This window comes from Meriones unguiculatus, chromosome 19 (assembly GCF_030254825.1).
Source record: "Meriones unguiculatus strain TT.TT164.6M chromosome 19, Bangor_MerUng_6.1, whole genome shotgun sequence".
Taxonomy (NCBI): Eukaryota; Metazoa; Chordata; class Mammalia; order Rodentia; family Muridae; genus Meriones; species Meriones unguiculatus.
Window position 1 is genome coordinate 44,007,399 of NC_083366.1, and position 72,089 is coordinate 44,079,487.

A 72,089-nucleotide genomic window follows, 5' to 3' on the forward strand; every position below is an offset into this window, starting at 1 on the left:
AGGCTTAATCTCAGAGGGAACAATTGTAACAGAGGGTTCAATGTCTGACTTCCAGAAGAGAAAACTGATCTCAATAAGACCACAAGGCTTTGACACCCTACATGAGAAGACAAGGATAAAAGTGAAACCCAAACACAATAAGGCCAGAGAGGCTATTCAACTTGTCTGGCACACAAACCTGGTAATTACTGTCACATAGCCAATCCCTCTTTCAAAACATGAATAAAAAGATATTAAGTGCACATATACTACAAACTGTCACAATGAGCACAAAGTGAATCAAGATCAAGACCTAATGAGGATCTTACAACTGTCCAAATCCTGAAATTCATCAAAGTATTCTTTTTGATAAAGAACACCAGCAGTTTAAAGGGGTGCCTCTGTTGGTGAAGTGTTCCCTTTGCCATCATGAAGGTTGGAGTTTGATCTACGGAACAGGAGTATGGATGCTTAGTAAGACAGCATGCTCTCGAACCCAAGCCCTTAGGAAACAGACACAGAAAGATCCTGGGTCACTTTCCAGCCAGTTTCACCTTATTCATAAGATTCAGGTCAGAGAGACAGCGTACTTAAATGAGGTCAACATCTTTCCTGAAAATGACTATCAGGTTGTATCTGGCCTCTGTATATACAAATACATACATATGAAAAGAGGTTAGAAATCAGAGACTATATCAAAATCAAAGGAGGTTCATGCGTCTTTTAACTTCATCCAGTCTCAGCCTTACACCACAGCACCAGGAGATGCCTAAAGAAAACTGAAACTTCCTGTATTCCAACTACAGTAGCCAATTGGCGATGAGGGATCCTTATGGCTGCCGGTGGTGATTTGAATGATGATGTAGGCTCATGTATCTGAATACTTGTTCCAAGCTACTGAAACTGCTTTAAAAGAGAATATGAGGTGAGGTTTTCTTCGCTGAAGAAGGTATGACACTGGGGTGAGCTTTGAAACTTTAAAAGATCCCCACCAGCTGGAGATTTTGTCTGAAGATGTGCTCTCCCAGCTACCGTTCCTGTTGCATGAGTGCCACCCTTCTGCCATGCCTCCCACCATGATGGTTATAGAGTTTAACTCCATTTAACTGTAAGTCCCAAATAAAATTTTCTTTAATTTCTCTTGGTAATATTGTTTTGTTACACCAATAGGAAAGCATATTAAGTTACTGGCTTAGAACTAAAGTGTCCATGCTCAGGCAAGTTGATCTATAAAACGATATGAGTTTCAATGTCTTGCACGTAAATGCAGAAAAAAATTATTGATAAGAGAAAATGGTCTTAATTTTTTTCTTTGCCTAATGACTTAACTGATAGAGAGAAATGTATAATATTATACTTTCACCCTTGCCTGCAGATATCCTACAGTTGATAAAATATATAGTATACATTATAGATCATATCAAAATGGAGCCATGAAGGAGATTAGCTGGCATTTTCTGGGGGCAGGGGTGTGAGATTAAGGTTGTTTCTATTTTCTACTGTAGACTAATTCTTGTGGGATATATAAAAAAAACATTGATCCATCCTGAAGTTGCACAGCTCCTTCCTTAATAGGAAAATAATAGAAGTTTCTTATCTCTTTTTAGATATCAGCTATACAGCTTAACCGTTACATAGCTGATAGAAACATTAAAATTTGTCAGTGAAAACCTGAAAGTCACACAAATGGTGAAGCGTACTATCTGTGCTCAGAATACTTTTGCCCATACTAGAACTCAATCACAGGATAATGGACACAGTATCAGAAATTTTTGGCTTTTTGAGTATAAAAGCAAAGAAGATGGGTAGGAAAAAAGAAAAAAAATTCATGAAGGAAGTCATTGGAAGGCAAAAAAAATGTTTTGAGATTATGCAGCATATAAAGATTGAAAGTTACCTCTGAACCAGTGTGTCCCTTTTCTCATCTAGGTAAGTACACGGAAGGTGAATGAGATAGCAGATATATGGTTCAAGTAATATATTGATAGATTTGCTTAAGGGTGAACTGTAAGAGGGAATTGTATTCATTTGAAGTTGCTGATGCATCCTTGGGCCCTTTGAGCTGAAATTTTGGATAACAAATATCCTGTTATTACAAAACCATCTAGTACCTCTCAGAATCCATAAGGTAGCTAGCAAAGCAATGAGTACAGAATAGAACTGGGAAATAGTAAGAGCTGGAGAGGACAGGGTCTCCACAAGGAGAGCAACAGAACAAGAAAATTTGAACATAGGGAACTTCCCAGAGACTCATACTCCAACCAAGGACTATTCATGGAGATAACCTAGAACCCCTGCACAGATGTAGCCCAGGGCAGTTCAGAGTCCAATTGGGTTACATAGTAATGTGAAGAGGGACTGCCTCTGACATAATCTGATTGGCCTGCTCTTTGATCACCTCCCTCTGGGGGGGGGGAGCAGCCTTACCAGGCCACAGTAGAGGACAATACAGCCACTTTTGATGTGAACTGACAGACTAAGATCAGAAAGGAGAGGAGAACCTCCCCTATTAGTGGACTTGGGGAGTGGCATGCAAGCAGAGGGAGGAGGGAGGGTGGGATTGGGATGGGAGGAGGGAGGGGCTTATGGGGGGATGCAGAATGAATAAAGTGTAATTGATGAAAAATTTAAGAAAAAAGGGAAAAAATAATTTAAGAACCTTAAATGACTTTCAAAATTGGAGGAAAACATGGAGTTAGTCAATTGGCATGGAGCACATCTCGCCCCTGGGGGCAATGGTCTCCTGAACCTACTCAGACCTCAGACACCACCACTGCTAGTTCTAGAACTGACGCAGGATGTTCCAACGAGGGGTTAAGGCTTCTCATAATATTTCCTATAAGCCCACACCTGTTTGTCTATATCCCCCATTTTTATTCATTATTAGCCAGATAGAGCCAAGTAATTGTGGTAATCATACTTGCTTTTTTGCCCAATGCTGGAATGCTAGTAAAGTTAGGTATGCCCTGGTTACTCGCATGCCTCACTGGGTGCCTATGCCCATTGATGCCCCTCACGCTATGACTCTCTTCAGACAGAAAAGGGATCTTGGAATTACAGCCACCATTGTTACTACCATCTCATTGACGGCTGTTGGAGCTACCACCAGGGCATTAGCCATGAGTCATACTGGACAGACTGCTCAGACCCTGAATAATCATTTAGCCAATGTAGCTCATGCCTTAGTTGTACATGAAGGAATTAATGCTCAACTAAAAGGAAGCTTGATGGTGTTCAATCAGAGGATTGACCTCGTGCAGGAGCAAATTGATACCCTATGGCAAATCGCTCAACCTGGCTGTCAATGAAAGTATGCTGGACTTTGTGTCACTAGCATACAACATGAGAATTTTTCCTGCGCTGCAAATCTGTCTAAACAATTGTCGAGCTATATTTTAGGTAATTGGACTGGAGAATTCGATACTACGATGGAGCAGCTGAGAGTGGCCATTGTCACAGTAAATTCTACCGGAGTGGACGCAGGACTAGCCACAGGATTATCAACATGGATTGCTGCAGCCATGAATCATCGGAAGGAATGGGCGGGCATGGGAGTGTTAGCAGGCCTTCTGGTGTTGGTCTCCTTGGTTTGCCTGTGGTATATATGCAAGATTAGAGTCTCACAACAGTGTGATGCAGCCATGATCATTCAGGCCTTTACAGCCATTGAAGCAGGACATTCTCCCCAAGCATGGTGGGATACCATAAAAAGCTAAAATGATACGCTCAGGATGCGAGGCTAAGCACTGCACTCAGGGTCAGCCGCTTTGGACCCAGAGAAGAGCATGTCTGATTGCATGCGGGTTGATGCCCCAGGTCCCGCCTCTGAGAAAAAGGTATCAGACGGGTCTGATGCTCTTTGGGTGGATGACACCTAAATGAACATCTGTACAAAGTCCCAATTTATTTCTAATATCAGAGATCAGACCGCTACTCTTGCCTGATGCGTCTAAAACAAAAAGGGGGAACTGTAGAGAGCTGCGGAATGCTATGCCTTAAAGATGGAGCTGGTTTCCGCCTTCCACCTTCCCGATGGTGAGTGCTCTCTGTCACGAACAACTCCACATTTGGCTAAGGCCGAGGATCTGGCTTGCTTCCATGTATGTGGACCTATCTGCATTGCCCCCGTGGCACGCCTGGGTTGGCTACCCAGAGGCTATTTAAGCTGTGGGCTGGCTTTCCCCGGGGTCCGAGGATTGTTCAATGTTCCTGAATAAACTGCATTGAAAAAAAAAAAAAAGAAAAGAAAAGATATGTGCATAATTTTATTTGCTATTTTAATAATCTATGTGTGACATGTCAACTGATTCTATTTAGTCAGCACCATGGCAGTTGCCAGCGTAAGTTAAGCCTCAGGCAGAATGAGTACGCAGTATAAACAACTAAGTAGAGGACTCTCTTACCCAGGCTAAGAGAGTCAGCTGTATCTCTCATTCCTTGTTAAGGCCTGAGGCCTCCTTTTCCTCTACTACACCTTCATACAAAGTTTCTTAGCACTAATAGTTTCTCAACCTCCAGTGGCATTATCTACATTCTTGAAGCTGACCACTCTATGCAAACTTGTCACAATATAATCCCATCTTCTTCAGAGCTCATTATCTGCAAAACAATGAGGGAAAGGATGCAAAATAAAAATTAAAGTATGAGTAGCACTTACCTATTATGTTTATTTCTTGTTTAATTAAATTTTAATTTTTATATTAGTTACAGTTTATTTACTTTGTATCCCAGCTGTAGCCCACTCCCCCATTCCTTCCCAATCCTACCCTCCCTCCCTCATCTCCTCCCTGGCCCTTTCTAACTGCACTGATAAGGGAGGTCCTCTCCCCTTCCATCTGATCCTAGCTTATCAGGTCTCTTCAGGACTGGCTGCAATGTCTTCCTCTGTGGCCTAGCAAGGCTGCTCCTTCCTCAGGGGTGGGGGTCAAAGACCCAGCCATTTAATGCATGTCAGAGACAGTCCTTGTTTCCCTTACTAGGGTACCCACTTGGATACTGAGCTGCCATGGGTTATGTCTGAGCAGTGGTTCTAGGTTATATGCATGCATGATCCTTGGTTGGAGAAACAGTCTCATAAAAGACCCATGTGTCCAGATATATTTGGTCCTTGTGGAGCTCCTGTCCTATCCAGTCATACTAACTCCCCCTTCTTTCACATGATTTCCTGCACTCTGCCCAAGTTTTGGTTATAAGTCTCAGCATCTGCTTTGATACACTGCTAGGTAGATCTTTGGGGGGCCTTCTGTGGTAGAAAAGAGCCATGTCAGATACTTTTATGTTAACTGAATTATTACCTGTGCCTTTTCATGCATTTCTCTTTCTTCCTATAGGTAAGCAGTTACCAGACAAATATCTACTTTGTGAAAAAGAAAGTTTTTTGAGGACAGCTATTCTAGGCTCCCATCATGGGGTCTGGGTTCCCTCACTAAGGGTACTGTTCTCTAGTTACATTCATTTCCCTGCAAGTTCATGTTTTTCATGGTTTTAAGTTTGTTTGTTTGTTTATTGCTGAGTGGTATTCCATTGTGCAAATGCACCACAATTTCTTTACCCATTCTTCAGATGAGGAAAAACTAGGTAGTTTCCAGTTTCTGGCTTTTACAAATAAAGCTGCTATGAACATAGTTGAACAAATGTGCATGTATGGTGGAGCATCTTTTGGGTATTGAGGTACTAGGTCTTGAGGTAAAGCTATTCCCAATTTTCTGAGAAAGCACCAGATTGATTCCCAAAATAGTTGTTTAGGTTTGTACTACCAGCAGTGGAGGAGTGTTCCCCTTTCTCCACATCCTCACCAACATGGGCCATCACTCGAGTTTTTAACTTAGCCATGCTGATGGAAGTAAGATAGAATATCAGAGTTGTTTTGATTTGCATTTCCCTAACAACTAATAATGTTGAACAATTCTGCCATCTGAGAGGCTCCACACAGCAGAGGATTGAAACAGCTTTTTTTTTTTTTTTTTCAGTTTGTGGGATATATCAAGAAATTCACGTTTTGCTAAAATAATGAGAATCACTGACTGTTGCTATGATATAACAGCCCAAAACTCAAAAGAGAACTGATGGATGGCCTTTGTCATCACCTGAAGCACTAATGGAACCTTATATATGACAATACAGAAAGGATTTAGAACTATGATCTAGAGAGAAGTTTCAAGGAAATATCTTTTCCTACTTGATCTGGATTTCAGTCACCATGGCACTGAGATGAACTTTATGATTTCCAAGGTAGTTTGAACTCTGGAACTTGTTTGAAAATGCAAAATGATTCATGAGAAGAAAGGACTGTGGCAAGAGTAAGGAGTATATCAGTGCTACTTGAGTGGATGGAATAGTGGAATTTTTGCCTGGACAGAAGACCTTACTTCCTTCTGCTCCTAGATGTACATGGCCCTGGGTAGATCCTGTTAGTATGTCTAGGAGGTGATACATTGCAAGAAGACAGCACTCAGGTGCAGTATCTTTCTTGTATTGTATTCCACACTGCAATAGATTTTCTCAGAGACGCAGCTATCTGACTCAACTGCCCTTCACCCATGCACTTCTACCCAAGATTTATTAGTGTATTATTTCATAAAAGTGGGTTTGTTGTTTTAATGTTGAGGAACATTTTATGATTCATCTGTAGTCAAGTTAAAAGGGAGGTGAGAAATACATTTGTGAATGTAGTTGCTGAATAAGTGAGAATCAGTGGTTTTCTAGAGGGCTTTTTCTTCTCTAAAGACACATGCAAGTGCAATGTTCACAGATAATTTACATTACTTTAATTTAGTTTACTTTTTAAATAAGGTTAATAGGGACAGAGTTATAAGTTTCTATCATTAGAAACCTGCACCTGCTCCTAATCATCTTCCATTGCTTAGGACATTTTCCAAAACAAACAAACAAAAATCCAACAAAAATGTCCAAATAGATGAAATCAAAAGTTGAATGTTTTTTGTGATCATAGGATTCAAAAGTATAATTGAGTCAGTCATAGAAGGAGGAAGTAAATTGTGAGTTGCCCAGGTTTGAATATATCTCTGGTCACTTAAATAGATTCACATGTGGGATAGCTAGGTTCGGGAAACTTATTTAGACAAAGATGGCAGGTTTGTAACTTTACCATTTTTTTTTAACCTGAAAATAAATGGTGATTAGAAGAGCTTGCTTGTTTTAAAAATTCACCTTAATTTACGAGTGGTATTTGCCTAAAATGAATCAATAAACTATTTAAAATTCTTTAGTAAGATAGAAAATGAACATAAATTTCCAAACCTTAAAACTATTAAAAAAAAATGCTTAGACTCTGGCTCAAGACTAATTTTATCTCAAGATGTTTGCAAATTTTAGAAAATCTACAGGGCAATCCAAAGCCGAGGTAATTTTCCTATCACACAAGCTATGCATGGGGGAACCATAGCTATTTGTCTGTTTTCATATTGAACACTGTATTCCAGATTCCATGTACACAGACCCAAATAATGTAGCTCAAGGACCCAAGAACTGACAGTATGTCCTATACAGTGTCGCTAATATATCCTCATTTTTGCATGAGTCATCTCAGCGTCATTTCTCTTTATAGCTGGGACAATCGTTTTGTTGGCAGTATCAAACATGTTCCTTTGACAGCCGGTTACCACTCACCAAATGTTTGGGTGTCCACTGGAAGCCTATACCAATCTGTGGTTAAACCGTCGCACTTCACCCATGAATTTGCCTTGAACGTCTTCTCTGAGTTGCTAAGAACCACACTTCCTTCTGGTTTCTTCTCTGAAGAGACAACCAAAAAGCTCACCTCATGAAACATCAAACCATTATGAGTCAAATTTCAAATACAAGAATTTTAAAGGTGAAATACAGACTCTGAAACATGGGCCAGGGAGAATGGGAGGCTTCATGAATACATATATTTGTAAAGTATTTAGTAATTGCACAATTTTAATAATGGGTTCTAAGCACCTATGGAGTCCCAAATACATGGATTTTTTACTTTTGTGAAGATGTCCTATGTATATTGGCATTTTCACTTATCACGCTATAGATATCTGGTGTAAGAAAACTGCTTTGTATTGAATTGTGTGAGTAGATTAAAACTAAATATCAGAAAACCATGGTAAGCAGAAATATATATATATATATATATACTCAGAAACCTCCAAGGGCTTAGAATTGTTATTTTCAAATTTCCAAATATGAATACCTTATGGCAAAATGCAGGCTAGTTTTAAAAGAAAATGTCTCCTTGAATTCAAAATGGATCAAATAGATTTGGTTAGGACCAGTCAGTGAGGAGAAAAGAAAGAAGTATTTAGTGCAACATTAAATTATGGAGCAAATATTTTCAGAGTTGTGATGAATATAACTTTCCCTTTCCATTATCATTCACTACTGTTTTTCATTCCAAAATCTATATCCAGAGCTGTTCAACACAATATTTCCAGAAATCCAATATATTTCTATAAACTTACTGATTGCCAGTAATTAAAATATACACTTTATATAATAAACTCTTCAAGTTAATAGAATCTTCAATTGACTAATGTATAAAGATTGTATATTAATTTTTAAATTCTTCATTCACTCATAGGTGAATATTTCCTTAGAATATAACTAGATTTTTGCGATTGATTTTAATAACATCAAGAGAATTGCATCCTACCTTATCATGTAACTGTATATGGAAAAGAAATGTTTATTTTACAATGCCTACCTAAAGGAAATAGAGTACTGAGTGTCAATGGAACCATAATATACACATTCTATTATATGGAACTCACCTCCATAAATAGAAACAGCAATGCTTAAACCCTCAGGGTTTTTATGGTTGTTTTACCTAGTGCTTTCTTTATAAAAACACCAACCAGGGACAACGAAGTATTGGAAGGTAGAAACTTAGCTTATCCAATGGGAAGAAAGTATAGTTAGTCTTTGTGTCATTCCTTTATTTTAATTTTTATATATTCATCATTTCCTAAAAACCTACTTTTATAGAACGTGTTACTGATGTGATTATAAATGTATTTATTCAACATTTAACACTAAGAAATAAGACCTTATATTTCCTCCAGAATATGAAGTTTGGTAGGACTAATTGGAAATGGAAGCTGGAATGTTTAGCACTTACCACACTGCCTCTATCCCTACTCCAGAAAACAGTGAATGAAACAATGAAAGTAGGTTTCTTCTGCTGATAGATCTTTTTGTTATTTTTTTCTTTTCCTTTTTTTCTTTGTTTTCAGAGCCCTGAGTGGGGAGCAGCCTTGCCAGGCCACAAAGGAGGACAATGCAGCCAGTCCGGATGAGACCTGATAAGCTAGGTTTATATGGAGGGGAGGACGACCTCCCTTATCAGTGGACTTGGAGAGGGGCATGGGAAGAGATAAGGGAGGGAAGGTGCGATTGGGAGGAAATGAGGGAGGGGGCTACAATTCAGATACAAAAATGAATGAACTGTAATTAATATAAAAAATAAAATTTTAATTAAAAAAAGAAAAACTAATTGAAGTAAACAAAACAAAAACAAACAAACAAACAAACAAAAACAGACTAGTGCTGCTGTGCACAGTTCCTGCAGCCATAGCAGGTATGGCCTAAGAGAATGGGAAAGAAGTGACAGACAATCACATCATACAGTTGATAATTTCACTCTAAGATAGAGCTTGTTCACGTGATAGCAGGCCAATGAGTTGACCATTCAGAGATCCCTGTTTTAACAGCATATTTTTTTGTTATTCTTACAATTACCAGAAAACTTTAACATATGTTGGACTTCTAAGTTGGCTCTCTATCTATATATATGTACATATATATGTATAAATATAGTGCAACATTAAATTATAGAGCATATATTGTCAGACTTGTGGTGAATATAACTTCCCTTGCCATTATATATACAAACATATATACATACATACATACATACATATATACATACATACATACATACACACATATATATGTGGAAGAGTTACAGACACAATAGTGCTTATGGTATAATATCAAACTCTTCTCAGGAGACATGTTATTAAATGATCAATAATTTAATTCTTTTGGTTTAATTTCATTTGTCTTGATTTATGAAGAAGACCTCCTCAACAACTGCTCATCCTGCATTTGTATTTTAAATAAAAAATGGGTGAAAAGTAGATGCCTCTGTATACTGTATCTTATTTCTGAAGATAAGTTTTGCTATGAAGTGCACAGCATATGTCACCACCTATGTTGTATAAATGTTAGAAAATCTCTCTCAGACCTTGTCATAAACAACTGAATAGGATTAACACAAAGATTCTTATTTGCTCACATCTCACACATGTAATCTAGTTCACCTTCTTGTTCATTACTAATAGCAGAGACCTGCACTCAAAATCATCTCATGAATAAAGCATAAGTATATTAATGGTAATTGAGGTGTAGGAAGAGATGAGCATTTGGTCAGATATCCTTATCTAGAATTCTCCAAAGGCATCAACTCATTCAATTCTCAGAAAAGTTCTCTAATACATAGTATTAATAGGACCATAAAGTACTGATGGTTACCTGGATTACAAATGATAGAATGTACAGTGAAAACAAAACATGAGCAGTTTGGCATTACCTAGATAATTGTTAACGAAATTAATACTATTTGAGAAAAATATTGTAATTTTGTGACAGAATATTATCATTTCTATGTTGTGCAACATGAGATAAAATGTCTTCTACGTTTTTATTCATAACGTATCAATACTGTAGCTCACAATCTTCATTCAGCCACCATATGTACCAACACTGCTTTATTTTATTTATATTAATGAGATGTTATTCATGATTGTTTAGTCAGAAGACTTTCTGAAGGTGACGTCAGTGTTTAACAAGCCTGAGAAGAGCCTCTGAAGCACATGGCAGCTGTAGTTGCTGCTCTTCCAGATGCCCCTGATGTTATACTGTCAAGAACAAAAGAGTTGGAGAAAAGAATTCTAAAGCCTCTGGAAGGACTAAGACCATATTGAGCATAGTAAGCCTATCTTCTGCACAAAAGAGTGCATTTGTTTAATGACAAGTGAATTTTTCAATAGTTTATTTTTGAGATTGAAATATATACATAGTTACATGTCCAATTCAGTCACAGCCTTGCCAGTGAGGAGCTCCTGATTTTACATCTTACCTTCTTCAGGTTCTTTACTGAAAACCACACACACACACACACACACACACACACACATACACACACAGAGAGACAGACAGACACACACACACACACACACACACACACACACACACACCAGTACTTTCAAGAAAAAGTAGGTACTCCTCATAAGAACTCAGAAAGTAAATTCCATAAGTGGGATGATCTAATGAAGCTTTTCAGTTTCAGGAACTTCTGAAGCTATTTTGAGAAGTTTGCCTCCTGTCCTAAGAGAAGTTTCTGGCATCATGTAGTGTTTCATCTCTCAAGAGAACATCCTGTTCTTTAATCTCTTTTTTATGTATTCTATTGTTTCACTTAGCTTTACATTTCATTTCTTATGACGTTTTTCCCCAAGATGAAAGTTTTAACAAATTCAATAATTACACATACTTTCGCACACAAGTACATGCAATCAAATATCTAAGATTAAAAACCATTCGTATCTCCAGGACTTAAAATGTAAACGAATGTTGGATTTTATCAAATGCTTTTTTTTTCAGCATCTAAGGAGATTATCATGTGGTTTTTATCTTTCAGTGTGTTTATATGGTAGATTACATAGATGGATTTCCATATATTGAATCACCTCTGCATACCTGGATTGAAGCCTACTTGGTCATAGCAGATGATATCTTTGATGTGTTCATGGATTCTGTTTGCAGGTATTTTGTTGAGTATTTTTGCATCAACGTTCATAGGAGATTGGCTTGAAATTCTATTTCTTTGTTAGGTCTTTGTGAGGTTTAGGTATCAAGGTAACTGTGGCTTCATAGAATGAGTTTGATAATGTTCATTCTGTTTCTATTTTGTGGAATAGTTTGAAGGGTATTGGTGTTAGCTCTTCTTTGAAGGTCTGTAGAATTCTGCGCTGAAACCATCTGGCTCTGTGCTTTTTTTTGGATGGGAGACTTTTGATGACTGTTTCTATTTCCTTAAGCTTTATAGAATTTTTTAAATATATTTACCTGGTCTTGACTCAGCTTCAGTAACTGGAATTAATCAAGAAAATTGTCTATTTCATTTAGATTTTCAATTTTGTGGCATATAGGCTTTTGAAATAAGTCCTAATGATTTTTTGGATTTCCTCAGTGTCTGTCGTTATGTCCCCCTTTTCATTTCTGGTTTTGTTGATTTGGATAGTGTCTCTCTGCCTTTTAGTTAGTTTGGCTAAGGGTTTGTCGATCTTGTTGATTTTCTCAAAGAACCAGCTCTTAGTTCCATTGACTCTTTGAATTGTTTTATTTGTTTCTAATTTATTTATTTCAGCCTTGAGTTTGATTATTTCCAGCTGAGTAACTCTTTGATATGTTTGCTTCTTTTTTTTTCCCTCTAGGGCTTTCAGGTGGGCCTTTAAGTTGTTTGAATAAGATTTTTCGAATTTCTTCTTGAAGGTACTCAGTGCTATAAACTATCTTCTTAGCACTGCTTTCATTGTGTCCATTAGTTTGAGTATGTTGTGCATTTATTTTCATTAAAGTCTAGGAAGACTTGAATTTCTTTCTTTATTTCTACCCTGACCCAGCTTTTATTGAATAGTGTGTTGTTCAGTTTCGGTGTGTGTGTAGTCTTTTTGCTATTTCTGTTGTTGTTGAGGTCCAGCTTCTGTCCATGGTGGCAGATAGGATACAAGGGATTATTTTAGAAGCACAACTACACATATGGTTTATACTCACTTATAATTGGACATTAGACCTATAATATGTATAATCATACTAAAATCTGTACACCTAAAGAAGCTAAGCAAGAAGGAGTACTCTGGGTAAGATGATCAATCCTCATTCAGAAAGGTAAATGGGATGGACATCAGCAGAGGGAGAAAAACATGGAACTGGACAGGAGTGTATTACAGAGGGCCTCTGAAAGACTCTATCCTGCAGGATATCAAAACAGAGGCTAAGACTCATAGCCAAACTTTGGGCAGAGTGCAGGGAATCTTAGGAAAGAAGGGGGAGATAGAAAGACCTGGAGGGGACAGGAGCTCCACAAGGAGAGAAAAAATAATTCTGGGCACAGGGATCTTTTCTGAGACTGATACTCCAACCAAGGAACATAGATGGAGATACCCTAGAACCCCTGCACAGATGTAGCCTGTGGCAGCTTATGCTCCAAATAAGTTCCTAGTAAGGGGAACAGGGACTGTCTCTGAAATGAACTCACAGGCTGGCTCTTTGATCACCTCCCCGTGAGGTGAAGGTTGTGCAGCCTTACCAGGGCACAGAGGAAGACAATGCAGCCAGTCCTAATGAGACCTGATAGTCTCGGGTCAGATTGAAAAGGAGGAGGACCTCCCCTATCAGTGGACAGGAGGAGGGGCATGTGAGGAGAAGAGGGAGAGAGGGTGGGGTTGGGAGGGGTTGAGATACAAAATAAATAAGGCATAATTAATTAAAATTAATTAATTAAAATTAATTAATAATAGATTTTATACCCCTCAAGAAACCAAAACCATTCATATCACTTAACTGCACTCCAAAACTGTATCCAATTACAGACATGAAAAGAAAATTAGATATTCTATTTTTTAAATGTCCATTCCAGTTAGTATAGTGGTTGTATAATATTAATTTAAAGTTATAAATTTGCCTATATGGAGACGAAAAATTTAGGTATTTCTTAACGTTCCTTTTGCTAATAGAGGATGACACATTTTTTCCTAGGTCTTGTCAAGTCCAGGTGCTCTGACTCTCAGTCACATTCACTGAAGCAGTTTTATAATTTCATAGCGAACTTGAAACAATAGGCAAAGCTTCCATAATTTTCACTGTTGGAAAATTTCAGGTGTAATTTTAATGTTTTAATCAAAGCTGCCCTAAGTCATCTCCTCCAATGGCTTTTCTATCCCACCTACGTCTTTACTCCCATATGTATGTGTCATGTCAGTAGTCGCAAGTGTTCAGTGAAGGCTATTGGTATGTGGATCTTCTACTGAAGCACTGAAAGCATCTCAGGGGCTGCACCATTGAGGAAAATTCAAAATAATCAATTTCCAATGATGCCTTAATTAGGTTTAATTTCCATGGCTCCGACTTTATCCATCTTAGATTTTAAATGACTTTATATTGTCTAGGAATTATATATGTAGGCAAAACTACTGTGAATTCATATGTGTAAAGACTCCATGAAGTCCAGAAAACACTGAGTCTCTGGAGTTGTCCATTGCTTCTGTCAATTATTCAAGGTCTTGTTATCTGATCATTATGGAGCCTTGTGTATGTGTGATACAAGTGACCCATTTAAATCTGAATAATCCTCAGTCACTTATATTCTGTACATTTATTTGATCACACACACACACACACACACACACACACACATATATATATATATATATATATATATACATATATTTCTATGAACACATATAAATATATATTCTAGAAATAGAAGTTCTCATATGAGGGTTGAGATATGATCTAATTTCTTACAATAACTGTAAAAGCATAGTTGACACTGCCTTAGCAGGGTAAGTGTAGCATATTGGGATCTACAGCATTGACAGTCATAGGTTTTTCATGTAGCTAATGGAACCAGGGATGATTTTTTTTTTGCATATTCAAAATGTCTCAAAGATGGCTACCTAACCAATAGCCCACTATAGGCATGGAGAACAGCTCCTGAAGTCTGGAAACCTGGAGTACACTTACAAAACTTGACAGAGCTCAAGTAGCTGCAATCTTAATTGGTCTAAGATTATTCTGGACAGCTTAATTGTCCTTCTCTGCCTGTTTTTCTTTTTGTTAGCAGATAAGCTCATGTCTGCTTATTCCAGTTATCAGATGGCCTCTGCTTCTTCCAGGCAACACGGTACGTCAGAGTGTGTGTACGTGTCTCTCAGCATCTAGCATCTTCATAGGTTAGGCGTGTGTTGGGTTAAAAAGACCTTATGAATCTTATAGAAGAAGAAGGAGATGGAAAGACCTGGAGGGGACAGGAGCTCCACAAGGAGACCAACAGAGCCAATTATCTGGGCTCAGGGGGCCTGCAGAGACGGATGAATCAAGCAAGGAGCATTCATGGAGAGGACCTTGATGCCCTGCTCAGATGTAGCCCATGGGTAGTTCTGTTTCCAGACGGTATCCTAGTAAGAGGAGCAGGGTCTGTCTTTGACATGGACTCTGTAGCCTTTTCTTTGATCACCTCCCCCTGTGAGGTGGCGTAACTAGCCCACAGAGAAAGATGATCCAGACAGTCCTGATGAGACCTGATAGGTTAAGGTCAGATAGAAGGCGAGGAGGACCTCCCCTATCAGTGGACTGGAGGTGGGACCTGGGAGAAGGGAGTGGGTGGGACCAAGAAAAGAAAAGGGAGGGGGCTACAGACAAGATACAAAGTGAATAAACTGTAATAAAAAATAAAACATTAATTTGTACTTTAGAAAATAATAAAAATATTTTTTAAAAAGACCTGATTAATTTAGTCTTTATGAATATAATCAGGATGTTTTTTGTTTTGTTTTGCATAATGAGCTTTCCAACATGCTGGAATGTTTCCCTCCTTGTAGAACTCCTGTTTTTCACCTTTTAATACCTCCTATCCTTTTATACCTGCCATCCATAAAAGCTTCATTCCAAGACAGACAGTTTAACCTCAGAGGAAACTGTTGCAACAAAGGGCTCATCTCAGATGTGTCTATAAGATTATAACACTGCAAATGAGACGACAAGGATGAAATCAAACCCAACCACAGGAAGGCCAGAAATGATATTAAGAATCAGAGGAGCCAGTGCCCTGCCCCATCATAGAAAATTGAGCTTTTCTGTCTCATGGCTAATCTCTCCTTCAGCAAATGGTTCAATAGATTATCGAATGTACATATTCTACAAATTGTCACAAAGAAAACAAAATAAATCAGGAAAATACCTAAACCATTTTCACAACTCTCCTAATCATGAAATTCACCAACCAGAGTGTTTGTTTGTTTGTTTGTTTTGTTTTGTTTTGGTGATTGTTTGTTTGTTTTTATATTGAAAACCAGCAGGCCATGGTGTAGGTCTTTTGACAAACTGCTTCTCTATGATCACGTGGATATGAATTTGATTTCTAAATCCGAAATATAGACAGGTGTCCTGCATGTTGACACTTACCTGAAGCCTAGCCCTGATGTGACAGCTGTAGGTAGTTCCGGGAGCCACACAATGGCCACTTTAATTTACGATATTCAGGCCTTTATAACAACTTTCAAAATCAAAGTTAAAAAATCTTTAAAATTATAATAAGTTTGAACTCTTGACCCTATGCATTCACACTAGTTTTAAAAATATTAAGAAAAGGACCTTGAAAAACTGAGATAAGATCAAAATCAAAGGATCCAAATTCTTTTCATTTGTCCATCCAATATGTTTTCATGTAACTGAGAGAGCCTCAGACTCAAATCACAGCACTAGAGAAAAATCCAATAGCTGGAATTTCCTGTATTTCAACCACAGGGACCAGTTTGCTCTGAGATTTTTTTAATGGATGCTTTTGAATAAAGTGACTCATGAGCAAGCAAGTGTATCCATAAGCCCACAAAATGTGTATTTATCGTTTCCATAAAAACATAGAAATATTTATAAGTAGAAGAAAATGAATTTCATTGTTTCTTTACCTAATAATTTAAACAGAGGAGAGAGAAGTGAAATTTATTCTACACTATCCTGAAGGCATTCTGTAGTTTATGAACTGAACAAGATTGATCATATCCAGGCAGAACTATGAATTGGCCCATCTTTTCTTTTCATATAGATTAAGAGATGTGGGTGGGACCCAGGTTGGCCTTGTTTGCTACTGTAGACATATGTTTTTGGTTGTAGGAAATACACATTCCTGTATTTGCACACTTCTTTCCTTATTTAAGGAAGTGAATGGAAATTTCTTGGTTCATGGTGTAAGTCAGCTATGGACAGCAAATGCTACATAGCAGAGAAAAATGTTAATTTTTTTTTCTAATGAAATGGTAATAATCTAGATGAGGGACGGTGGGATTGGGAGGAAATGAGGTAGCAGGATACAGCTGTGATACAGAGTTAACAAAATGTAACTAATAATAATAAAAAAAAGAAATGGTAATAATCTGTTGGGCAAAGAGTGGTAAGTACTGTGTTTAGAATGTATTTCCCCCTTACAGAGCTAAGTCACAAAGCAATGTTTAAAGGAAAGCGTTTTAGCCTTTCTGAATATGAATACAGTCAAGATGGTCAGAAAAAAAAAGGAAAAGGTTGATCAAGGGAGTCACTGTATGCAAATGGTAAAATATTTCTGTTGGAATTCAGCAGGCCATAAAGAGTCAAAATTATCTCTGCATCACAGTGCATTCTGCACTTTTCCCCCTTGAAATAAGTACACTGAAGGTGAATGAGATATGTGTCCCTGTGATTTGCGTCATATCTAGGGTTATTTGCTTGAAGGTGAACAGTAAGTAGGGCTTGTATTACTATGAGAAACAGAACTATGTCAGAGTTAAAAGTGCTGTGTCTTCTTTAGGCCTATTGAGCTAAACATTTAGACAATTAAAAACCATATTAACAAACCATGCAGTGCCCTACAGAACCCTTAAGATAGCTAGAAAGGCAATGAGAGTAGCTAAAAACAATGGGCTATTGTTTTACTTACTATCTTTTATTCATTTGTGCAGCACAACTGAATCCATCCAGTGAACATCATGGCAGATGTCAGCATAAAGAAAGAGTCTCAGACAGAATGAGTTAGTCTATAGATATCTAATTAAACAGAATCATGTCTCTCACACATGCTGATCTATTCTACTTGAACACTTAATCCTAGTTACGTCTTGAGACTTCTTTTTATCCTATTAAAACCTCTACTCTTGCCTGATGCATCTAAAACAAAAAGGGGGAACTGTAGAGAGCTGCGGAATGCTGTGCCTTAAAGATGGAGCTGGTTTCCGCCTTCCACCTTCCCGATGGTGAGTGCTTTCCCCAGGGTCAGATGATTGTTCAATAAACTGCATTGAAAAAAAAAAAAAAACTTCCTACAGTTTTTCTTGTTTCTTCTATAGATTATCAAGCTCAGTGACTTTGAAACTGTCTAGCCTGAAAATTTTCTATCCAGATAATGCTTCTTCTACATGACTTATTTAGTTGAAAACCTTCAGGAAAAAGAAATAGAAATTAATGGATTAGAAGAAGGTACCCTCCATACGTGAAAATCACAATTTCTGGCTATTCAAAATTAATGGAATAGTATTTCAGTGTAGGAGTTAAACTTCATTCTTATGAGTATTTGAAAACTTTCACATGGAAAGATCAAACTCTGGACAAACTTTTGTTTGCGTACTAGATTTAAATGGATAGATCTTTTTGTTTATGAGACTGCACTTCTTGGCTTAACAATCAAAATTTCACCTTTCTAAATAGTTCAAATGGCCATAGCAAGGAATGGTTTACTTGGTGTCAATAAGTACTGTGCAGCCTATAGAGGACTGTTATCAATGGATGTTATTACTCAGCTACCTGGTAAACTGATCAACCAGATGGAAATGTGTGTATACTTTTGGGGTTTGTTTGTTTGTTTGTTGTTGTTTTTCAGTTGTGATTCTTTCTTTTTTAATTAAATTATTATTTTTTAATATTAGTTACAGTTTATTAACTTTGTATTCCAGCTTTATCCTGCTCCCTCATTCCCTCCCAATCCTACCCTCCCTCCCTCATCTTCTCCCTACCCCTTTCCAAGTCCACTGATGGGGAAGGTCTTCCTCCCTTTTCATCTGACCCTAGCTTATCAGGTATCTTCAGGACTGGCTGCAAAGTCCTCCTCTGTGGCCTAGCAGAGCTGCTCCTCCTTCAGGTGGGGGAGGAGGTCAAAGAGACAGGCATTGAGTTCATATTAGAAATAGTTCCTTCTCCCTTTACTAGGGAGCCCACTTGGATACTGAGCTAGCATGAGCTACATCTGAGCAGGGATTCTAGGTTATATCCATACATGGTCCTTGGTTGTAGATACAGGCTCACAAAAGACCCCTGTGCCCAGATTTATTTGGTCCTTGTGGTCCAGGTCATTCTAACTCCAAGTAGATCAAAGATCTCAACATAAAACTAGATACACTAAATCAGTTAGAAGAAAAAGTAGGGAAGAGCCTAGAACTCTTTGGCACAGGAGACAACTTCCTGAACAGAACACCAACAGCACAGGCTCTAAGAGCAACAATCAATAAATGGGACCTCATGAAACTGAAAAGCTTCTTTAAAGCAAAAGACACTGTTGTCAAAACAAAATGACAGCCTACAAACTGGGAAAGGATCTTCACCAACCCTACATCTGACAGAGGGCTGATATCCAGAATATACAACAAACTAGAGAAGTTAAAAAGCAATAAATCAAGCAATCCAATTAAAAAATGGGGTACGGAGCTAAACAAAGAATTTTCTGTAGAGGAATATAGAATGACAGAGAAACACTCTGTCAAAACAACCCTGAGATTCCACCTTACACCCATCAGAATAGCTAATATCAAAAACTCAAGTGACAACACATGCTGGAGAGGTTGTGGAGAAAGGGGAACCCTCCTCAATGGCTGGTGGGAATGTGAACTTGTACAACCACTCTGGAAAGCAATCTGGCGCTTTCTCAGACAATTAGAAATAGTGCTTCTTCAAGATCCAGCTATACCACTCCTAGGCACATATATATCCAAAAGATGCTCAAGTACACAACAAGGACATTTGCTAAACCATGTTTGTAGCAGCTTTATTCGTAATACCCAGAACCTGGAAACAACCCAGATGCTCATCAATGGAGTAATGGATACTTTTATTAATGTTGCAATGAACTATGGTTACAAGAAATAATTTTCTGAAATGATGTAAAGCTAACCATCCTGGAGGCAATCTACAAGGTACCTTGTAAAATGTCGCAAAAACATGTTTCATGCTCACCATCTCTGCTTGTACCATCAGCTTTTGTAAAGTATGTATCATATGGCTATCAAAGTGCTTTTTAAACATCTGTTCTTCTGCCTGCTTAATGCTGACACAGTATCTACTTTGTGAAAAGAAACTTTTAGTAAAGTTTGCTAGTTACAGTCAGAAATCTCCATTTTGATTAAACACTGAGAATAATGGGCTGTTGCAGTAACATGCCAGCCCAAAGCTAAAAAAGAACAACAGAGGTCTTTTGTTACCACCTGAGACACCTAGGGGAGTTAACAGTTGACAGGAACAGGACAGAAAGGATATAGAACTCTGATCTAGAGAAAAGGGATAAGGAAATGTATTTTCTTCCTTGACATGTTACTGAGTCACTATGGAACTGAGATGGCCTTTGTGATTTTCAAAATAATTTGAACCCTGAACACTCCTGTAAAATGCAGAACAGATATGTCAGACGTAATTGTGGCAAGAGTAAGGCATATTTTTATACTTACTGAGTGGATGGAATCATGAAACCTTTACCATGACAAAAAGCATTACTTCCTTCTGCCTGATGACCTGCATGACCTTGGGAAGAATCTGTTAGTATATATGGGAGGCAGTAAGTAGCAGGAAGATAACACTCAGGTGTAGCAGCCTTCTGGTGTTGTAGTCCACACTTCAGAAGGACTTCTCCAAGATGCAGCTCTCCTTGACTCTACCATGCTTCAGTAAGTAACATTTTATCCATACTGCGTTTTAATAATATGTTATTTCACGGTGATAGTTTGGATGGAAAAGATTCTTTGTTCTTATTGATCGGCACTGTAGTATTTGGAAAACTATTGCTTTCTGTGACTCACCAAGATACAGGACAACATTGAGCTGAGAATTAATACTTTGTCAGGAGTTGCTGAATCAATCTTAATGCCAATGGTTTCCTAAGGGAATTCCCCTGAAAAAGTTGACATAGGAGAAATAATGGAACATTGTTACAGGTTTCTAATGCATGCATACTTATAACCATCTTTCAGGCACAGGACATCATGCAGGACAAAAATCAAGACAATAAAAAAATGACCTTGTTAATGGAACTGAGAAGTTGAACTTTATTGAGAACATAGGATTCAATAGTTTATTTATGTCAGTCACAGAAACCACAAGTGATATTATGGGGCATAAGGACTTGAATAATTCTTTGCTCACATGAATGCACATGAGGAAGACCTAGGTTCTGGAACCTTAGGTAGACACTGACAGTAGAATTGTGACTTTACCAATTTGGTGTAGGGAATAAATAACAAAAAGAAAAGAAGGCCTATTTTAACAAGTCAGCTTAAGTTTCAACTGACATTTGCAAGAAATATTAATTAACGAACTAATTAACATTTACTTAATGTAGTAAAAATAAACGTAATTCCCAATTCTATAAAATACACAAAGTGGCTTGAGGACTGTCTCAGGATTAATCTCAGCTAAAAATGTTTACAAATTTAGATGTTTTGCTAAGGCAAAGCCAAGCTGAAGAAATCCTCCTACTTCTCACTCTGTGGAAGGGAGTGATATCACTAGTCACCTATGTTCTCTCACTGGACAAAATGATTAAAATGCTGTATCTACAGAACAGCTATTGTAGCACAGGAAACTCAGGACAGTGTGTTCTACACAGTATCACTAATGAAACTTCATTTGAATTAGGTCATTTCAGTGTCATTTCTCTTTATAGCTGGGACATTCCTTCTGCTGGCAGTGTCAAACGTGCTCCTTTGGGAGCCTGTGACTTCCTCACCACAATACGGGGTATCCACTGGAAGCCTATACGAGCGTGTGGTTAGATGGTCACACATCACCCATGACCTTGCTTCGAAAGTATTCATTGAGTTTGTGAGTACCTATATCCCAACACTGTTTCTCCTGCCCTTACCTCCTGCCTCCTCCAGCTGCTCCCTATCCAGTCCTCTTCCACTTTCCTTCAGAAAAGACCAGGGATAGCAAACAACACAGCATATCAAGTTGCAATATTGTTAAGGCTGGACAGGGCGGCTCAGTAGGAGGACAAGTCCCAAAAGCAATCAAAAGCAGCATAAATAGACCTTATACCTTCTGTTAGGAATCCCACAACACCAAGCTACACAACTATGACATATATACAGAGGCCCTGCAGGCTCCCTGATTGTCCATCTGTATTACTGAGTTCCTGTGAGTCCAGGTTTGTTGATTCTTCAGAGTTTCTTGTGGTGTCCTAGAAATGGTTTCCATTCTGAAAGAGCAATCATCAAACCCTACTCAAAAGCAGAACCTATCATGAAACAAATTTCAAATGCAATGATTTCATCAGTGAAAAGTAGACACTGTAAGATATAGCAAGGACACTGGCAAGTCTCATGAAAAAATAGATATGTAAAGAAAGAAGTAGATGCTCAATTTTTATTAATGAACTTTTCAAAGCAGCATTTTTTCATTTGAAGTCCAAAAGGTATTGATTGGGTGCACTGTGAAATCCTGTCTTTTGTAACAGGGTTCTGTCTAGATGGCCAATTTGACTTACCACTATGGAGACTTTGCACCCATTTTAGAGGAATTACCTTGCAATTAATTGCGTGAATAGAGTAAAACTAAACGATGGAAAACAATGTTAAGAGAAAAGCTGCTCAGAAATACACAAATGATGAGGACTGAATTGTTTTTAATATCTCAGGAAGGAGGAGTTTCTTTTTATTTCTGTATTCTTCTAGGTATACTTGATTGGGTTAGGACCAATCAATAAGGGAAAAAAAATCTTCAGTGTGAAATTGAAAATACGGAGCATAAATCTTTAGACTTACAATGAATAAATATTTCCCTTGCCATTCTTACCCACCAGTGTTTCTTTTGTTACATATTCTACATTGAAAAATCTTTTCTCTGTACATTATTTCTAGAAATCCACTAAACTTCTACAAATTTACTGCTTGCTAGCATTAAAAATATGCATTTTAAATAACACATTTCTTCAGTAAATACAACCTTCTATTGACTAATGTTTAACTACTAAATAATTATTTTAAACCCTTCAAGAAGAGGGATGGAGGAAGGGCGGGATTGGGAGGGGGCTACAGTTTGGATACAAACTGAATACACTGTAATAAATTTAAAAATTAAATTTAAATAAAATAACATAAAACCTTCCTTCATTCATTGGTAAATATTTCTTTAGAATACACCTAGATTTTTAATGATTTCTTTTGATACCATCAATAGGGCTGTGTACTTAAGAGTAATTATTTAATTTTACAGTGCCTATTTAAAGGAAATAGATAACTGTGTGCCAAGGGGACGAGATATTTTTTAACTATGAGGGAGAAAATGGGCATTATATCATAGCATTAACCTTAAACTTAAAAGCAGCTGTACTTAAACCCTCAATTTAAAAATATATATTTATTTTAGTGCTTCACTTCTAAACATTTAGAAAGGAGAAAGCAAGAGTATAGGGAAGGAAGGAAGAGCATTGCAAGGTAGAAATTTTTATTGTTTTTACAATGGGCAGAAAACGTAAGTAGACAGTCTTTGCTTCATTCCTTGTTTAAATTGCTATATATTTATCATTTGCTGAAAGAATTTACATTCACAAATTTCATTACTGATATGGTCATAACTATATTTATTCAATAGTTATCCCCGGTAAATGATAAGTTTCCGTTTTTTTTTTCCAGGATATGAAGTATGGTAGAACTTGGAACCAGTACCCGATGTTTAGCCCTTGCCACACTGCCTCAATCCCTACTCCAGAAAACAGTGAGCAAGTCCACCAGACAAAAGTAAGTTTCCCTCACGGCTTTCACAAAAACCACTGAAGTAACACCGAGCATACCTGTTCTGTGTTAGCTCTCTGCCGCCACAGCAGGTGTGGTGATCTCAGATACAAGAAAAGGGAAGAAGAAGAAACAGGCGATCATGTTTTCTGGGTTGATAATTTCACACTAAGACAAATGATTGCTTCATATTACAGTAGACTACTAAATTGACCATTCAGAGCTCCAGGTTTTAGCAGTCAATTTTCTGGGAGATCATCATTAATATATTCTGGGATGCTTTAATGTGACTTGGATATTCCTGGTTAAATATACATTTATGTGAGGAAGAGTTGCAGATACAGTAGTGTTTATGGGAGAATACTAAACTCCCTTCTGGAAGCAGACCACTAAATAATTAACGATTCTTTTTTTTTTTTTTACATGAAAGACAGGGACATACATTTGTTTCTTCATTATTTATGAGAACCTCCATAGCTACTTAGCTTTCTCTTGTATCTCAAGTGAAAATAAACTGAAAAAGAGTTTCTTCAACATAAAATACATTACTCTTGATGATAACTCTTGTGATATGAATAGGCTTGCGTATCATGGCACTTATAGTATATAACTGTTGTAACATCTTCTTTCTCAGTCTCTGATATAAACAACTGAGTATGATTAACCCTAAAGGTCTTATGTGTGCAAATCTCACACATATGATATATTTCCCCTTCATGTTCATTCCTAATACCAGAAACCTACACACAAACTCTTCTCATGAATAAATCATGAGTATAATAATGAAAAAGATGTGTAGGAAGAGGTGAGCATTTGCTCAGATCTACTTATCTAGACCCTCAAGAAGCAGTCCATTGACATTGATTCATTTAATCCTGAAAACAGTTCTCTTAAACATGTCATTGATAAGACCACAAAGAACTGAGGCTTCAAAAGCTTTTATAGACATTAAATTACATGATTACTAAGTAGAATAAGAAACTGAAATTCATTCAACTTAATACTTCAATCCTAATCCCTAAGTTGCAAAGTTTCAGGCAACGGATTTTGATATTACCATTTGGCCAGCATTTTTTATTCACATGATTTACATGTATCCTGTAAAATTTCCATCAGATTCCCTTAGTACTTCATTTTTATTTTATTACCAGGACAGTAGTTAACAGACATGGAAGCAAAAGTTTTCAATCAGATGTGGTAATCATATATTTTCTGGTAATGGGCACACACTTATATGGTCAAAATCGCATGTTGAATTTAAAAAGGCAATACTGGTTTATTTTTCTTCAGAACCTGACCAAAAAGTGGACTTCTATGCTAGAGTCAAGGGGAAGAAGTCCATCATGATTCTAAATGTCTTCTTTTTTCATTGTACTTCTATTTTAATATTATATAATAATACAGAGAGTGGAACAGTATATGTGAATGAGCAATAGGACCATTAGTGTGAAAATAATTTAGGCCTCTAATCTCTGACAGTATTGACATCTATTTTACCTCATTAAAATCTCATAGGTACATATAGTGCTCAATCAAAACTTGGTTACTCATAGACAAGAAACCATTCAAGTGTGACAATCACACGGACTAAAGACAGTAACAATGTACAGTGAAAACAAAATATGATCACTTTGATATTCTAAAAAAATACATTGTTAAGCATAACTACTTTTACTTGAGCAAATTGTAATTCTGTGACAGAATATTATTTCTGTGTTGGTGTTGTGTACTACAAGTGTTTTTTATATTCCTATTCATAACAAATCAATACTGTACCTCACAAACCCTCATTCGGCCACCACATATATCAACTTAGCTGTACTTCACTTATATTGGTGTTTAGTTAATATAAGATGTTCTTCGTGATTGTTTAGTCACAAGACCTTCTGAAAGCCGCTATCAGTGTCCTACTAGCCTGGGAAGAGCCTCTGAAGCTCATGGTGCCTGCAGTGGCTGCTCTTCCAGGTGTGTCTGATACTCTGCTGTCAAGGACAAAAGAGTTGGAAGAAAGAATTCTAGGACTGCAGGAGGGACTGTCCACCATACTCAGCAGGGTAAGCCCAGTCAGTCTTCACATTCCTTTCCCCATCTCCTGCATGAATGAGGCAATTTGTTTAATGAGAAGTGAATTTTTCAATACTTCATTTCTGAGGTTGAAACATATATGTTTCAACATATATATGAATACATATATATGTATATATATATATGTATATATATATGTATGTATGTATGTATGTATGTATTCACATATCTGATTTATTCATAGCCTTGCCAGCAAGGAGCTTCTGTTTGTAAATTTTACCTTCTTCACATTCTTTACTGAAAATCCCACACCAATACTTTCAATAGAAAGTAGATGTTTCTCATAGTGACTCAAAAAGCAGCTTTCACAGGTGTGATGGATCTTCCTGATTAACTCAGAAGATCTGGTATCATTCTTGGAATTCCTAAACCTTAACACACTTAGGAAATGGCTAATATACCCAAAGGTTTGGAAGAACAAGTTATATGGAGAACTGATTGAGTTTAAGTATAGAAGAATAAAAGAACATTCTCCCTAAAACTTTTAAGTATGAATGATGCCTCAGGAATGTGCTGAGAAAATACTAGAACTATTTATTGTCCTTTGATCAAATACACAAATACTGTTAAACATTTTCCAGGTTCTCAATCACTCAGGCTACTCCAGGATGAAATTTCCTCTTTCCAGCAAAAAGACTCATCGGAAAATATGGATTCTTATATCATGTTTACTTTTAGAGGCCTAATGCCTTTGAAATACCTTGGTCCATATGCATGGCAAACCATCTGTATACTAATAATTTTTCTGTCTACTACAATCCAAACTTTACCAGTTTTAGAGAATGAAGCAAATGAAATGGCTTAGCCTACAAATGCCTTCCTTTACATCAAGGAATTTGATCTCAGAATTCACATTAAAAATAAAGCGCTATAGTGCATATTCCTTTCTATCCAAGCATTATCTGCAAATAGTGATACTTTGACTTCTTACTTTCCAATTTGTATCCAGCATTAGGAAGACAGAGATCATTGCAGAGTCTGTGGTAAATAAAAGAATCTGTTTCAAGCAAATAAATATAGAGAAAGATAAAAGCCAGCAGTGGCAGTTTAAACAATGTTGACCTCTGATCTCCTAATGCATATGCATGCATTTGTTCGCATGTGCTCTCCACACATACATACTTACACACTCATATGGAAGAACCTAATATGACCAAGTAATATTAATAAGGAAAATTATCCCTTTATTTTCCATGTTTAGGTTCAGCCTGGAGATGTTGAAAGGGACTACACTTTCTGGTCAGGATGGTCAGATTTGCAGTCATCTGATGAAGCCAATCGCTTTTCTGCTCTTCGTACCCTGTACCGCTGCGTGCGCAGGGATACACATAAGGTTGACAATTTTATCAAGGTCTTGAAGTGCAGAGATGTTCATAACAACAACTGCTGAGCGAACATCCATGTCCTCTGTCACTGAGACGGTCCTTTATGATCCGGTCCTTCAAGGCTCCACTGAATCCCTACCTCTTTGGTGCAATTCTGGGTTCAGTGGTTATCTTATTAAAAAAATAAAATGATCCTTTGGAAATGTTAAATTCAAAATGAACACTTGTCATTATGTCATGGGCATTTAATACAGAATTTAGTAATGGTATTGGGACATTCATATAAAATATTCTCCACATATAAGTTTAGTTTACAAAATTCGAGGGAGTACTTGTATTGGTCAGAATGAGTGAAGATTACTGAACATATTAGAATCTAAGCAAGAGTTTCCTAGTAATCAGCAGATCCATTTTGCCAAGGAGATGGAAGTCTGGGGATAGAATAAGAACATAGATAACAAGAAATGAGCACTTTCATAAAGTCTCACCACGGACAGTACAATTGCTATACAATTGGACTATCCTTAAACACAGCACAAACTCTCTCTCTCCTTGTCTCTCTTTCACAAACAAACACACACACACACACACACACACACACACACACACACATGCACGGATACACAGATATACATGGACACAGGTACACATCCATGCATATATACACAGACACACAAATATACAAATTACAACATTTATTCCTTTGCTTTACTACTTCTAAGCATTACATGCATATATATAATTATAAAAATTACCTGCTTATAACAAATAATTTATAATGTTTTTTGTTACTGGTACATATGTTTTCAACCTTGAACATTTGCTATTAGACAGCCAATTAGAGTGTCTTTCCTTTGGGGAACACTATTTATCTGACCCTGAGCATTTCTTAATAGCTAGTAGTTCTTTGTGTAGAGTTGATGCCTTTTTAGATAATCTGTACATTGTTAGGGTGCATGCATGAGGTATCTACAATATATTCTAATAAATAGTTTGTCTTGAGCCTCCATATTTTCATCTTAGAAAGATCCTGTATATTTTATGGCTCTGTATTAATACTGGTCTAACAATACCTTAACTCCATATTCTCAAGCTGTAATTATTAATATCACAAATCAGGGAAGGCAAATTTCATCCATTGTTTTGCTATTTCTGCCTTTTCTCTCTTCTAAAGACCAAAGCTTGTGCCAGAATGACTTCCCAAGTGGTTGTACAAGCATACATTCCCACCGGCAATGTAGGAGGGTTCCCGTTTCTCCACATCCTATCCAGCATGAGTTGTCACATGAGTTTTTGATCTTGAGACTCATAGCCACACTTTGGGCAGAGTGCAGGTAAACTTATGGAAGAAGGGGGAGACAAAAAGACTTGGAGGGGACAGGAGCTCCAAAAGTAGTCAACAGAGCCATAAAACTGAGCCGTTGGGCCCTGCAGAGACTGATACCCCAATTAAGGACAATGCACTGAGAGGACTTAAAACTCTGGCTCAGATGTTGCCTGTAGACTCAGTCTCTCAGTGGGTTCCCTAACAAAGTGAACAGGGGCTTTCTCTGGCATGAACTCAGTGAGAGGCTCTCTGATCCTCCCCCTCCCCAAGGGGTGCAGTCTTTTCAGGCTACAGAGAAAGACAATGCAACCAGTCAGATGAGACTAGGGTCAAATAGTAGAGGGGGAAGATCTCACCTATCTGTGGACTAGGGAGGGGCATAAGGTGAGAAGGGGAAGGGGGCCAGTTTGGGAGGAGATAAAGGAGGAGGACATACCTGGGGTACAAGTTGAATAAATCGTAAAAATTATAATGTTAAAAAAAGGAAAACTTTAAGGCATAGCATTCCGCAGCTCTCTACAGTTCTCCCTTTTTGTTTTAGACGCATCAGGCAAGAGTAGAGGTCTGATCTCTGATATTAGAAATAAATTGGGACTTTGTACCGATGTTCATTTAGGTGTCATCCACCCAAAGAGCATCAGACCCGTCTGATACCTTTTTCTCAGAGGCGGGACCTGGGGCATCAACCCGCATGCAATCAGACATGCTCTTTTCTGGGTCGAAAGCGGCTGACCCTGAGTGCAGTGCTTAGCCTCGCATCCTGAGCATATCATTTTAGCTTTTTATGGTATCCAACCATGCTTAGGCTATTTAAGCTGTGGGCTGGCTTTCCCCAGGGTCCGAGGATTGTTCAAGGTTCCTGAATAAACTGCATTGAAAAAAAAAAAAAGAAAAAAAAAGGAAAACTTAAATAAAAGAATGGAAAAGATAAAAAACACAAAGGATGACACATGCTGGAGAGGTTGTGGAGAAAGGGGAACCCTTCTCCATTGCTGGTAGGAATGTAAACTTGTACAACCACTTTGAAAATAAATCTTGTTCCTTCTCAGAAAATTAGGAATAGTGCTACCTCAAGATCCAGCTATACCACACCTGGATATATATCCAAAAGATGCTCAAACATACAATAAGGACATTTACTCAACTATGTTTATAGCAGTCTTATTCATAATAGCCAGAATCTGGAAGCAACCTAGAAGCCCCTCAACTGAAAAATGGATATAGAAACTGTGGTATATTTACACAATGGAATACTACTCAGCAATTAAAAACACAGAAATCACGAAATTTGCAGGCAAACGGTTGGAACTAGAAAAGAATAATATCCTGAGAGAAGTAACCCAGAAGCAGAAAGACACACATGGTATGTACTCACTTGTAAGTAGATATTAGCCATATAATATAGGATAAACATACTAATCTACAGTCCTAAAGAAGCTAAACAACAAGGAGAATCCTAAAGAAGAAGCAAATCCTCCTTTAGAAAGGCAAACAGAATAGACATTGGAGGTAGGAGAAGACAAGGAACAGGGCAGTAGCCTTCCACATGGGACCTCTGAAAGACTCTACCCATCAGGGTATTGATACAGATGCTAAGACTCATAGCCAAACTTTGGGAAGAGTCCCGGAAAATTTATGAAAGAAGGGGGAGATAGTAAGACCCAGAGGGGAAAGGAGCTCCACAAGAAGAGCAACTGAACCAAAAAATTTGGGCACAGGTGTCTTTTCTGAGACTGATACTCCAACCAAGAACTATTCATGGAGATAACCCAGAACTCCTGCTCAGATGTAGCCCATGGCAGCTCAGTGTCCAAGTGGGTTCCCTAGTAAGGGAAGAAGGTCCTGTCTCTGACTTGAAATCAGTGGCCAGCTCTTTAATCACATCCCCTTTAGGGGGCAGCAGCCTTGCCAGGCCACAGAAGAAGACAATGCAGCCAGTCCTGATGAGACCTGATAGGCTAGGGTCAGATGAAAGAGGAGGAGGACCTTCTCCATAGTGGACTTGGAGAGGGGCAAGGGAGGAGATGAGAGAGGAAAGGTGGGGTTGGGAGGAAATATGGAGGGGCTTATGGCTGGGAAACAAAGTGAATAAACTTGAATTAATATAAAAAATAAAATTAAAAAAATCCTGCCCTGAAGTATTCTGTTGTATCACTTTACCTTTATATTGTGTGTTAAATGACATTTCCTTCAGGAGAAACATCTACCTAACACTTCACCTCTTCCTTCAACTCATATTATTTCTGCCTTCTCTTTAACAGTGAGCTATCAGGCATGGAAGGGGTGAGGTTATAGTCAACAATGGTCCTCTAACTTTAATTAGGCTATTAAGCTCTTTTTTATTTGTCATGTGTTCAGAGTGTGAATGGTGTTTTGTGATATTATTTTTCTATATAAAATAGTAATGAGAAACAACTGAAAATAAGAAACCACAGTATCACCACCAGTAAAAATATAAATTGTTCAAATGTATAATGGCTGCAGTACTAACCTAATCTCATGAATAAAAATGTTGATGAGCACCTTTATTTCCACATCATATTCATTTCCTAAGGCAATAGCAATTGCGTTTTTAAATCTAGGCCTGCGACTATCTTGTTCACAGGTTTATTTAAACTCCCCAAAACAACTGTGAATTTCCATGTGTGGAGCTGCCATTAAGTCTATTAAGAAATCAGACTTCAAGTTCTGATTGACTTGTTTTACTTTATACGTTTTTGTATTCATATATCACAGACTTATCTGTAAAACAAATATATGCTTCACGCCTGAGGTGGTCAGAGGAATGGTAATTATGGATGGCTGGAAGCCACCATATTGTTTCAAGGAAAGGAACCTGGATCCTCTGTACAACAAGTGAACTTTCTGCTTGAGCTGTCTTTCATCAAATCCATCCCCATTCTTCAGTATTTGGAAACTTTGCAAAAGAGGAGGCAGAAACACTGTAGGAGAGGGTGGCAATCAAAGACACCAAAAAACAAGGCCTTTAGGACAGAACATGGCTTATGTACGTATTAACTCACAGAGATTCACATGGCAGCATGCACAGGGCTAAGCCAGGTGGGATCCCAGAACTAAGAGGGGAAGTAGACACAAGCTCCCATTCCTAATCCAGAAACTATTTTTCAATTGATACCAGCATGTAAAGGTAAATTAGTTTTCTCCAGTGAGTACCCAGCTTCTCACTGGGTTTACAAACCATACTCAAGGCAGGCCAAATGGCCAACAGGAGATAGACAACACAAAATGACTCAATTGGGTTTGGGGAGGGGGTTAACCTCATAATACTTTGTTTAGGCTTTTCTCTTTTGTTACTCATTTTTCTTAATGTTAGAGAGAAAAAAAGGCTGTGGATTTGTATGATTGTGGAGAAAAGGAAGATCTGGGAAGACTTGGAGGAGGAAAAACAATGATAAAAGTACAAAATACTTAAAAAATATTTTTAATAAAATACATTTATTTTAAAATTTATTTTATTCTTCACTAATTTTACAACATTCTTGATTGCCCCTTCCCTCATAAAACTTGAAGAATTCACAGTTAACTATGGACTTTCAGGGATAATTCTCCCCAGCAATTTGTAGTATCTGTCAGTGATTCAAGAGCCAGAACACAGGTAGTGAACACCTCATTCTGTCTCTTAGACTTATTTCTCCAAGTACTATAGCCAAAGTATGTAACATCTTAAGCAATAGAGTCTAAACATCCAGTTCTGGAAGACAGCAAGCAGCAATTGCGATCGTCTTTTATTGTTTTGGGAGCCTTAGGGCGGTGGTAGTCAAGCTGTGGTTTAAGATCCCTGAGGAAATCAAACCACCCGTTTGCAGAGGTCATGAATCAGATATCCTGCATATCAGGTATTTACATTACAATGCATAACAGTAGTAAAACTACAGTTGTGAAGTAGCAACAAAAATAACTTTATAGTTGGGGTGACCACAACCTGGGTAACTATATTAAAGGGTCACGACATTAGGAAGTTTGAGAAGCACTGTACTGCAAAGTAAATCTTTTATTTTAAAATGTCTAGTTAAAATAAATTAGAGTGCCAGTCTGACTGTATAACTATGGTCATGCATGAATTATTGTATAGCACTCACCTCAGATCTTAAAAAAAATACTGCTTCACATTACTATGTAACCCAATTGGACTCTGAACTGCCCTGGGCTACATCTGTGCAGGGGTTCTAGGTTATCTCCATGAATAGTCCTTGGTTGGAGTATGAGTCTCTGAGAAGTTCCCTGTGTTCAAATTTTCCTGTTCTGTTGCTCTCCTTGTGGAGACCCTGTCCTCTCCAGCTCTTACTATTTCCCAGTTCTTACCTAAAATTCCATTCACTCTGCCCAACAGTTGCCCATCAGGCTCAACATCTGCTTTGATAGTCTGAAGGGCAGAGGGACTGCCTCTGACATAATCTGATTGGCCTGCTCTTTGATCACCTCCCCCTGGGGGGGGGGGAGCAGCCTTACCAGGCCATAGTAGAGGACAATGCAGCCACTTTTGATGTGAACTGACAGACTAAGATCAGAAAGGAGAGGAGAACCTCCCCTATTAGTGGACTTGGGGAGTGGCATGCATGCAGAGGGAGGAGGGAGGGTGGGATTGGGAGGGGAGGAGGAAGGGGCTTATGGGGGGATGCAGAATGAATAAAGTGTAATTGATGAAAAATTTAAAAAAAAATACTGCTTAAACTGTCAGTGATTTTAGAATGTGTGTGTATGTTTTGTGTTTTTGTATGTGTGTGCTTTATTTCTAAAATGTATCATTGAGAAAGAGCTAAAAATAAGAGAATAAGGAAGAGTATTGAAAGACAGAAAATTTGATTGATTATCTAAAGGGAAGAAAATATAGGCATGCAATGTTTGCTTAATTTCTCTTTAGATATTATATGTTTAAAATTACATCTACAAAATGCATTGCCAATGTAGTCATATATCTATTCACTCAATATTTCACTCTAAGAAACCAAATCTCTTCAATTTGTCCAGCCTTTGAAGCTTGATAAAGTAAGTTTGACACAAACTCTGATGATAACTACCTGCCACATTGACTCCATCCCTAACCCTGAAAACAGAAAGCAAGATCATCAGGCAGAGGTATGTTTCTTCCCCTGTGTTTATAAAAACAACTGAAGTAATAGTCTCAGCTAGTTGTGCTGAGACCATAGCAGGTTAGGTACTCTCAGATACAAGAGAAAGGAAGAAGAAGCAATAGACAGAGACAGTCACATAATACAGCTGATAATTTATACTCTAAAACAAATGATTGGTCACATGATCACATATTTTCAATGCAACACACAATGCTTTACCAGGATAATATTACTTGCAATGCTTTTATCTGAATTGGACAGTACTGGTTCAACAGACTAATATGTATGTCAATAATTGAAGATACAGTAGTATATATATTTTATAATACTAAACATCCTTCCTCTTACTGCTTATTACTCATTGTCTTATTTCTTTTATTATTCAAGACTCTCTTGGTCCTTTTTTCTAATAGTTTGTGAAGTCCTTCATGACTCTGCTGCTTTGTTTTATATCTCAAGTGAAAAATGGATGAAAGGAGAGCTCTCTATATTCATCTTGTTCCTGATGATAACTTGTGCTATGATGAGGATTGTATATCACAGCATCTATAAAGTAAAATTCTTGTGCTCTCTTCACTCTCTGTCTCTGTCATAAACAATATAAATGTGATTTACATGAAACTTCTTATGTATGTACTTCTTACACATATAATCTAATTCCCCTTCGTGTTTACTACAGGAAGCAGTACCCTATACACAAACTATTCACATAAATACAGTATGATTATAATTATTGCAAATGAAAGACAAAGATGTGTAGAAAGTGGTCAGCATTTGCTGAGATCTTCTTATCTAGAATCCTCAAAAAGCAGTCCATTGGCACCCAATTCATTTAATCCTCACAAAGAGTTCTCTAATGCACAGTATTATTAGAACCATAAGAAACTGAGGCTCCAAAAGCTTATATAAAGATTATAACATATGAATTCTAACTAAAATAGGAATCTGAGATTTATTTACCTCAAGCCTTCAATCCTAATCCCTTGGTAGAAAAGATTCAGGCAATAGATTTTGTTATCACCATTTGGCCTGCTTTTTTCTTCACATGCTTTTCATGTTTCTTGAAAAATGTCCATGAGATTTCAATTTCATTATCAAGACAGTAACTAACAGACATGGCAGCAAGCAATATAAAGCAGAGAAGACATTCATATATTTTTCTGACACCATAGACCGGCCAGTTCAAAATTCCATTGTTTATATCATTGATACTAAGACATTGCTTTCCTCCAGTAACTGTCAAAAGTGGGTTGCTGTGATAGAGGCAAGACAAAGAAGTCATCTATACTGAGGACACTATGATTCTGATGATATTCTTTTTTTCATTGTACCTCGGTTTTGATATTCTACAGAGGTACATAAATCACAAAGGCACATGAGTGAGCAGTTGGTTCATTTGTTTGAAAATACTTTGTTTCAGCATTCATAGACTTTGCTGAAATCTATTTTATCTTAGTAAAATCTTGTAGATACTTAGTTTTTCTAAGCAATACTTGGTTTCCATGGACAATAGAAGCAATCAAATAGATCAGTCTCACCTGGAATTCAGATAATAGTAGGCAAATTAAAAACAACAACAACAAAAAATCAGTTTGATATTCCGAAGAACATCATTGTTAAGACCTAATTGTTTTTATTTGAAAAAAAATGCAATTCTCTGATAGAAAATGGACATTTCCACACTACAAATAATGTATCAAATAGATTTTCTATATGTTTATTAATAATAAATAGATTCTTTTCACAACCTTTGTGCAGCCATCACATGTATCTACCCTGGTATGTTTTACTCATTTTAATTCATAAATATTTAGTTGGAAGACCTTCTGAGAGTGACCATCAGTGCTTTCCAAACCTAGGAAGAACCTCTGAAATACACAATGCCTGGAGTGGCTGCTCTTCCTGATGCATCTGATACCAGGCTGTTGAGAACAAAAGAGGGGGAGGAAAGAATTCTAGGACTTATGGAGAGACTGAAGGCTATGCTCAGCAGGGTAAGTCCAGTCACTCCTCATATTACTTTGCTTATTTTATGCATAAAAAGTGTAATTCTATGATTCCAAATGAATTTTCATATACATTTTCAAGGGTATAATTTAAACATCAAAAGCATTCACAGCCTAGCAAGTAAAGAACCACTGTTTGTAAAACCTATCTTCTTCAAGATTCTTTACGGAAAACACCACATACCAGTAATCTCAGTTGGAATTACCTGTTCCTCATAGTTACTCAAAAAGTAGTTTTCATAGGCAGAATGTATACTCATACCTAACTCAAGACTGCTTTGAACTCCTAAACTTTATCACAATTTTGGAAATGCTCATAATGTCTTAGGAGCTGGGGAATGCATCATATGGAAAATAGATTGAGTTTTAATATAAAAGAATGTAAGTTTCCTCCCAAAACCCATAATTATGAATGATGTGCTAGGGAATGGGCTGAGAATACACTGGCCTTTTTATTATTATTTGGTCAAATCCATGGCTACAATTCAGGACAACTTTCAGATTCTTGATCATTCAGTCAACTCTTTACATAATGTTTTGTATCTAAGGTACAGTAGAAAATATTTATTTCTTGTCTTGAGTTCAGTTTTAGCGTACTTAATATCTTCATGAAACATTGGCCCACATACATAATAAACCCATGATTTCCAAGAAAGCTCTATATGCATAAATTTTCTCTTTAACATAATTTAACATTTGTAAGTTTTCCAGAATGAGCCTAAGGAAACAGACTAGTTATGAATGCCTTCTTCGACAGCATGGGGGTCTAGTTTGATCCCAGAATGCACATAAAAATAAGGATGTGGTGACTGCACTTTATTGTCCAATCATTAGGAAGGTAGGAACACGAAGATTCCTGGTAAGTGTTTGGTAAAATAAGAAAAGATGTCTCAAACTCATAAAATAGAGAAAGTTAGAAGTTTATCTATTGAATTTCAAACAGTATAAGCCTCTGTTTTTGAAAGGCACACACACACACACACACACACACACACACATACACACACATATATATATATATATGCACATATACATATGCAAATGTATATACATACTCTGACACACATACCCAAGAAGGGAATGAGGACCAGATAGTACCAACAACATAAATAATTACTGTATTTTCATGTTTAAGTTCATCCCTGAGCTGTGGAAAATGACTAATCATTTTTGTCTGGATGGTTAGACTTAAAGTCATCTGATGAAGATGCTCTCTATTTTGCTCTTTTTACCCTTTATTGCTGCATGAGCATGGATCCACATGAGGCTGACAATTATTTCTAGGTCTTCCAGTCCTGAGATATTCATCCCAACAACTGCTAACCACAAATCTATGTCCTTGGTCACTGGGAAGGTCCTTGATGATCCAGACCTCGGAACCTTGATTTAATATTTTTCTTTTTGGTGCATTTCTGGGCTTGATAGAATTCTGAAAAAAATAAACTTCAACTCCTTTAAAAAAGTGCTGCACCTGCGATTGAAGATGAATGAACTTATTAGACAAACAACAACAACGAAATTCTAGTAATTGGCAGATCTAGTCTGCCAAATGATGGAAGTTTAGTGATAAGTTATTGTTGACCTTTCTGCTCAGATGGAGAAGTGTCTTTGGACTTGGGAGTCCAGGAACCACACATCTCTTAGAAGAAATTATAGGTCCTAAAGGAAGGTTTCTCCAGCAGAGCTTAGGAACGCAGGTGCCTCAGCCACTTTTTCCCGTTGTGTCTTCATTGCTTCTTGGCTTCTTCCAATGAGAAAGTCACACTTGGCAGCGAGTCTCATAAAAGAGATTTATTGGGAGGGACAAAACCAGGGTTTGGAGGGAAGAATCCAGAGGTTGCTGCTGCTGTTCCTGGAAGAAGGCAGCATGTAACTGAACAGTAGGCAGGGCATATATAGAATTTTTTAGTGGGTGGAGCTTTCCAGGGCAGAGATTTTTAGGGTGAGGATTGGGGAAGCTCAGGGATTGGTGGGCTTTTCCTGTTCTGGATTGGGGGAATTATTCTTGTAAGGCAGGACCTGGCTAGTAATGACGATTACAGCTGTTAAGTCATTCCCTAATGGCTCTTAGGCCACTAGGGAAGTCGGGAAGGGGAGGCAGCTACCCACTTCCCTGCCTTTAGGTTTTATAAAGTTTAGGAAGCACACAAAGTTTACAAAGGAAGTCCCCTGGTGGGGAAGGTTTTCCCTGATGATTGATTTAGCACAAATATCCAACAGGAGTCATCCTTTTTGGCTACCCCTGAGCAGTATACAGTGTGACCTAATATCACTGCCTCTGTTCCTTCTTCACCACCATTCATAATGTGTTTTACAAGAACTTATAGACAACAGACAATGAAGGATGACCAAGATAATATCCTCAATAATATGAAACAAGCATCTGGTGTACAATGAAGAGAAATAGAGCAAGTCGAAAAACGGGAAGGATAGAAAAGAAGGAATGAATAAATGACAAGTTGTGAAAGATAAGGAAATCCACTCTTCTGTGTGTGTGTATGAGAGACTTGTGTGAGTTTACATATTTGTGTGTATATGTCCTTATACATAAACATACACAGGTGTGTATATATATCACTGATGACAGTTGTCTTTCTCTATGGTAGTCTACTTCAGTTTTTGAGAACAGTTATGAAACTAAAGCCTTCAAACTAGCAAGTCAAAATAATCTTTCTTCTTGCTTTGCCAACTCTGTGTTGTTACAGATGACAGCTTCCTTGCCCAGCATGTTATGTGGGCGCTAGAGATCCGAAATTTGTACTTCAAGCCTGTTAGTTCACAGGCATGAAGAAACCTGATGTCATCATTGCCCCCACCAGGTGTGTAAACACCAGATATAAAGGATAGACCCGTCACTGAACATTCTTTCTGCCTAGGCTTCCCTTCTCCACTTCCCTGGGTCAGAGCACCGCCCCCTCTCTCTCCACTTCCATACAATAAATCTCTTCATACCAGATCTGTCGTGTGGCATACAGACAGATAGAGAGATAGATATCACAATGCCTGCAACACAGCTTTCTTACGGAGTGAGACATCTACCCCATTCCAAATACCTAGAACTTAAAATTAAATATTATATAATAAATATTCTGAGTCTCTTCTGTTTATTTCTTGAAAATTATTTGTAATGGAAATATGTCTTCTGTATTAAATGTCTCAACTCAGGCAAAAATACACTCTGAGTTTTCTACAGGATTTCAGAGTTCACAAAAATGTTTTATCTTATAAAAAACAAACAAACAAACAAAAAAGCCTTTCCAACACCTATAGAAAAAGTGCAGTGGACCATTGGGCCAGTCCTAAACCATCAGTAACAACTGCTTCATTCTGATTCCTCCTAAGTGCTAGGATTAAAGATTTTTCCCACCACACCTGGCTAATCCCTTTATACAAATGTATGTATGTATGTATGTACATATTTATTTTAGGAAGCTTTTGCTGTCGTGGGTTTCTGATGGTTTCCCAAAGGCCTTTAGTGTTTGTTATCCATCCTCACATTCCTCTACTACACTTCCTTTCTTCCTTTGACTGCATTTAATCCTTCCTATTCCTTTATTTTTCTTTTCCTCTCTATGCCAGCTGTTATTTCCTAACCTCTTAACAGCAACAGAAGGATGAATTAGCAATACTGTTGTTAAGGAGGATCATTAAAACTGCAAATTTTGATCAGCCCCAAGTTCTTTTGGTCCCAATCGCTATTACAACACATAATAATACTCAGTGGATGTGATAATCCCATGCTTACAAATAGTTCAGTATATGTGCTCAAAAATATAACAAAATTAAACTATAAGAAAAAAAAGTTTTTGGCAATCATAGTTCTGTTGAGGTCTGCAAAGATGGAGCAGTGGGGGAAGTACTTGCCACACAAGCAGGAGGGCCCAAGTTCACATTCTGACACCAGAAAATAGGGTTGGCATGGCGGTATATACTTGTAACTTGTGGTGAAGTGAGATCATGTTGACTGGATTGGACAGCTAACTTAGTTGAAACAGAAACTCCTGGCTTCATTAAAATATTCGCTTTAAACAAGATGGAGAGGACACTTAATGTTCACCTCTGACATTCACAGGCATATGTACATGTGTCACACACACAAATAATTAAAAGTAGAAAATGATCAGGTCAAAATAAAAACCCTTCTTTGATATGCACATTTATGCAATTGACAGGCTCATCTTCTTTTCTTATCACAAGGAAAAATATTCCTGCATTCCAACCAGTTTCCAGGTGATGATGAGTTTGCCTCATCTCTTAGTGCCAAACTATTCATCAACACGTTGATCCATCAGCCCAAACAATGAGTTTCTGTGATTTTAAGTTAGGAAAATAAGTTGTCAGAAAAAAACAGGTTTCTTTTGTTTACCTTCTGACTAACCTGAGGTAGAAAAGAAAGCATTTATTCATTCATGCCTGAGACCATACTACAGTTTATAGAAATCAATAGGACATAATCTACATCACATCTAGGTGTGACTGTGATTCAGACTAACTGGTCCCTTCCTGAAGGTTAGTGGACATGGATCTCAGTTGCCCTTCTTGTCTACTATAGACACATTGTGAGTGGGATCCTTTTGTGCCTTGAATGTGTCAGTGTTATTCCACTTAGAGGTACTTAGTGAAAGCTTCTTGTCTCTTTCTGTGTCTCAAGCTTAGATTCTAACTGCGGCATATCTTTTAAAGACATTGAAATGTGCAAATTAAAAAAAAAATTAAAGATGACAGTCTGGTAGCTAAAGGGTAGGTCATACGGTTTGTGTTCAAAATATATCAGGCTGTGCTGTGAACATTTCTGAATAATGCTGAAAATGAACAGTGTGGGCATGGGCTTAGCACTGCATTTGTGAAGTTTGCTTGTGGGTGGACTGTAAGGCAATCTTCTATAATTGTGAGAAATGAGACATGGGGGAGTTCAAAATTTCTCACTTTCTCTGGGTTTGTTCTGAGAGACCAAAAGATTAAAAATGGCTATTATTTTAATTATTTTAACGGCCTGAACTAGCTGGGTAGAGAGGTCCAGTAATGCCCTGAGGGGAAGAACTCCCCTTACTGCATTCTTTCCCCACCCACTAGAGTTACAGTTGCTAGGAAACTGGCCCATCCCCCCCTAGGGAGGGACACCAGATCATTAATGGTTTGGGGATCTTCCTATAGCCAATCAATTCAAAATGCAGCGTTTTGAACAATAGATGCTTGCCAGTCAGGAATCTCCCTTCGTTGGGCATGCTGAGTGGGACCAGAATCTTTTTTCTTTTTTTCTTATCAGTTACATTTTATTTACTCTGTATCCCAGCTGTGTCCCGATCCCTCATTCCCTCCCAGTCCTCCCAGTCCCTCCCTCCCTCATCTCCACCATGCCCCTTTCCAAGTCCACTGATGGGAGGGGACCTCCTCCCCATTCAACAGGAACTCAATGACTGGCTCTTTGGTCTCCCCACCCCCAAGGGAGGAGCAGTCCTGTTAGGCCACAGAGGAAGGCTTTGCAGCCAGTCTTGAAGATACCTGATAAAACAGGATCAGATGAATGGGGACCAGAATCTTTAAATCACCCAATTAACCTGAGCCCGGGGCTCTTGGCTATCACTGCTTTGGCGCTGGGGGGTGTGAGTCCAAGCTGCAGCTTGTAAAGATTTGTAATAAAAAGATCCTCATGTGTTTTGCAACGGACTGGGCTCCTGGTGGTGGTCTTTTGGGGTATAGCGATTTGGGCGCAACAGGTCCACATACAACTTTGGTCAATACCCCACAGACAGATCCAGAACTTATTAGAAGCCAAAGGAAGCTGGAGAAACACAGGATAGTAGGCTGGGATGGGCTGTGGTCCTTCTTTTCTCCTTCTTTAGATATGTACCAACTCCACTGTTTCGAACTGGTCAGAGTTGCATCCCATGTAACATTCTAGGATGAGGAAACTGAGGCTTGGGTAGAATGATGATAAACTATAGGCAACTAAATAAATCAGTGTAATCAATGTTTCTATGCTGAATTAGTAAATGTGCTCTCTGGGGAACAAAACTGATACGTGCTTGAGGCCTATTTGTAATGCATTAGCACTTGTGAAATTTTTATTATTTCCACAGAAGATGAATCCCAATGACATTTTTCACTGTCTTGCATCTAGCATCTAGCCAACATCTGTAATATTTCATTGTATAATTCCAATGTCTACATGGCTTACTGGTTTGGAAATGTATGTGAAGAACAATAAAGACAGCAGTTAAATAATTTATAAGAGAGTAGCATGTGTGGGAAAAAAGCTATGTTTGAAGACAACTTTATTTTGAAAAATTACTGTCTGGGGTCAATTTCTCCCCTAAGATTGGCTGTAAAGGAGAGGTACATGAAGCCCATAACCTCTGGATACTGTTGGTATGCTTCTTGACTGCACACTATAGCTAAAAGTTTAGACCTGACTGCTTAAGAAACTATGTGCTATGGTTTCATGACTTTAAAAATACTTAGTTTTAGAGTGATCTAGAACCCATACTATGCTGAATTACTTCCATGGTGCCAAAAGGCACTGTGAGGACTGTTTAAGGGGGTCTGTACATGATAGCAACTAGTGATCTATCAGTTATCAGCAAGCATAAAAAGTGTGTCAAGTTGTTAAACAGTGAACTAGCAGTTATAGCTGCAATTAAATATATCTCTGATATGATTTAAGGTCAACCAGGCAAAAAGAAACCAGTGTTTTATATTCTAAGACTATGTAAAAATATGTGCCCAAAGAAAACATAGGCTCAAAAAATACTACCATAATCAGAGTTTTGATAAATAGACATGATCTGCCTCTCAACATGCCTTCTAAACATTTATTTTTCATCCTATAAATCACTTAAGTTGTCATTGACTTTGTGGAAACACTTTACAGTGTTGATGGCTGCTGGAAACAATAAATTTATGCTTAAAATGCCAAGAATAATTGACTATGACTCCAAAATGATGGTCCAATGTTGGAATAAAATCGCACGTATTTATGACCTTCTGAAAACTTGGGAAACATTTCAGAAGACGTGACAGAAAGACCATAGGACTATGAACTTAGGGAAAGGTATTAAAAAATAAGTATTTTCCTGCTGGACAAGAATATGAGTCATCTTAAGACAGAGATAACATTGATGATTTTCAAAATAATTTGAATGGCCAAGAGACTACTGCTAAAGGGAAAACAATACTTGAAGAGACAGGGTGTGGTATCACTAATGAGGATGTACGTTTTCCTTGATGAGAACGATGCCCTTACCCAGACACTGATTACTTCTCTTTGCCTTTTAGCTCTGCTGGTCCTTAGAGGCTCTCTGTATATACAGGACGTAAAATTGTAGTTAAGGCAGAGCTCAGGTGAAGCAACTTTCCAAGTTTGCTAAAGCCACTGAGGAACAACTTTTAGAGAGATGCAGCCATTTTGGAGTCAAGCATATTACTGTAAGTAGCTCTTCGTTCATGTTTCTGCAAGCAAAATTTATTAATGCATCATTTCACCAACAGGTTCAGAGAGTACACAGATTCACTGGTGTCATATTTCTTGTAAAGTGACACTTATTAATGCTTCACATGCAGACACAAAGCAGGAGAGAGCAGAGAATTTTTCTAGAATGTAATTGTACAATAAACGTTGAGGACAATAGTTCACATTGAAAATTCTACCTGTGACAGAAAACACAGCAATGTCCAGAGACATTTTTTTTAATATGGTTTTATTTTATGTGAGAGTAGAAGGAGAGAATTTTTACAGACTTCTAAAGGGAAAACGCAGTTGAGCATTTTCCTGAGCAAGATATTACCCTACTCAAACGGCAAGCTACCTGAAATGAGAAATCAAACTTCTTTGAGAACAAAAGATTCAGTGATACAATTGTCTCAACTCCAGAAGGTAAGAAGCTAAGATCTTTTGGTTTCTGGGTCTTTTTATTATTACTTTATTTTACTTTTTAGAGCATATTCATTTTACATGCTGATTGTAGCCCCCTCCTTCTCTCTTCATCCCTAACCCTTCCCCTAGTCCACTGAAAGGAGGGTTCTCCTTTCTTGTCATCTGCTCCTAGCTTATCAAGTCTCATCAGGACTGCCTGGATCCTCTTCTTCTGTGGCCTGGTAAGGCGGTAAGGCAGTGTCACCAAGGGGAGGTGATCAAAGAAAAGAAACCCAGTTCATGACAAAGGCAGCCCCTGCTCTCCTTACTAGGGAACCCACATGGAGACTGAACTGCCTATAGGCTACATCTTGGCAGGGTGTCTAGGTCCTCTTCATACATGGTCCTTGGTCAGTGCATCAATCTCTGCAGGAACCCCTGGGACCAGATTTTTTAGCATTGTTGGTCTTCTTGTGGAACTACTGTTCCCTCCATGTCCAACTATCCTCACCCCCCCACACACAACTTTTCTTCTGTAAGACTCCTTTCCCTCTGCCCATGTTTGGCTGTGAGTTTCAGTATCTGCTTCGATCCCTTGTTGGTTGGAGCCTTTCAGAGGACCCTCTATAATCGGATCCCATCCTGTTCCCTCTCTTCTACCACTTCTGGTATCTTTCTTGTTTGCCATTCTGAATGAGATTTAAGCATCCTCCCTAGGGTCCTCCTTTTTGTTTAGCTTCCTTAAGTCTGTAGTTTTTAATATGCTTATTCTCTATTTTATGACTAACATCTGCTTATAAGTGAGTATTTATCATGCAAGTCTTTCTGCTTCTGGGTTATCTTACACAGGATGATCTTTTCTAGTTCCATACATTTGTCTGCAAATTTCCTATTTTTATTACCTGAGTAGTATACCATTATGTGAATGTGCTACAATTTCTATATCTATTCCTCCACTGAGGGACATCTGCGCTATTTCCAGATTCTGGCTATTACAAATAAAGCTGCTATGAACATAGACGAGCAAGTGATTTTGCAGAATGGTGGAGCATCTGTAGGGTATATGCCCAGGAGTGGTACAGCTGGACCTTGAGGTAGCACAATTCCCAAATATTTGAAACAGCACCAGATTGATTTCTAAAGTGGTTGTACAAGTTTACACTCCCACCAGCACTGGAGAAGGGTTCTTCTTTTTCCACATACTCTCCAGCATGGCTTGTCACTTGAGTTTTTTATCTTAGCCATTCTGATGGGTGTAAGATGGAATCTCAGAGTAGTTGTGATTTTCTTTTTCCTGATGACAAATGATGTTGAACATTTCTTTAAGTTTTCAGCCTTCAGATACTCCTCTTTTGAGAATTCTCCATTTAGCTCTGTACCCCATTTTATTGTATTATTTGGTTTGTTGGTGTCTAATTTCTTGAGTTGTTTATATATTCTAGATATTAGCACTCTGTCAGTATAGGGTTGGTGAAGATCCTTTCCCAGTCTGTAGGCTGTCATTTTGTACTGTTGACATTCTGTTCCTTTACCTTACAGAAGCTTTTTGGTTTTTTAAGGTCACATTTATTAATTGTTGATTTTAGATCCTGGGCTGTTGGTAGTCTGTTCAGGAAAATGTCTGCTGTGCCAATGGATTCGAGGTTCTTCCTCACTTTTTCTTCCAACAGATTTAGAGTGTCTGGTTTTATGTTGACGTCTTTGATTCAGAGACCACTTGATCCAAAGATCTTGGATTTATTTTGTTCATGGTGATACAGATGGATCTATTTGCATGTTTCTACATGCAGACATCTATTTAGATTAGGTCCATTTGTTGAAAATGCTATCATTTTTACATTGTATGGTTTTGGCATTTTTGTCAAAATTAATGTGTCCTTAGCTGTGAGGGTTTATTTCTGGGTTTTCCATTCAATTCCATTGATTCACCAGTCTGTTTCTATGCCAGCACCATGCAGTTTTTATTACTTTATTACTGTTTTTCTGTAGTTTCTCTACAATATGATATCAGGTTTCTAGTTTTCTTATATCTGTTCAGTCACTTGAATATACCTGAATAAATGACAAGTTAAAAAGCCCAATGCAGAAGATTTGTGTGTTTAAACAATTCAATACTAGCTAAGTGTCATAGCAATAATAGAAGCAGGCTTATGTTAAAAAATAATCACATTTAATTTGTAGATCATATTTGGTGTGGAATATGAACTGATTACAGCCAAAAATTTGTTTTATGAAATGGAGAACAGTTATTTGCCATTTTACTTTATCTTATCCATGACAAGCATGCTATGTGAAATATATATATATGTATATATATTTATATTTTATTTTTGACATTATATTTAGAACATTTCTTTCTTCTTGTTACTCTCTCCAAACTCTTCCATAGATCTCTCATTATTCTCTTTGAAATATATGGCCTCTTTTATATGCACCCTTATATATGTATGTGCATATATATTTCTAAGTATAATCTGCTAAATTTACATATTGTTATTTGTTTATAAGTTTTTAGTGATGGCCATTTGGTTTTGGATAACCAACTGATGTGCTGCTCCTTGGAAATACTATTTTCTTCTTCTTGCATTCCTTGTTTTCCTGTGGTTCTCTTTATAGAAATGAGATAAATTATTTGTATCATTATTTAAGAAAACTATTGTAATTAAAACTGATTAAAACTGACCTATTATTTTCATTCTTTAGCTAAAATATTGTTCAGTTACATTGGATACTACACAAATTTTTGGAATATTTCAGGGTTTAGGTTATTAGTATTTATTTCCCAAGAAGAAAAGCATTAGCATTTGCCTAGTTATATGTTACATATAATTTTGTTGCATTTATAAAAGGTTATATAATAGTTATATTCTTATAGAATATACTTGGTGTTTTAGAAATTGTTTAGTAGTGTCACAAATGGTCAAAAGAGTAAATCCATTAAAGATATACAGGAAAAAAATATAATCAAACTGATAGTGGCTCTCAAAGAAGAAACAAATAAACCCTTTAAAAATACAGGAAAATATAATCAAGCAGATGAAGAAAATGAATAAAATGGACCAGGACCAGAAAATTGAAATAGATAGAATAAAAAAAATAATATTTTCCAGGGAAAAGAAGATAACACCAATTTGTTATCCAATACCAAATGGTCAGCTCTGAAAACATAGATATGAATAACATTTTATAGCCCGAGAAAGTTGTATTTAGGAATATCTGCATATGTATATATACAATATGAATATAATTATAATTAATGAAAAAAAAGACGATGGCTTTGAAAAATTAAAGAGGAGCTTATGAGACCGTGTTAAATGTTAACAGGAAAGGAAAAATAATATAATTATGTGATAATTTAAATTATAAAATAGATTTTTTAAATTATACTGTTTAAAGGAGGTCTATACATTATTTTTTTGCTTATTGAGACCATTAATTTTTGTAGCACTATTTAAATAAACACCAAATTTGGACATTTGTGCTTCTGATCTTTTTTATGTATTAGTATTCAATTGAACAGGGATGCAGCTAAAATTTCACAAACACTATGGAATAACTATCTAAAGATTACTCACTGTATTAAAGAAATGAACATTTTAACAGACTGCATTAGAGCAATTATAATTTTATCTTTAAATTTAATAAACACTTGAATGACTATTTTAATTATAACATATGATCTATAGTTTTTAAAAAGAAAGAGCGTTTAACATGCCACTGATATGTTTCAGTCCTCTGACACTGTGATTATTGATATACTGGCTACTGTCTCTGACCATCCCTGAGCCAACAAATTGGTGAAATCCTCACTGATCATTTTCAAATATATTAAAGTTAAGTGTTTTATAGAGCAGGAAAAATAGATAATGCACTCTCCTAGGGTTTGTGTAATGATGCAATCAAAAACAATCAAAGGCAAAGTGTTGTTCCTTGTAATTAATTAGACTGATATTGGCTAGCGTGACTGAAGTTCATGGAAGGTTCTGTCACAGAGATACATAGTGAAAGGCCACCGGTGTCTACTTTGTGACTAGGTGAAGTGACAAGTCTGAGGTGTTGATGTATTGACTCTCTCGGTTGGCATGATTGGATTGTAAGGATATCAATTGCACATTCCAGACTTTTGATGAAAATTGAAGAGACCTAGTGTACTCACAGATCAAGTTTAGAGTGAAAAATATTAAAAGGTTTTGTAAAATGGCAAATTCACAAGATAATCATTGTGAGTTGGAAACTCTAGGCTCTTACATCATTTTTATGACCAGACTTTCTTCATTTTCATTGCCAGTTATCAAGTAAACATGAGCCTATTCTCATCAGGCACAAAGGTAAGGTATACAGCTGTGTGCTCCTTCTGACATCAGTATCCAAAATTCTGGCATTAGACATTTAGTTTTTAGAAATTGCAACTTCCTGGAGAGTATTATAAATTAAAATGAGCAGAAATTCACAAACTCTTAAAGTATGTGGAGGACTAAATATTGTGAATTACTATTAATGTAAGCTCTAAATGTTTGTAAAATTAAAGAACATTTCAAGAGCAAGTCAGAGATGTGGGAAGTCACCCAACTCTCAAAATATGTATTGGGAAAATATAAACATTGCTTAAAATTACATAGGACAAAAATTATTCCCCACAAAAGCACAGGGGAATAATCGTATCGTGCGGCACAGGGCCCTCAGAACAAATGGAACTTGCTAGACAGTTTAGCCCCCATGACTTCATGTGAATGAACCATCCGGGTGTGATTTCTCTCTTCATCACAGGGGTGCTTCAGCTGCTGCTAATGACAAACCTTCTTCTGTGGGAGGGTGTGGCTTCCATGCCCACGTGTCTAGACATGGAAGGACACAATGTTGTGTCCATTGAAGAGCTTTTAGACAGAGCAATTGTCATGTAATTTGTAAGTACTTCACTTCTTTCTGTTTTTTGTTCTGTTTTGTTTTGTTGTTTTTCCTTAAAGCGCCCTTCAAAAGTTCTGCAGATTGAATCAGAAAATATCATGTAGAAAATTTCAGACACTCATAGAATTAAATATATATATATTAGTTATATATATCATATATATATATATATATATATATATATATCAGCCATAAAAAATGGCCAAAAAAAAAAAAATAGGGAGCTGGTTGAAATCTCAAAGATTTGTAAAGATTAGAATAATGATTTCAAATAATTGCTTAAATGAATGTTTTCTATAATTAGTTATATTTTTGTAAAAAGTTACTGTCTTTCAACCTTAACTTATAACAGTTAAGTCTTAAAAGTGAGTCTAAAGAAAAAAATCTGATTTCCCTGTCTTGTATGGAGGGTCTTGTTTTCATGATTATTCTTCACTTAGCAGATATGGAACATAAGATCTGTGTGTTGCAGAGAAATGTGTGGAGGGAAGAGTGATGAACTAATCTGAAGGTGTGTATAGACGAAAGAAGAAAAACTGCTTACTTAGCTCCAAGTGCTGAGAATGGCTGAGAATTTCCATTGGCAAATGGATACAGGGAGGGCTGCTTTAGAAAGGAAATATGTTCTCTTCCTAGGGGAGATACAGGATCTGATCAGAGTGAGTCAATGTGGGGAAAAGAAAGACAACTTCAATACAAAGTTGGGAATGTTGAGAATATATCTATAGATTTGTAAGTAGTATACATTCCCATTGTCCATTTCACAGGCTAGTGTTTCTTTCATTCCACATTTTTCATTCACAATCTTTCAGCTTCACAGTACCCCTGATATAAAGAGCTAATTACACAGATATGATTCCTTCAAATGAGGTCACAAGAGTTAAACTCTCTGGGATACACTGTCCATTTTGTTGGATGATTTGTTTCTGCATAGCTGCAGTGGAGAATAAGACTTTTCCACTGTGAAAATGTAGGTAATGACTACATTGCCCCAAAATATAGTTTGAGAGATGAGTGACTTCCTGAAACTTTGGCTCTTACAAATTCAATGACTGCTAATAGTAAATAATACCTATCTTAATAAATACCTTAAATAAAATCTTCAACTGATCATATATGAATATTAGATAATATATTTAGTTCTTCACTTATTTTTTGTTAAATTTTTTCTTGAAAACATACCTAGATATTTGTATTTTAGTTATCATATCTCTTTTCTACTTTCCTTCCCCTACTCTTTCTATGTTTGCTCCGCTTAACTCCCCCAAATTAATGGCTTCCAAAGTTATTAATATGACTGATAGACACACACACATATATAATGTATAGTATATATCACATGTACATTATATATGTTTATACCGCTGAGTAAATTTACTGTTGCTTTTTTGAGGTATAACTAGGTAGAGGACTCAGGAGTTGCTGCCTATAAGTCTCCTTTTTAAAGCACTGTTTAGTTGTCAGCAGTTGTTTGTCTTGGGGTGGGAGCCCCTGAGATTCACCCTTCAGTTTCAGCATGTCTACTGGTGCTATTTTGTGAAGGTCTAAATATGGCAGACATTTCATGGTGGTATCATGTGTATAACATTCCTATCGTTTATAGGAGAAACAATCTCACAGCAAACTTCCCTTGTCTCTGGTTCTTCTTTATTTTTTGCCTTCATATTATGTTGTCCCTTGATTCTTATAATTAATTTTGACAACATCAACACAATTGCTGTGTGAGTTTATCATGAACTTGATATGGTCCACACATAAAGAGTCACGAGTAATTGGAAAAGAGGTAAAATTTCAAAATATATAATAAAAATTAATATATCAACTTAGAACAACGGTAAATAATAGATTCATGCATATGAATGTACTGCTCTATGTCATTCAACTCAAGTTAAAAATAAAACACTTAAACACTTAGTGTTTTGGAATGAAAGTTTTTGTATAGATTTCTTTGCAAATTAATTTTTAGAAGGGGCGATATAACAATATAATAGTAAAGATAAAAATAATTTCAGAGGTTAGAAATTGAGATTAAACACTGAATTGCATATCTAATGAGGAAAATGTAAGTAGATTTTGCTGGTTTAATCATTCAATTTTTAGGAAGTGCATATTTGTTATAAACTACACATCTATAAAATATACTTATATATTGATAATAGGTGTACTTATTTAAATTGAATCTCTAATTAATTAAAATATTTTACTATTTTCAGGATGAAAACTTTGCCAATAGCCTGGTACAGAGCCGGAAACTCCAGCACCTGTCACACCACTTCCCTTGCTACTCCAAGAAACAATGAACAAATCCAACAGACACAAGTAAATCATCACTCCTGGTTGGCACCAAAACAACTGGTTACCTGTCCTGTTGTTTATTGCAGGTGTATTATAGGAGCATCATAACATGTTCAACAAAATAGAGAAGAATGAACAGTCAAAACAAAACATTATACTGTCAATGTATTATAAGTTAAAATTTAAGCTAGCTCAGACTGTAGCAGAGCAATAAATAATTCACACAAGATAGGTTTTTGTTGTTGTTTTAACCCAGTGCCATGCTCATAGGACTGTAATTACTTTAACCTAAGTTGGACATTCATGACTATATATGTTCTCATGAACATGTGCAGGAGATGCCAATACAGTTGCATTTATGCTCCTCCATTGCCAGCATTTCTTTTTTACAATTATCATTTATTACAATTTATTCAAGTTGTTTCCCAGCTGTGGCCGCCTCCCTTGTCTCCTCCCATTCCTACTCTCCCTCCCTCTTCTCCCCCTATGCCCCTCCCCTATCCACTGATAGAGAGGTCCTCCTTCTCTTCTATTTGACCCAAGCCTATCATGTCTCATCAGGACTGGTTGCATTGTCTTCTTCTGTGGCCTGGCAAGGCTGCTCCCCCCTGGGTTGGTGATCAAGAGCCTGTCACTGAGGAAGCCCCTGCTTCCCTTACTAGAGACTCCACTTGGATACTGAGTCTATGGACTACATCTGAGGAAGGGTTTTAGGCCCTCTCCATACATGGTCTTTGGTTGGGGTATCAGTCTCTGCAGGGATCCCAGGGCTCAGTTTTATAGCTCTGTTGGTGTTCTTTTGGAGCTCCTGTCCCCTCCAAGTCTTTCTATCCTTCCCTTCTTCCAATAGGTTCCCTGTACTCTGATCAAAGCTTGGCTATGAGTCTCAGCCCCTGCTTCGATATCTCGATTAGTTGAGTCTTTCTTAACTGACCAGTGTGTCATTTGTTTCTGAGATTCAATACTATCCTATTTCTGTCTGATTTTATATTACATGTGTAGTGTGTCCAATTGATCTGCCTTCTCCTATGGTTATAATTGAAAATCCAGCTGAAAAGGGGGCTCACCTCATACTGTGTCATGTGTCTCAGACTAAATTCTGTTTAGATGAGGTCTTAATACCTTGGCAGCTCTAGTGTGTAATTGTTATGATCTATCCACTGTTCCTCTTTATTAGAGCAAATTTCAGTATAATTTAAACTAAACTTAATATTTAAACACATATCATACATATAATCCACTTTCTATTATTTTATTAGGTAGTATCTATCTTCTAGTCAGAAGCTATTCCCATTAATAAAAATGTGATTATAGTGAAGGAAGAAGAGGAGGAAGAAAAGGGGAACATGTCCTCAAAGCTAGACACTTTAGAAAACACTTTACTGGCACTGATGCATTTAATCCTCACAAAAGTCCTCTAACACAATGTATCATTAGGAAGATTATGAAGAAAAGCTTCAAAAGATTACACATACCTTATTACATCATATGTGTGCCGGGCAAGAATGTGAGTCTGTGCTTCTTTCACCTCAGGATATCACGCTTAATCATCATACCACAGTGCTCCTAGCAACCTGTTTTGCCATCACAATTTGGCCTGCTTCTTACTTTTATGTTCTTTACAGGTATCCAGCACCATGGTTGTGAGGGTTCCTCTCTATGATCCGATTTAATTACCACTAGAGTTGCTAAGAGAATTTACAATTATCTTAAATTGGAGAGGAATGTCATGTGGGATCTTGACCATGAGCATACACTGGGTGGGGGAGGGGTATTTGTGTGTCTAGAGCCCGGCTGGTTCTACATCAATGTTAAAGGCAATGCTGTACCACTGTTCTTATACTGAATATGTAAATGAGCCGCTCTTCTAGAGACCAGGGAAAGGAAGTAATGTAGACCATGAAAAGTCTTTCATGAATATGTTGACTTTGTACTGTATTTTTCTTTTTGTAATTAATTACAGTTTATTCACTTTGTATCCTAGCTGTAGCCGAATGACCAATTTGATTTTTTGGCATGAAAATGATTTGGGCCATTTGCCTCTGTTAATGCTGGTATCTGTTTTTATTTGTGTCAGGCCCTGTGGACACTTACCTAGTCTCAGCAAAGCTTTGTTTTCTCGTGGACTGGAGAAATAACCAAATAAAAAAGATCTCATGAGGAGTGGAGATGATAGGTTATAGAGGGAAAAGAAAATATAATCTGTTTGGTTTCCTAGGGGAAAAAAAATTACAAACTAATTGCTTCTATTTAGCAAACTATGGTTCTGGGGCCTAAAATTTGCATTTTTATAATATGTCATATAGCAAAACATTTTCCATACACTTATTAATTCAAATAGATATTGCTGTTAATCACCATTGTGCAACTACCACATGTGTGTACCACAGTGTATTTCACTTACTTTAATGTGATCTTTCAACTAGGTTGATTAGCCAGATGACCTTCTGAAAGTGATGATCAGCATTTCTCCAGCCTTGTACCATCTTCTGGAGCCCCTAGTGCATGCAAGTGGCTGCTCTTGAAGGAGCTTGTGAGACCATCCTGTTGAAAATCAAAGAAGGGGAGGAAAAAAAAATCAAGAACTTCTAGAATAAATGAAGGCAATCTTTGTCAGGGTGAGTGTTTTCTCTAAGTTGCTTTGCTTCCCTGCCCCCCGCCCCATGGGAAAATACTCTACAAACACGTAAATTGTAAGAGTTAAATTTAAGTTTCCAACTTGTTCACAGTGTGACAGTAAGGGGTTGTAACCAACACCAACATCCTCTGAGGTTCCTTACTGAGACCCTCATACACCAGGAAATTCAACAGAAAATAGGTCTTTAGTCGGTGCCCTGATTTTGACTGAAAACTTTTATTTCTAAAATTTCCCCCATTTTTTTTCAAAATTATAATGACTATGGACTGGAGCTGGGAGATATGTCAGTCTATAAGACCCTTCCTGGCAAGCATTAGGGTCAAAAATTAGATATGGTGGCTTATGCTTTTAATTCCAGTACTGGGGAGTCAGAAAATATGTAAATCCCTGATAAAGAGAACCCAAGTCTAAAAAAAAGAAAACAGTGAGAGAGAGAAAGAAAGAAAGAAAGAAAGAAAGGAAGGAAGGAAGGAAGGAAGGAAGGAAGGAAGGAAGGAAGGAAGGAAGGAAGGAAGGAAAGAAAAAAGAAAGGTGCATGCATGCTTACACATGTGGGCATTCATGAATACACACACACATACACACGCACACACGAAAGGAAAAGCATAGCAACTGAATACTACAAATCATACATATTCTCTCGGCGATTAGGTTCACCCTGCAGCTGAAGGAAATGTCTTCCCTGCTTGGATGGGACTGGCAGATGTGAGATCTGCCAATAAAAATACTCGCCATTTTGCTCTTAGTGACCTACTCCACTGCCTGCACAGTGAAACTGATAAGGTTGCCACTTATCTCCAGACCCTGAAGTGTTGAGTCATCTATAACAACTGCAAAGCAGGCATCCAGCCAGCCATTACTGGGGTCGACCTTGATAATGCAGACCATCAATGCTTCCCTTGATTTTTTTTTCTTCTGCATGTACACATGAGTAGAATTAATTTGACATTAAAAATAAAACTGATTATTTAGAATTGACATTTTAGTGGTACTTCTAGCAGTGAAAGTGGGGTTCTTTTACCTTTACTTGGGAGCTTTTTCTTCCTACTTGCCTTGACATGAGGGTTCATGCCTAGTCTTATTGTATCTTGTTATGCTGTGGCTGTGTTCATTTGCTGTCCCTGTGAGGTCTGCTCTTTTCTGAAGGGAACAGAGGGAGCAGTGCATCTGTGGAAGAAGGGAGGTGGTAGAGAGAGCTGGGGGAAACTGAGGAAGGAGAGGCTATGGTCAGAATTTATTGTATGAACAAAGAATGAAAAAAAAAAGGTCAAATTCAAAATAAAAACTTGTGATATATTCTTTTGTTCATTTAATATAAAATTAGTCTGTAGTATTGTGATATCCCTGTAAAAACTTTCTACTCAGTGGTGTGGTTTGCCAATAACACTCTTCTTACTCCCTTACTTTAGAAGCAGTAAGTCAAGATGGTTAAACTTAGAATCAAAGCAAAAGATCACTGTTATTCAATAAACCCATTTTCACAAGAAGATAGAAATTTGGAGATAGGTTTTGAAGGCAAAGTGCTCTCTAAAAGCAAATTTGCAAGTCTAATGGTAAGCAAGACATGTATTGTACAATTACAGTCTCTTTACTTACCATAAATTTTAAACTTTCCAAAACCCTGTTAGGATACAAGTATGAGATGTCTCCATATTTCTCCAGTAATAGTCTTCAACCATTTTCCTCTTTAGCACTGTCTCAGACAGATTCCACATGTTCAGGTCACTGCAGTTCTGACATTCCTCCTCAAGCTCAAGTTATTCTGCACCTTCCCCTCATTCTCCAGTTATTAAGGTCACACAGCAGGGAAGGAAGATCTCATCTGTTTTCAAAATGCTCTACCTTCCTTCCTCTTCTGCATATCAACACCTGTTACCTTTTCAGAAATCAGAAGATAAGGGAAAACAAAAAATGGTGACAGAGAATTTGGTAACTAAGGGGATTACTCATTATGGCTCAAGTTATATTCTGCTAAGAATCAAGGACTTTGGAAGGGGAAAGGGAGGAGATGAGGGAGAGAGGGAGGATTGGGAGGAAAAGAGGAAGAGGGCTACAGCTGGGATACAAGTGAATACATAAAATTATTTAAAAATAAAAAATATAGAAAAAAATATAGAAAAACAAAAAAAAAGAATCAAGGACTTCTGTTTGGTGGTACTACAAGGACAAAAAAAGTGAAGAAAATTCTGGGAGTGTCGATGATTCTGTGAGAGTGCTCATGAATATGTAAATTACCTTACTGAAGTTAATACAGCAGATGATGATGCTGGAGACACAGACTGTTTCAAAGCAAGAAGACAGCCAAAGTTATTTAGATTTGCATAACAGTAATGGCTCAGAGACCTGGTCATGAAGGTTTGATGAAATACAGGTCAATAAAAATAGGAAGGCTATTAATCTAGAACGCTTTTATAATATATGTAATACAAATAGGATGATGAGAATTTATGGAATAATCACAGATTTCTTTAAACAAATATGTGATAACTTTTTTGATACTCATTACTCCTACAATGGGTAAATCATGATAAGAATTAGTTTGCATCATAAAGCATGATTTATAGAATTTAGAGAGTATTTATTCTATGAGGAAATGGAACAGCATCACTATTTAAAAGAAGCAAACAATGTTACTAGGAATTGATAAAAAAGTATTAAGTTATTTTGAAGTATTAATTTAGTTTGTAGGATGGGAGAGCTGATAGGAAATAAGTTGCAACACCATTTTGACATGTATACAATAAATCAACAAGCACTCTGGGATAAACAATGTGTCAATGGTAAGGTATTGCAGGGGGCATCTGGAGGCTAGTATTCCACAGAGAAATGTGACAGCAGAGGCATCAAACAGATGTAGGCACCTGGAACTAGATTTAAAAAAAATACATGTAAAAAGTTCAAGGGAAGTCAGGAGGTGGTGGTACAAGCTTTTAATCTCAGCACTCTGGGAAGCAGAGGCTGGAGATTATCTGTGAGTTCTGGGCTAGCCTGGCCTACAGAGTGAGTTTTAGGACAGCCAAGGTTACACAGAGAAACCCTGCCTCAAGGAAAAACAAACAAACAAACAAACAAACAAAACCTCAAGAGAAATATTTTCTTTTTTCTTTCTTTCTTTCTTTTTTTCATTAGGTAAACTAAATTTTTGTCCAATTGCCACAAATTTGCTTTTCCTGTAATTCATTGATTTAGCTTCTGACTTATCACCCTGAAATCATCAGAATATTTTTTACTCAGTCAAATTGCAGCAGTGAGTAGGATCAAATGATTATATTAAAATATTTATGTGCCAGAGGGAAACCATTTATATTGGTTGGAGACAACAAGTTGTGAGCCTATTACCTCCTTTAACAGTTAAATAAACACTCACTGTAAGTGATACCAGAATAAAGCAAAATGAAATCAATCTCTTTCTTTGTCAGTCCATGAAGAAACAGAACATACAGCTTGATATGACTCTCAGGTTCTGTTCACTTTCTCATCTTGCCTGTCATCATTTGGATCTAGAATGTTCCCCAAAGCCTTGTTATACATCGTTTTTCCTCAGCATATGGGACTACTAGGGTTATCCATTTAGCTTCAGCTCTCAAGTCGACATGAACTAGAATTATACAAGGGGGTTTCAAGTGGATAATTGCTTCAGTCAGAATGACATGTAGTCAGATTCTGTGGCACTCTCTTTACATTTAATTGTTGTAGGAAGGCCCAATCACCTACGGGTGGTTCCATTTTTGGGCAGGTGATCATAATCTGTATGAGAAAAACAGTGGTCCTCTATGGTTTTGCCTTCAATCTCTGCATCCAGATTCCTACCTAGAGTACCTGCCCTGACTTATCTCAGGGCTGAGCTGTTACCTGGAAGAGTATTAAACTCAACTTATTGAAATGTTTTTTCAGTCTAATACACAGAACCACTCTTCCTGCTGAATTGCCCTAGGTCAAGCAATTGTAGTACACTTTGTAGAACAAAAGAGAAAACCCTTTCATACTGTCTTACAACATGGATTCTAGTTATAACAATGCTTTTAAATCTTTATTTGCAAATACTGTTTGTATACATGCTGAGAAAGGGAAGAAAAACTCTGGTTCCTTCTATAATTCTTCTAAATTTTTCTAACTGTTTCGAGTACAGGTTTTTAAAATATGACCTAATGATTCTTTGGATTTTCCTCTGTGTTTGTTGTTGTGTTCCATTTTTGTTTCTGATTTTGTTAATTTGAATAGTCTCTCATTATCTTTTAATTTGGATAAGAGTTTGTCTATCTTGTTTATTTCCTCAAAGAATCAACTCTTTCTTTCATTGATTCATTGTATTGTTTTTTTTTTTCTATTTTATTGATTTCAGCCTTCAGTTTAATCATTTCCTGCTGTCCGAAAAGTGTGGGTATTGTGGAACAGAAATTGTGGGAGTGTCTTAATGACTGGTCCAATTTGAGGAAAACATCACTAGATGAAGCTCATGCCTAACTCTGCCTAGGTATTCAGAAACCAGAAGCAAGACATCCTTGAGGCCAGGATAAAATCAAACAGAACTGGAATGTAAACTTGTACAACCATTCTGGAAATCCATCTGGTGCTTTCTCAGACAACTAGGAATAGCGCTTCCTCAAGATCCAGCCATACCACTCCTAGGCATATATCCTAAAGAGTCTCAAATACACAGTAAAGACATTTGCACAACCATGTTTGTAGCAACCTTATTTATAATAACCAGAAGCTGGAAACAGCCCAGATGCCCCTCAGTGGAGGAATGGATGCACAAATTGTGGTATATCTAAACAATGGAATATTACTCAGCAATAAAAAACAAGGAAACCATGAAATTTGCAGGTAAATGGTGGGATCTGGAAAAGATCATCCTGAGTGAGCTATCCCAGAAACAGAAAGATGCACATGGTATATACTCACTCATATAGACATATAATATAGAACAAACCTACTAAAATCTGTACACCTAAAGAAACTAATCAAGAGGGAGGACTCTTGCTAAAATGCTCAATTTCTATCAAGAAAAGCAAAGAGGATGGACATCCTAAGAAGGAGAAAAGAGGGAACAAGTCAGGAGCTTGACACAGAGGACCTCTGAAAAGCTCTGCCCTGCAGACTGTCAATGCAGATGCTGAGATTTATGGGCAACCTTTGGACAGAGTGCAGGGAATCTTAGGAAAGAAGCAGGAAACAGTAAGATCTGGAGAGGACAGGAACTCCACAAGGAGAGCAACAAAACCAAAAAATCTGAGCACAGGGGTCTTTCCTGAGACTGATACTCCAACAAAGGACTATGCATGGAGATAACCTAAGACCCCTGCACAGATGTAGTCCATGGCATTTCAGTATCCAAGTGGGTTCCATTGTAATAGAAACAGGGACTGTCTCTGACATGAACTGATTGGCCTGCTCTTTAATTACCTCCCCCTGAGGGGAAGCAGCCTTGCCAGGCCGCAGAGGAAGACACTGCAGCCTGGTAAGACACTCCTGATGAGACCTAATTGACTAGGATCAGAAGGAAGGAAAAGAAGTCCTCCCCTATCAGTGGACTTGAGGAGGGGCATGCATGCAGAGGGTGGAGAAAGGAAGGGATTGGGATGGGAGGAGGAAGAGAACCACAGGGGGAATACAAAGTGAATAAAGTGTAATTAATAAAGAATTAATAAAGAACTGGAAAAAAAAAGTCAAAGAAATCCCCTTCTATCTGATCCTAGCTTATCAGGTATCATCAAGGCTGGCTGCATTATCTTCTTCCTCTGCAGTCTGAGAAGTCTGCAAACCCCTACCCCCAGGGAGAGGTGATCAGAGAGCCTGCCACTGAGTTCATGTCAGAGACAGACACTGTGCTCCTTACTAGGGAGCCCATTTGGAAACTTAGCAGCCAATCCACCCCTATCAGGGGTCTAAGGAAAGGGCATAGCAAGATAATAGGGAGGGTGGCTGCTACTGGGAGGAAACAAGGGAGGTGGCTGCAGCAGAAATACAAAGTGAATAAATTGTAATAAATTAATATATAAATAAAATTAAATGTATAAAAAGTTAATGAAATGACTGTAATGATAGTCTGCTGTACTCAGATCATCCCAGTTGTCATCAGAAAGGTATCATGCAGCAAATGATGAGTGTAGACACAGTGACCCACAGCCCAGCATTAGGTAGAGTCAGGAGAACTCTGGGAACCCAGCAGAAGTGGACAGAGAGGGGTCGAGGACACCATGAGAACATATCCCATAGAATCATCTAAGCAAGTCTCATAGGAGGTTACAGAGACTGAAGTCAAATCCATGGACATGGACCCTTTATAAGTTTGAGCTAGGTCCTCTGCATATAAGTTATGGATGTTTATGTAGCTTGGTGTTCTTGTGTAACTTCCAACAGTGGGAGTTGGGGATATCTCTGAGACTTTCACCTGCTCTGGGACCCTTTTCCTCCTACTGGGTTGCCTCGTACAGTCTTAATATGAGGGTTTGGGCCTAACTTGCTAAGCCAGGTTTGATTGACAAAGTCTTTTTTTCTGGGGTAGGGGAGAAGAGAGAAGGAGTGGATCTGGGGAAAGGAGAGGTATGGGAAGGAATTGGGAGGAATGTAGAAAGATAAAACTGCAGTCAGGAGGTGAGATATGAGAGAAGATTTTTAAAAAAATTAACTTTTTGAAGCATGTGAATAGGCAATTTATGCTTTGGGAAAAGAAATGGTGAAGTAGTAAAAGAGGACCAGGGAAAGTAGTAGAGTGAGGACTTGTGAAAATCAACTTAGAGGGCAGCAAGAAAGGCAAGCCACAACTTCCTTTTAAGTCAAAGTGTTTAATATCTTGAACCTCAGATCACAATTTTTCCCCAAACCCATAATATATTTTTCCTAATTCATAATTTTAAAAATGTCTAATTTGGAATTATGTGGTCTTCAAACCCATCTAAATGTGAATGTTATGAAAACTTCACCCCTTTTCTGTTAGAAACCTGAGTTGTTTTTATGAAGAACCTTACACTAAACTCCTGAAAATTAAATTCATTTTAGTGGAGTGATTTAAAAAAAAAACTCCAAAGCAACAATGAAATAATTCATTCTCAGTGAACAAGGGAAATGATCTTTATGAGTGCCAATGTCATATAATTTAAATGTATATTATATACACGTGTAGAGTATGTATACATGTATGTGTCTCTTTGGTGTGTACAGGGGGAGGGACTCATAAGCCTATGTGCACATTAAGCCACAGGAGGATATTGGGTCTGTTTCTTAATTGATTAACACATTATTCTTTTGAGACAGTATCTTTTCCTGAACTTTGATTTAATTATTTTCCAGTTAAGGTTCTCAGACAGTACATAGAAATATTCTTCCTCTTATCACCATGACCTCTCTTCACGGAGGCCGAGGCATGCACACCTGGCTTACTATGTCAGTTCCTGTGATAAAAACTATGCTTGTGCAGTACACATTCTCTCCCACCAAGTCATATATGCAGCCCCTGTGGTTTGAAACAGGACCATATACTTCTATTATATGTTATAATAATATAGTATTTTGACTTGACACAAAGTAGAAATGATTAACCACATATCAATCATAGAAATAGCTATTGTAAAAGTTTCTCTTCTCAGGATAAAGATGGTTGCTTTCAAAGACTCTAGACCAATGTGTTCTGTATGCACACATACATGTATATTTGCATGCATATGTAGATGCATTCATGACACTTGATTGGCTAATAAAATAATTTACTGTGTGAAATCAAAATCCAAGCTTTTATAATGCTACAAGTAGGTGGGAAAATTATAGGTGAGCATCTCTCTCCATTTCTATGTATATTTTTTGAAGGATAAACTAAGTATTCACATTTATATCTTTTCTGGCTCCATCAACAATTCATCTATTCATAAATTATAATCCAAATTTTACAATAGAATTCTTTCTGAAAGGCCGTACATCACAAAGCACTGTGATAATAAATTCATGATACATAAAAAATGAGTGACACTAACCATGGCTATCATTGCACATCACCATTTGGGTAGAGAATAAAGAAAGATATTCCACCAGACATTTGATGAAGTGTAAAAATAAAAGCCTCTCAAGCCAGTTCTCCAAATTTTTCAATTTGGAAGAAACAAAGTAATTTCACTCACTGTCAAACAGATATTATAGTGGTCCTGGATACTTTCTTAGCTTCTTACAGCTTCCACAAAAAAAAATAATAAATAAAAAAAATAAAAAAATAAAAATGAAATAAAGTCTATGTGTCTTCTTCTGCCTGCTGACAAGAATTTTCTACTTTCCTCTAAGCATTTATTCATGAAAATTTATCCCTGTAACTTCGATCAGCTATAGCCTTCTGGTAAATACAGAAAGATATGGACGTGTTCACCTTCAGCCTAGGTGATAGAAGAGGGAGCAGGAGCTTTTTCATGAGTGAGACGTTCAGGAGTCTGTGTTAACTTCGATCCTGATGACTGAAAGAGTAACAGAGAAACACAAAATCAATGCCCCAAACTCAGAATTTTCCATAACCTAGCATCAGAAAGCAATATGGTTAAAAAAACACACAGTGATGGATGCGGAATTATGGAAGAAGATGGGGGATCTCTTCCAGAAAAAAAAAAATCATACTTTCCATAACTGTTGTCTTTCAGCCTTTTGTCCTCCACTGGGACTCAATCACTGCAAGGACTAAAGAAATATTTCTTAAAGAATTCAAAGTCCTTCCAGAACAAGAACTTAACAGGAAAGAATCCACAAGTCTGAAATGCCATCCAATACAGACAGAAGATAGGAAGTCTGGGAATCATAAGCACACAGCTACATTAGGTGGCTATTTAGGTGGATGAGCCAGGAGAACCTTATTGCCTAATAGGGACTGACTTCCCTCTGCTTCTCAGACATTTGGGGAAACTAAGGCAGAAGAAGTAAAAAGATCATATTAAAAACACTAGCTGGAGCAACCTCTTTCTCTATGCTAGTCTGTGTCTGGCTTCTTTAACCTAAAACTGCCCCTTATCCTTTCTGGAGTAACACTTCTGCTGCCACAGGCAGGATAGGTAATGAAACAGCAAATCAAAACCTCAGATAAGTCAAACAAAGATAGTGTGGCAAAAACTGAACCATCAGCTTCCTTTAAGATCACAGCTTTAAAATTGTGCCCCAAACAGTATGCTAACTGGAAAGCGTTTTCTTTTTAATTCAATACTTCTTCAGATTATGTCTATGTGTCTGCACGTGAGTATATGGATGTAAGTGTTGGCTTGGGATCTTCTCCCTGCAGCTGTAGGTACAGGCTGTTGAGAGCAGCTGATGTAGGTGCATCAATTAGACTAGGGTCATCTGCCAGGGTAATGAGTGCTTTAAACTGCCCAGCCCTGTCTCCAGCCTAGGAAACAGTTTTTACAGCAAAGGAAAATTTCTGAAAAGAGCTATACGTTCCCTAAACCTTCTTCAGGTTTCACTCCCTGTGTTATGTGATTGTGAAGCACTTGGAATGCTGCAGGTCCAGAACCAATTACACTTTATCTTATGCTATCTTGAGTTAGCCTCTGTAATTATCATTCCTTGCCTTCCTCAGTTCCTGGCCTAACAGCCTGTAAGTCACAGGCAAAACCTTTGGGGTATAATAGCCTCAAAGTCCACACACTTCTCCTTACTGAAAGGCAAAGACTATGGTCAAATACCATCTAGGACCATTGCAGAGATTTTCCTTATCTCTGTTTTAAACATTCCTTGCAAAGTTTCCATCAATATATTGGAAAACTACATTTGTTTATTAGTTTCATTGTTCTGTTACTACAAAAACTAATGAAAGTGTTGTTGCCGTGGAATGTACAAGTCAGAATAACCTGAATCTACATTCCAGGCCTGGTAATTCCTATTTGGCTTGAGAATAAACAATCTCATCAATTTTGAAGTGAGGCCTGGTTTTGTATCAACATTACATAGGACCAAAAGGCTGCTCATATAACAAAAAATTGTTCAGGCAACAACTAGAATTTACTTGTCCTAACTAGATCACCCCAAAATAAAAACCCGAATAAGTGTTCTTCCCACACCATTCCCAAAATTGATCAGAGGAGGCAATTATCTCACAGGGATTTTAAAGCAAGGTAAAATACATCATTATACATGTTAAAATTTTTCTCAAGGCATTTAAAATGATTACATTAAAGACCAAAAATTTTAAAACATGCCTGTGTACCAGCAGTCAGCAAGTGTCCCTCTTTCTCCAAATATATTCCAATATTTATAGTCTTTAAAAAATTATCCCTTTCAATATGAGAAAGATGAAATCATTAATAATTATAATTTGTGTTTCCTGATACCTAAACATGTTAAATAATTTAAATGTTTCTTAGAGATTTGTTTCACCTGTGGAAAGTCTATTTAGTTTCATACCTCATTTGATTTCTCCTTGATTTTTAGGTTTTTTTTTTGAGATTTTGTTTATTCTATATACTAATACTCCATTACTACAAGCTGGTATTTTCCCATCCTATATGCTTCCTTTTCATTTGAATGATGGTATCTCTTATTTTACAAAATATTTTCAGTTTCATGAAGTCTTCCTTACTAATTGGTGTTTAAGCCTGTGCAACCGGGACCTGTTCAGAAAGATTTTCCTATGCCAATAAGCTCAAATGTGTTCCTTAATTTCTATGATATCATCTATATTGTTATGAAGTATATTGTTACTGTTATTAGGTTTATGCTGCATAGGGGGAGTAAGTTTCGTGCAGAGTGAGAAGTATCTACTTTAATTATATATGTAGCCTTGCACTTTGATCAACATCATTTGTTGAAGATGTTTTTCTCCATAGGATACTGTTGGCCTCTTTGTCAATCTCCTGATGGCTATAGGAGTCAAGGCTAAAATGTGGGCTTCCTATTCCATTGATGAATATCAGGGTTTTTTTTGTTTTGTTTTGTTTTGTTTTTGTTTTTGTTTTTTGCCAGTACCATGATTTTTTTTTTCTAATGTTGTAGTAAAATTTGAAATCTGGAAAGGTGAAATGTTGAAATTCTGCATTTTTAGTCTTCTTTGAGATTATAATATAATTTCTCCTTTCCCTTCCTTCCCTTCAAATTCATAGCCTCTTTTTCCATCAGTTGTTATTTTAAGCATGTAAGTGTTTGGATCATTTTACATATTCCCACATATAACCTGTTGAGACCATACAATGTTACTTGTTTGTATATTTTCAGAGGTGATTGTTTAGCAATGGACAAGCATTTTCAGTGTTCATTTATGGGAAATGCCACATCCCCTACTGCCAACTTTATTCAGATGCCTGCAGTTTTATATGTAGGATTGAGGTTTCATTGGCTTCTCTGTATTTCAGAATGCCCATTGATGTCATCTTTGTTTAGCACACTGTTTCAATGCCCATGTCAGTTTTTGGTGGTATTGTTCAGCATTATAGTCAACTGATATTTAAGACTATTTTTCAATTTCTTTAAAGAATTGTGCTAGAGTTTTAATTAAGATTACATTGAATCTATAGAGAGTTTTTGGCAGGATAATCACTTTTCACAATATTGATCCTACCATTCATGGGAGAACTCTCTCTCTCTCTTCTTCTTCTTTTTAGGGTTTAAAAAATATTTGGTTCTTTCTTCCTTTCTTCCTTTTTTTCTCTTTTATTAGAAATACAAGCTTTTTTTTCATATACTGGATCCTGATTATCCCTTCCCTTCCTCTACCCCTCCTAGTTCCTCTCTGCCTCCACTTCCCTTCATATCTACTTTTTGTCCTTCATTATTAAAGAACAGGCTTTTAAGAGATAACAACAGACATGCTCTTCTCCGGGTCCAAAGCGGCTGACCCTGAGTGCAGTGCTTAGCCTCGCATCCTGAGTGTAACATTTTAGCTTTTTATGGTAGCCAACCATGCTTGGGGAGAATGTCCTGTTTCAATGGCTGTAAAGGCCTGAATGATCATGGCTGCATCATACTGTTGTGAGACTCTAATCTTGCATATATCCACAGGCAAAACAAGGAGACCAACACCAGAAGGCCTGCTAACGCTCCCATGCCCGCCCATTCCTTCAGATGATTCATGGCTGCAGCAATCCATGATGATAATCCTGTGGCTAGTCCTGTGTCCACTCTGGTAGAATTTACTGTGACAATGGCCACTCTCAGCTGCTCCATCGTAGTATCGAATTCTCCAGTCCAATTACCTAAAATATAGCTCGACAGTTGTTTAGACAGATTTGCAGCACAGGAAAAATTCTCATGTTATATGCTAGTGACTCAAAGTCCAGCATATTTTCATTGACAGCCAAGTTGAGCGATTTGCCATAGGGTATCAATTTGCTCCTGCACGAGGTCAATCCTCTGATTGAACACCATCAAGCTTCCTTTTAGTTGAGCATTAATTCCTTTATGTACAACTAAGGCATGAGCTACATTGGCTAAATGATTGTTCAGGGTCTGAGCTGGTTGCATGCGGGTTGATGCCCCAGGTCCCGCCTCTGAGAAAAAGGTATCAGACGGGTCTGATGCTCTTTGGGTGGATGACACCTAAATGAACATCTGTACAAAGTCCCAATTTATTTCTAATATCAGAGATCAGACCTCTACTCTTGCCTGATGCATCTAAAACAAAAAGGGGGAACTGTAGAGAGCTGCGGAATGCCGCACCTTAAAGATGGAGCTGGTTTCCGCCTTCCACCTTCCTGATGGTGAGTGCTCTCTGTCACGAACAATTCCACATTTGGCTAAGGCTGAGGATCTGGCTTGCTTCCATGTATGTGGACCTATCTGCATTGCCCCCGTGGCACGCCTGGGTTGGCTACCCAGAGGCTATTTAAGCTGTGGGCTGGCTTTCCCCGGGGTCCGAGGATTGTTCAAGGTTCCTGAATAAACTGCATTAAAAAAAATTTAAAAAAAGAGATAACAACAAAACAAAACAAAATAAAATATACTACGATAAAGCAAAAAGCTTCACACAAAAGTGCATAATGACTGACTATGCACAGGAGGCCTTTTCTTTTTAATTTTTATTTTTTTTCACAATTTATTCATATATCCTAATTAAAGCCACTTCCCTCAACATCCCCAGTCCCCGTCTCCCTCCCTACAACCTCCCCACTCCTCTCCCCAGTATGGTAGGACTTTTCATCTTCTATATTTTTCAATTTCTTTTTCCAGTTTTATTGGATAAATATTTCATTTTATTGGCTATTTTTTATTACAAGGAATTTTTGGTATTATAAATGATGTTGCTCCGCAGATTACTTTCTTAATATGTTCACCATTTTATATGAGAATGCTAATGTTTTATGTGTTATTTTCTATCCTATTACTTTAATGGCATTTAGGAAAGAGCGATTTTTTGGTGGAGTCTTTAGAGCTTTTGGGAAATGGAATCATATCTAAGGAAACAAGAAAAATAAATAACATGTCAAAACAGAAAACATCTTTGTCATAAACTCATCCAGGTGCACATACATTCAAACAACAACCAAGGGTCAGAGAACCATAAAAGCCCTCCCAGCCACCATGAATTTCCTACATTACAAGCATAGGGGCCAACTAGTATGAAGTTTTCTGGCTGTGTTGCTTGTGCCAAAACTGTTCCTAAGCCAGAAGGTCCTTATTTTAAAACAAATAAGGAAGAAATGATAACAAAATGAAGTTATTTGTTTCTTTTACTTGTGTTCTAGTTAAGCTGGAGACTGGAAACATATCATTTTGTTGCTACAGCCATCCCTGTGGCCATCCGATAATTTATAGAAAACTGAAGTACATAACTAGCTCATATCTAAGTGTTATGATGAGTCACATTAACGAAATTCTTCCTTTGGTTTAGAAATGTGGACCCCATGTGTTCTTGTTAACTGTAGACACACATTTTGTAAGAGGTGAAGATCCTTACACATTTCTGACTTGGTAAAATCCTTGTTATTAGGAACTTTCCTTTGACAGGAAGAAGATGAAAATTTACCATTTTTAGAGTACAAACCCAGATCCTAATTTTTACTAACCTCATGAGCATGTGAAATCTTAAATTTAAAGAAGATAGTCTAATGTACAAAATGAGAGGGGCCATATCACTTTCAGAACATATCCTGTCCAGGCAGGGAGTCACCATGCAATCATGACTATAGTAAGAGAGGTTTGGTGGATCTGAGTGTTAATACAATCAAAATCGATTGAAAATTTTAAAGAATGGTTTTGACTCTAAAGTTAACTTTAGTGGATCTTTGCTGAGAATAAACTAGCAATCATAAAGAAAATACTGACAGGGAGACAAATGAACTGCTAGAAGTCATTGAAATCAGGGAGTACAATATATGTATTTATTCCCCAAAAGTAAGAGTGCTCAAAGTGATTATTCTTTGGTGACACTTAAAAAAATAACACTGGAGAGTTTGAGAATGAGCACTCTTGCTTTGTGAAAGTGAGTTTGTGGAAGTAGAAATTTTTCCCCAGCCATGGTCCCTTTAAGAAGGTTGATTGTCAACAGATTGCTAATGGCCACAAGGCCAGCCCAGAGACTGTCAGTCAGAACTGCCAGCTGAAGAGATGGTGGATATAGCAGGAAATAATGGGCAATACTCTTCCTTGGTTCATGTCAAGGTCAAGGAATACCTCAGGTAAGTCTACCTCCCCTAGTAGGCAGCCTCATTCAGGCCAGGATGAGGAGACTGAAAGGATTATACTAATGAAGAAGTGTATTTCCCATCCATGCAGTTTTAAAAAGAATTGTTTTGTGGGAAACAGTACGTTTCCATTTTTTTTCCAAATTTTATTAGACCTCACTAAAATTTTTCAGTATTCCTTTAGATACTGAATCTTAGTGATAATTATGCTCTCTCAAAGCTGTGCATCCTCTGAAAAATATTCATGATACAATGCAAATCTCTACATGGCTTGCTGATTTAAAAAAAACATCTAGAAGAATAATAACTACAGCAGAATAAATTGGAAGAAAGCACCTGTTGTCTGTACAAAAGGCAGTCATAAAGTTATTGAATAAAATCCCAGATCCTATAATGAGTTCCCCCTCTTGTAGTTGTTGAAAAAGAAGACCACAGAGGGCACACATAATTTAGGCTATTGTCACTGCTTATGATTACACCTGAAGTGGTTAGACCCTGTGAATGAATGGACCATCTGCTTCCACAACAAGGAAAAATCAACCTTAAAATGATCTAGAAGTCCTTTCCATGTTAAATGGCTTTCATAGTGCCTCAAGGCACTACATAGGCTTATCAGACACAGCTTTTATCAATGATACTATGTGGCCACTTGTTGTGTTTGGTCATCAGTAACTTTAGCAAGAGTGGCCAGTGGTGTAGTGTTGGCACCATGCTACACAGGCAAACAAACCATTTTAAATTGATTTCTCCTCAGGTATCCAGAGGAAGATCATGTTTTATTTTATAAGACGGTAAAAATGTGTCCTTAGGCAGATAAGAGATGGTAGAAAATAGTAGAAGGGGCGCTCCTGCCCTTGTTTTGTTAAACAGGTATTATGGGCCGATTATATTGCATATAAGACATTTGTGTTTAGTCCTGTAGATTACTGCAGCTATCACCCTCATATGTAGAAAGAAAATCTTTACAGTATTTTGTGAGTACTTGAAGAGATCCCTATCTGTTCCAACTACTGAAAAAAATTGGCAGTTGTTGCAGCATTGTAACACAGTCCTCTCAAAAAAAAAACCTTGAATACATATATAACCCTCTAGAAAATACAGGGGCCATTGTGGAGGACAGCTTTAGGAATATGAGGCAATGTGTGTAAATAACTAATTTTCTTCTGGAATAACATGACCATCAGCCATCTAAAGCAAAGATGGTTTTTACTACCTAAAAAAAATGAGGCATAGTCTTAGCATGAAAATAAGCAACATTATGCAGACATAGCTAGGTCTGTGGTGATTGCTGCTAACATTCCCTGAGGGAGGAGAGTCATAAGATCCTCAACAAGAATTCTAGAACTTCCTCCCTTCTGACACATGGCGTGTGTTGCCTTTGGGGACAAGCTGTGAGTTTATATAGGAGGGTTGAAACGTTAACCACTGGTAGGAATTCTGTGGAGCAGTGTTCACTAGTCAGCACCAAGCTGCAGTGGGACTTTTCAGAGATGCATCTAAGATTGATTACACCAAGTTTCTGTAAGTAATCTCTTACCTGTGAATGAATGGAATCCTTTCTTCACATTCACTGATGGCCTATAGAATTGATTAGATATTTATTCATGCTTTCTCAAAAGTAAAACAACAGGATTTAGAAGAACTTTTCAATCATTTATCTAGAAGTCAACTGCATAAGGGCACAAGAAGTCTTTCAATCTTAGCTTTTAAACATGGGAAGCCTCCTTCTCCTGAACATTATGTGACAAGATCCAGAGACATATTGGATGTTTTAAGTGATGTGAGGGAAGAAAGGGAAGTGTTTTAACAGATGCCAATGGATAGAAACCATTGATACCTTTCAATATTTACTAACAACAATGCAATTCTGAGAACAGGAGTATCTCAGTTCAGAAATTTGCTGTCACTGAATTGACACTGAACAATTGGACTTTATTGGCAACATAAGAGCAATTGCATCCAATTCTTCTCACCTAAAGGGGAATAAAGCAACATTATCTCATGCATAATTTTACATAGCTGAATCAATTGGTAAGCATTCAGGTCTGAAGCATAAATAGACACTGATAACAGGTTTTATTCATAAACTGATTATCAGTGTGGCTTAAGACAAATTTCACTACAGAAGGAATAGTGAGGTAGTGATAATAAATTATGTTTTTATTGTACATAAAATTTTCATAATTTTTTTGTTTTGAGGAAATTAAATGGCATATTAAATACATTCATATACATGAATTTACATATACTGCATGTAAAATTATATTATATGAAATATTAATGAAATGAATCAGTTTTTGAAAGCATTTTTGAAAGATAAAACTATAATAAAAATTATCTAACACTAATTTTTCAGCTAAGACACTTTTTAATATTGTATAATTCACTATATTTTACTAAAGTTTATTTTGAATGTATGAGTTTAGGTATTTTCTGTGCATAAATTTTTTTTAAATGTACCTACTTTTATAATGAGCATCCTCCAGAGGAGCCCTAATTTACTTCAGAAACTGTCTTGGAATAGTTTCACTAAAGTAACGATGTATTTGCATGTTTTCCCTTCTTCTCATGAGTAAAACTAACGGACAAAGGAAAGACTTGTTTTTGTTTTCCTGATGAATCCTGAAACCAATGAGCAAACCAACAATGGCCACATACAAACTTCCTGAAGTAGGTGACTTAGAGGGCTGGGGAAACAGGAAGAACTGAGCTTTCTAGAGCATCTGTTACCACATCATTGAAGACCAAGTTTTGATTTTAGTGTTTGAATTCATCTAATTTTCCTTTATCTGAAATTTTAATACACGACAGATAGCACATCTGTATCATTATGGCCCTCTCTCCCATCCCCAAATCTTGTGTACCCTAACTATCTAAGGTAATGACATTTTCTTTAACTGTTATTACTAAATATGCATATCTCTACTATTTAGTCTTGTTTATAAGTACATACGTCCAGGGATGAGCACATAAGCTTAGATAACCTTTGTGGGAGTTTGTTTCTGAAAGAAAACTATTTATTCTTCTGTGAGCAATCAGAACCTGTAGTTCTTGAACTAAAGGTTGGATCTGTGAAATTTCCCCCCCTCCCCATTGGCATGTCAACCAATGTTATTATTCTGATCTTGTTTGAACTACTTTATTGTTGAGAGCTCATGGAAACATTATTCTCTATCATGTTTAGGGGACACCATCTAGCAACTGGTATTTAGGGGATCTCGCCTGTAAAATCTTTCTTCCTGTATTTTAGGTCTAGGTCTTCATCAAGGAGGAAAAGTATGGATATCTGGGCAGGACAGTCTTTGTTGTGGGCTTAGGCTTTACAGTTCAGTAAGAATAGCGGTTGTTCCTTTATTATGAAAGTTTGCATAGCACTTCCCAAGAGTATAAGAGCTAGTTGTCTTTTGCATACAGGAGGGCTACTGATTTTTTAGAGTTAATTTTGTATCCAGGCACTTTGCTGAAGGTGTTAAACAGCTGTAGGAGTTCCCCCGGTAGAATTTTTGGGGTCACTCAGGTATACTATCATATCATCTGCAAATAGTGATAATTTGACTTCTTCCTTTCCAATTTGTATCCCCTTGATCTCCTTCAATTGTCTTATTGCTCTAGCAAGGACTTCAAGCAAAATGCTCAATTCCTATCCAGAGGGGCAAAGAGGATGGACATCAGAAGAAGGAGAGAGGAGGGAACAAGTCTGGAGCCTGACACAGAGGGCCTCTGAAAGGCTCTGCCCTGCAGACTGTCAATGCAGATGCTGAGACTTATGGGCAACCTTTGGGCAGAGTGCAGGGAATCTTAGGAAAGAAGCAGGAAACAGTAAGATCTGGAGAGGACAGGAACTCCATAAGGAGAGCTATAGAACCAAAAAATCTGAGCACAGAGGTCTTTCCTGAGACTGATACTCCAACCAAGGCCTATGCATGGAGATAACCTAAGATCCCTGCACAGATGTAGCCCATGGCAGTTCAGTATCCAAGTGGGTTCCACTGTAATAGAAACAGGGACTGTCTCTGACATGAACTGATTGGCCTGCTCTTTAATTACCTCCCCCTGAGGGGGAAGTAGCATTACCAGGCCACAGAGGAAAACACTGCAGCCACTCCTGATGAGACCTAATTGACTAGGATCAGAAAGAAGGAAAAGAAAACCTCCCCCATCAGTGGACTTGGGGAGGGGCATGCATGCTGAGGGTGGAGGAGGGGAGGGA

The 72,089-nt window shown here is 37.4% G+C and overlaps 1 protein-coding gene and 1 pseudogene across 1 annotated transcript; both read left to right on the forward strand.

Moving 5' to 3' along the window:
• The first annotated feature begins 20,680 nt into the window (after positions 1-20,680).
• On the forward strand, positions 20,681-27,249 carry LOC110563392 (prolactin-3B1-like). The gene is made up of 5 exons (XM_021660468.1): positions 20,681-20,711; positions 21,707-21,864; positions 23,676-23,780; positions 25,649-25,828; positions 27,061-27,249. The coding sequence occupies exons 1-5, from the start codon at positions 20,681-20,683 to the stop codon at positions 27,247-27,249; spliced, it is 663 nt and encodes a 220-aa protein (XP_021516143.1).
• An 8,235-nt stretch (positions 27,250-35,484) lies between these two features.
• LOC110563394 (prolactin-3B1-like) lies at positions 35,485-54,203 on the forward strand (annotated as a pseudogene).
• Positions 54,204-72,089: the final 17,886 nt, after the last annotated feature.

Excerpts from the sequence above, each read along its gene's own strand:
- LOC110563392 (XM_021660468.1), top strand. The coding sequence starts at position 20,681 with ATGCAGCTCTCCTTGACTCTACCATGCTTCA. Across the intron at positions 20,712-21,706 it reads CTTGACTCTACCATGCTTCA|CTGGGACATTCCTTCTGCTG; the intron begins GTAAGTAACATT and ends TTCTCTTTATAG. Across the intron at positions 23,781-25,648 it reads AGCAAGTCCACCAGACAAAA|TCACAAGACCTTCTGAAAGC; the intron begins GTAAGTTTCCCT and ends GTGATTGTTTAG.